This window comes from Perognathus longimembris, chromosome 20, assembly GCF_023159225.1.
Source record: "Perognathus longimembris pacificus isolate PPM17 chromosome 20, ASM2315922v1, whole genome shotgun sequence".
Lineage (NCBI taxonomy): Eukaryota > Metazoa > Chordata > Mammalia > Rodentia > Heteromyidae > Perognathus > Perognathus longimembris.
In genome coordinates, this window is record NC_063180.1 from 7,896,899 (window position 1) to 7,968,987 (window position 72,089).

Here is a 72,089-nt window from a genome sequence, read left to right on the forward strand (position 1 = left end):
CCAACAATCCATTAATCTGCTGAAAAGGTTATGATCCTCACTATATAGTCACCTTCCAAAAGCCTTGATCCACCCCCGAACATGGTTGCCTTGGGGACTAGGTCTACAACATAAGAGCTGGGGGTGGGGGCGCAGGATGCTTTCAAATCTAAATTGTACTAAGGACTTGTTGTGAAGACGCAGAAAACAATGATTTAACACAAAATCATAACCACAACTAGCGAAACCACCACTTTCTGGCATCTAATGGGCTGGGCACCTAATCCAGCAACAGCTGGATTCCAGGCAGAACTCCATTGTCCACATTCTGGGGTATGTCTCTGTTTGCCTTGAGGCTGGTGTGTAGGTCACCTTTCTCCCATTCCCAGGGTTGGTTGGTGCCAAGACCCTCAACATATCTGTTTCCCTGAGTAGAAACACACCTTTGTCAGGGTGCCAGGATGAGATTTAATTCTGTGGAGAAATTCTATTTTCTATCATTTTGAAGAATGACTCAGACACCTAAAATAGCACTTACTCTTTGACCAGATCTTTTTCTTTTAGAAATTTCTCATCAAGGGGCTGGGAATATGGACTAGTGGCAAGAGTGCTTGCTTCGCATACACGAAGTCCTGGGTTCTACTCCTCAGCACCACATATATAGAAAAGAACAGAAGTGGTGCTGTGCCTCAAGTGGTAGAGTGCTAGCCTTGAGCAAAAAAGAAGCCAGGGACACTGCTCAGGCCCTGAGTACAAGGCCCAGGACTGGCAAAAAAAAAAAAGAAAGAAAAAAAGATGAAATTTCTCATCAAGGAAGTAATTGGGTAAGCATGAATGACATCTGTATAAGGATCTTCCCCGAAGCCCTGTTGACAAGAGCCAAAACCCAGAATGAATAATAGTGGTGTGGTAAGGGAGCTGATGGGATTCACTGGTAGATCTGAGCTATGGGTCCATGTCCTGCCAACTGAAGGCGGTGTCAGAAGACCATCCAATGTTGTAGAAAGATAATATGATCAGGTAAGGAGAAAATCAAGCTATGGAACAAACTATGCCATGGTAAACAAAAACAACAAACACCAATTATTTGGGAATAATTGGATTAAGCTTTGTTTTATGTTCTATCTCTCTTTTCCCAATTTATTTATTTTTTCTTTTTTCTCTCTCTGTTTTCCCTTCTTTCTTTCCTTTTCCCCCCTTCCTTTTCCTTTTCTTTGTTCTTTTGTCTTTCTTTCCTTTTTCAGATAGTGTCTCTCTATGTAGCCCAGACTGGCCTGAAACTCAGCATCTCCTGGCTTTACCTTTCTGAGTAATAAGATTATAGGCATGCATCACCAGGCGGGGCTGTTTTGCTTTCTATATTATAATTTGAAAAATAATCAATACAGAATACTTATGTAAAAAATTTAAAGCAGTAAAATATTATTTTGTAAAGTCTTTATTTTTTATATATTTATTTTTAAAAGATTTCTTACAGTTATTGTAAAGATTATGTACAGAGGAGTTATGGGTATTTAAGTCAGATAATGAGTACATTTTTTTTGAAAGAGTTTCACCTCCTCTTGTTTCCTCCTAGTCCTCCCCCCACAAGTAGTTCATTTTCAACAGCGTATCTTGTGAGTGTCACTTTTGCATTTGTTCACTCTTTGTTCCACCATTTCTGTGCTCTTCCTTACCCTCACCAGAACTGATAAACTTTTACATACAAGGCAAAGGGTACAGAAATAGAAAACAGCAACAAAGGAGAAACAAACAAAAACACAAAGAGAAAATAACAAAAAACTTCTTGTTTCCATTTCTTGGAGTTCATTTCAATGAACATCATTTTAGATGATCATACGCACATAGCTACTGAGCCTTTGTGATCCTCTCCTGAGAATAACCTCCTTTGGTTTCATTGTGTGAATATTTAGAGTCCTGTATAATTTATCAAGTATAATTTTTTTGTCTTTTACCATCCATTGTGTTTACTTGTAGATTTATAGGCACATCCTAGTTACAACAAATGAGGGAAACCATGCAACCTATGTTTCTCTGGGTCTGGCTTACTTCACTTGATATAATTTTTTTTCAAATCTTTCCATTTCCTTATGAATGGTGCAATATCATTCTTTCTGATGGAAGCATAGAATTCCATTGTAAATATCTACCATATTTTCTTGATCCTTTCATCCACTAAGGGACATCTGGGTTGGTTCCATATCTTGGCTCTGGGATGTAAATTCTTTTAAACTGAACTTTTAGAACACAGAAGCTCCCATGGTAGCCAGCCTCATTAGCGCTGTGTGGGGCTTCAGAGTTCTAAGGCCCTCCCTCCCTCCCTCCCTCTCTCTCTCCCTTCCTCCCTCCCTTTCCCCCTCCCTCCCTCTATTCATGAGGAGAGAGACCTTCCAGGAGGGGCAGGAGGAAAATGGAACAGTAGAGTGAGTGGACTGTAGGAATGCCAGATGTCCCAGATTGGCCATACCATACCATATATGCCAGATACAAAAGATTCCATGTTCATAAGAAAAGGGAAGACATGGGCACAGGCAAGTTTGGCCCTTTCCCAAAGGGCCATTGTCCCCACCCACCCACTGTAGACAGGAGGTGGAAAGAAGAGGGATAAATAACCCAGGGAGACAAAGGTAATTGGCTTCTTCCTAAGGAGTGTTTCCTTTTTTAAGGCAGAGTGCTATAATTGGAAGGCCACAAACGCTGGCCTGGGAAAGATAAAGTCACCAAAGAGAGGGTGTTTTGGGTCTCCAGGTGTTGGGCTGTGGTTTGGCCAGGCCTCCTAAAACTTTGCTGAACACAAGATAGGGCACTAGTCTGCTCAGAACCAATGAGGATCTGGACTTCTACGGGGGAAGGGGGTGGTAAGGAGTCTTCCCTCTTACTCCTGCCCTGCCAGCTGGCCCCAGCTAGCCTTCTACTTGCTTCCCCATCTTCTCCATCTCTCCCTCTCTGCCCCTCTCCCAGCTACTTGGACTTTAATCTCATTTTCTGACATGATTTCTACTTCCTTTTCTTTTTTTTTCCTGTTTGCAGTGCCATGGTTTGAACTCAGAGCCTCTGGTTTGCTCAGCTTGCTCAATTAGTTGGTACCTTTCTCCTGGGGCCAGATCTTCTCCACCCTGGCTTTTTTTTGCTGGTTATTTTTGAAGATGGAATTTCATGGACTTTTCTGCATAAATTGGCTTTGAACTGTGGACTTCTGGATCTCAGCTTCCTGAGTGGCTAGGATCATAGGAAGGAGCCATGGGTGTCAGGTTCTTTGATGTGATTTCTGTTCTTGCTAGGGCTTAGACACATGCTGTTCCCTTTGTTTGGAAACCCTCTGCATTGTTCACATGCCCAGTTCTATCCATTTTTCAAGAACCAGCTGGAATATTCTATCAGGAAAGCCTGCTTGACTTTCTTCATTCCATGGAAATCATCCTTGTGTGTTCCTTAAACAACTATGTAATTAACCAGAAGAAGGAAAAGCTGAAAATAAGTATGCTGAGACAATTTTCTTGTGAGTTTCCAGACTGTATAAACCCCAAATAGAAACCTTATCTCTTCTACTTGTGACTTAACATGTTTTTTTCATGAATAATATTTCTATTTTATTTTTAATAGCTAATACATTTCCATAGTTCAAAAATATAATGTAAACTGGGTGCTGAGACTCAGAAGGGGATGATCTGGAGGATCCTGGATCATAGCCCACCTAGGCCACAAAGGCTATGAGAGTCCATCTCCAATTAACCATCAAAATGCTGGATTGTGTGGCTCAAGTGGTAGAACTCCAGTTGAACAGGGTAAGCCAAACATGACTGAGTTCCTACTCCAGTATCACAAAAAAATGCACAAACAATGTAAAAACAATCTAGTCAACAAAAGAGTTTTGTGGAAACTGTACCTTTTATTTTGTTCCCAAAGGGATCCCTTCTCTTTCTCTCTCCTGTGGACACTCACTGTCACCAGTTTCTTCTGAGCACAAGACAATGGATGCCATACCGCACAAAGATTTCTCCTATTCTTAGACAAAATGGAGCCATACTATATGTCCTAGATTGCATTTATTTTTCTTTCTTTCTTTTAAAAAAATAATTCAGCAAAATGTGTTACAGATTGCTCTATACTGGTACATAAAGAAGTTATTTATTTTCATTTTCAAAAATTACTTCTACGATTTCTTTGAGTCAATGTGTTGTGCTTTCTTTAACTTGGCTTCTCTGGTGGGCATTTCGGTGGCTTCCAGTCTTTTGCTCTTCCAAACTGTGCTGCAATAAATAACTGCCTCCAAGAATACTATGTGCGTGAGGATGTTTGTAGGATAAATTCCTAGTTATAGAATCACTGGGTGAAAAAATCACATGCATTTTACATTGTGATTAATATTGTCATGTTACCCATCACAAAATCAGTGATGACTTATAATCCCCACACCAACATCTGTGCCCACACTGTGTGAACCACACTGCATGAGTCTGTTAGGCTAGAGTTTGTCCCAAAGGTACCAATCAGTAAGGTTGATTTCAGTTCCTGCTCTAACTTGTAGTAGAAAATGATTTTGGCCTCAGCAGTCTACCGTAGGGAACCATCTCAGACTTCTCATGGGGTGGAACCCTTTCTTCCCACCAAAGAAGGGCACATGGCAAGTGTTGATGACCAGGGTTAGGTTTAGGCGTGAGAGCCAACCACCATTAATTGGCCAAGATCTTTCCTGGAGCCCTTACTGGATTAATAACCTTGTTTTACAATAGCAAAATGCAGGGAGGGTGTGGGATTACAGTTTCCAAAGGCCAGTTCCACTCCAGAAAGCTTTTCTGAAAGAGGCCACAAGCCAAAGGCAGCAGACTTATGATACACAGAACTTCTAGTTCCAACCCTACTTGAAGCCAATTCCAGTGTATTTCCAGATTATGTGACCTAATTAGTGTTCTTACCACCTCCCCATTCACCTTTTTATATTGAGAAACACTCCTTTGATTATACTGAAACACAAATGGCATCTCATGAAAAGGATTGCCTTTGGGGAAGAAATCACATCTACACAAATATACATTCCTTCCTTGTTTATCTCTGTTTATCAGTGTGGAGTCTTGGAGAATCTGTTCACACTTCCTCTACATATAATCCTTTTATCACATTCTGCTAGTGATCAGGAAATCAGGGCTGCAAGTTATTGTGGTTTTTATTTTTTGCCATTTGTGGGGGAAAAGGGGCTTTGAACCCACAGTAAACATTGGAATTCTTCATATCTAATGTGTTGAGAAAAATGGAAAGAAACAGGTCCAGAGTCATTTCTGTTAGGCCCCACTGTATGCATCTGTAGCATTCTGCTGTTATTGGCCTACAGGATGATTTACATAAGCTAGGTAAGGGCTCTCTGGACTGGAAAATGAACTAAGTTACAGAACATCTGTTTGGGACTTTCACATTAATATTTTGTTTGAAGAAGGTTCTGAGGCTTAAAAGTAGATGAGAACCACTGGAATAGGATACCTTCACAGTCCTTTTTAAGTTTAAATTATTGCCCTCCCCTCCCCAACCAACAGGATCACACTCCCTGGTGGCTCATTTACCATTCAGGATCCTTAGGACCCAGCAAACTCTCCGGAAATGGTCCTGGGTCCTGTCCACCTGCACAGTTCCCAGAACTCAACATTTAGCTCCCTGACTTCAACCTTGACTCTCATCCCACACTCCTCAAGTTAGCTGCTCATATACATTTGCTTGGACATCTGGACCAAGGCTTCCCTTTGTATAAACTGTGATTAAGGCCAGTTATTATTAAGCCAAATTAGGTAGAATGAAACTATAGGGGGCTGAGAATATGGCCTAGTGGCAAGAGTGCTTGACTCAGATACATGAAGCCCTGGGTTCGATTCCTCAACACCACATATACAGAGAATGGCCAGAAGTGGCGCTGTGGCTCAAGTGGCAGAGTGCTAGCCTTGAGCAAAGAGAAGCCAGGGGCAGTGCTCAGGCCCTGAGTCTAAGGCCCAGGACTGGCCAAAAAAAAAAAAAAAAAAAAAAAAGAATGAAACTATAGTACAGATTCTGCTCAAATACACCTTTGTGGAAACACAGCACTTGGAGCGTATTTATTACCCACCCTTATTGTCCTGGAAGAGAGGACATATTCAGACAGATTGGGTATTCATGGAATCTCAGGTTAATCCTATGATCCTCTATGAGCAGTAAGAGGACTTGAAGTCATCATTGTTCACAATTTTATCAACATCCTTGTAAACTACCTTTTCAAAGGAGGAAGATTTGGGGCTGTCTATATCCTAAGGGAGGCAATAGAGAAAACTTAAGTATGAGGAAGATATAAACAGGGACTAGGAGAAGGGGTCCCTTCTCAGCAACACAACCATCAACCAAGCAACTCATTGTTTGATAAAGAAATCGCTAAAGTAACTAAAGAAGTCACTCCAGAGAAGGAGCACTGCCATATTGGAATCTACTTAGAGAAGGAAGAAATGTTGGGTACGCGGGGGAAGCACAGACAGGAGATCGACCTGATGTTAGAGTTACAGATGCCAAGGCAGGGATGTCAAGAGGGTTATGAAGGAAGAGATCTGGTTTCAAAGAGAATGACTATTGCCAGGAAGAGAGGCGAGTGGGATATTGGCAAGGCCGGGGTAAAGAAAATGGGGAAGGGGGAGGCTGCTGTGCCTTTTGTGGGGCACCTGCAGAGGTAGGTGGCTCCTTCAATGTTCTGCCTGCCTCATCCTGGCAGATCCTGACTCCCCTCAGAAAGCTCCATGAGAGAAGCTGCACTATGATTAAGATCTTTTAATTAAGGAAGCGTTTGCACAGGATGCAACAAGAGGCTGATGGAGAGTTTGCTCAAATTGGTTTTTTTATTTTGTTAACTAGAAAAATAATAAGGGGGACTCTGCTTTGTGTAGGAGGGATATATCTTTCTGTGGGGTGCCTCATGAACTACCTGTGAATGAATTTATCTACTCCTTCATTCATTCACACCCAGTTGATACCTAGTACCACACCACTACAACTCCTGAACAATAAATGTTTATCAACGCATAGTGTGTGCCAGGCATTGTGCTGATTGCTTTCCATGAGCTGTCTCCTTTACTCCACAACCTGTGGATGCCCACACTGCTACCTTTCCTGTTCTTCAGGTAAGAAAACAGGGAGCTCATTTGTATGGAAGACATTGCTTCCCTCCCATGGAAAAGCTAATCGGGAGAGGGGAGATGGGAACAGGGATTAATTTTAAGCCTCCAATTCCTTCTGTTTTATTATTTCTCTCTCTCTCTCCTTTGTGTAGCAAGAACTGGATATGCCCTTCCTTACTGCACATACTTGTCTAAAGTTCCTTATTCCTCTGCCTCAGTTTCCTCCAGGGACAATTTGCAGGATGTATTTAGGCTCCTTGATGGCCAATTTCTGGGTCCCACACCCAAATAAATAAAAGGGTACCCACACAACTAGCCTGTTTCTGTGTAGTCCTACACCTGCAGAAACAAGAGACAATCCTTGGTCATGGGGGTGACCTTCAGTCAAAGCTCTCACCTATCCTGGAAGTGTTCTCTGTATGGGTTTCATCTGTGGAAATGAAGTTTGTTTGATACATTCTAGCTTGGTTCTCAGTAGTCTAATGTCTTTGCTCCTAATCCAAGTCACCTAATAGTATCCAGAGTCTCTGAGCTGCTTGTTCCTCTTCTGGATCTAACTTGCCTGCCCCTACCCCCAGGCCATTTTGCTAGCCTCTATCCTTCTCTAGTCTAGGCTTAGAGGTATAATAATTAAAATATTTTGTCAAAGTCATTGCTTTCTTTTGGTCAACCTGTGAGAGTTGTTTTTCTGACAAGTTCCTGCTTTGGCCAGGTGGCTTGTTCTAGGTTGATTATATTTTGGTGACATCTTTTTCCTATTACATTTTAATTAAGATATTCTATTGTAGGTTCATGGAATTTTAGTTATATCCTATTTGAGTTATATTTTAATTAAGCCACATTTCATTACATTTTGACCTTCTTCAAACTGTCCAGTCACAGAAGAATCTGAACCTAAGTTCTGACTACTCAGAATAAGGGTCAGTATGACCTAAGGGATAAAACCTGAGCAGACTTCCTGTCTAGCATGCTTGCATACTTGGATTCTTGTTAGCTGCATATCTTTCTGCAGAAGTAAATTTTGCCTTGCTGAGTTCTTATTGAGTTGGTGTCCTCATTTCTACACAGCATTCCAATAATCCTGAGATGTTTCCAACAGAGGCCAGGATGACTCAAAGTGGTGTCCAGTATCCCTTTCTCTGAAGAAACTCTTCCTCCATATTCCATAGTGTCCCTGCTTAGTTAATATATTGGGGCTAAATAGAATTTTGCCTCCACTTTACCCTGCAACCCTCCCCTCTCCCCCCAGATGCCCAGCCTGTCAAGGACTCTACCTTCTTGATCCCAGTGGGGATTTGAGAAAGCATGACATTCAAGTCATACCAATCAGAGAGTCCTGCCAGGAATGATATTGCTCTGTCCAGGACCATGAGAGCTTGCAAAAGCATAGAGGAGCTTTCTGAGGGTAAATCCAGGCCAGCCAATCAGCCCCGAGAGGATACAGCATTTCTGTTTTGTAAGCACCACAGTTTATTTTGTTTTATTCTGTGTTAATGAGCTTTTTGACATGTTAACAACATTTGTAAGGTGGAAAATGTATTTTCTATGATCAGTTGGTTCATTGCTTTGGGGCTCATAGTGAGGCGGCACAACCGGTGCTAGAGGAAGATGCCCACCTCATGGTCTCTGGGAAGCAGGCGAGGAGAGGGATAGAAAGAGAAAGAGAGAGTATGAGTCTCAATACCCCTTCAGTGGCACATCCTCATGCTCTCAAGGTTCTATCCTCACCCCTAATGGTACTACAAGATGGCAGCAAAGCCTTTGACACATGGGCCTTTGGGGGTCATGTATGCAAAACTGTAGATTCCAAATTTCATGCTTTGATGAGTCCGGATTTCATTGTTGCCATTGACAAGTCAAACAGAGCCCTCCCTAGGACTGTGCTTTCCTGTGTGACATCTAGCCCCACGTTTGGCAGAAGACAACAGTAGGCACAGGCATGTGTAGGAAATTCCCCTTGGTAACTACTCCCAGTATGTGTGTGATTTTTCTTTTTCTGCACCAGTACTGGGATTGAACTTAGGGACTCATGCTCTTGCTTAGCTTTTTTTGCTGTACCACATGAGCCAGCCTTTGGCATTGGCATTTTGCTGGTTAACTGGAGGTAAGATGATTTGTTCAGCCTGGCTTTGAACCTTGATCTTCTCCCAAGTGCTTAGAATTATAGGTGTGAGCTACTGCTGCCCTCATATTGGTTACTTTGAAGGTAGGGTCTGCTTTATGCCCTAGCCGACCTGGGCTTGGATCCTCCTACTTGTGCTTCCCGGGTTACTGGGGGTGATAGGTGTACACTACCATGTTCAATCATTGTGTTTCTCCTGGAGCTGGGCTAACAAACAAGCGCATGTCATCACACCCAGCCATTGGTTGAGGAGTCTCACCAACTTTTATGGCAGAGCTAGCCTTGAACTTTGATTCCCTGATCTCTCCTTCCCAAGTAACTAATCTGATTTGTCTTCTTCAGCTGGCTGTGTACTGTGATCCTCAGATCTTAGTCTCCTGTGTAGGAGTGACTCACAAGTACCTGGCTAATGCTTGCTTTTTGAGACAGTACATGAAGTGCAAGGTGGTGAAGTGAGGTGCCATGGTATGAGGTTGGCACAGTCAAGGGATGCTATCTGACTGTAATATTGGGCAAGCATCTTACCTCTGATCCTCACTGCTTCATTTGTATTAGAGAAATAACTCTGCTTACCTTAAATGGTTACATTGAGCCTTATATGAGTACAAATCAGGTTCAAGAAATAAATAAGCCAGGCACAAGACGTTCATACCTATAATTCTAGCTACTCAGAAGGATGAGATGCAGAGGAACAAGGTTTGAAGCCAGCTCTGGCAGAAAAGTTCAAAAATAACCAGCAAAACATGCTGAGCTGGATGTATGACTTCAGTAAGAGAGTACCAGCTATGATCAAGTAAACACATTATGTATGAATCTCTGAGTTCAAACCCCTGACACCCCCCTGCCAAAAAAAAAATCACAGTTATTGGCAGCCTTTCTACTAAATCATAAGAAAAAGCAAAGGGTCTGGGTCACTCTCTTCTCTGTAGAAGGCCTGGAATTGGTGAGAAGAAATCAGGGTCTTGCTGAAAGAACACTCTGTGCTGAAATCAGCCTTCCAGCCTCTTCCGATGGTCCTCTAGCCTCGTCCATCAGGAGAACATGATATTGGAGCCCGTGTCTGTCTCCGGCTGCCTGTGGATGCCTCTGGCTCTCAAATAAACCTCTGTAAATTGAACTAAAGGGAAAGGATGGAGTAAGTCAGGCCAGGCCACGATTCAGAAGACAGCAGGAAATGAATGCATTTGTTGTAACACATGGTCAGGGGGACTTGAGATGTCTGCAAAATGAGTCCCAAGGTCCAGATGGCTGTGGTGCCTACTGGGAGAGCTGGTTATAAATTGGTGGTCCATGTTCCAGCCAATGAGATTATTTGTAGAGTAGTTTCCCTTTCACATGTTCATGACATATGATTGGGAGCTGAATGGCTATAAACACATCATGTATGATTTTACTCATCCATTCACCAGATCGATTAACAACCAGTTATATGCAAGGTAGACAGCAGGGAATACAAAGACAGTATCTGAGAGTCATGCACAATTCTGAAGTTCAGAAAATAAATCTCATTATCCTCAGAAGGACTCCACGAAGGAGGCCAAAACTTTATTTTATTGATCAATTTGTTGACTGATTAATTCACTAAATCATGCAAAATGCATACTAAATACCTACTTTCTATCAGGCACCTGGGAAGTTGATGATAAACAAGATACTGATTTGCCAACATTAAAATTATATTTTATGAGAGAGACAGATATAAATATATAAGAAAATACATATGTAGAGCCTTGAAGAACATACCTGGAGAACAAGGAAGAGGATTGAGCATAGGGGAACTAGAGATGCCTCAAAGTGGAGATTTGGAGCAGAGAAACATGAATGCAGAGAGAGAGAGAGCCAGCTAGACTCCGAAGTGAAGGGTGATCTGTATTTCTAGGCTGTTCTCTCAGACAAATTTACTGTCCCAAGATCATACGGAAAGGGGACTGAAGCTGGGACCCGGATCCAGCCTCAAGATGGGAACCTGTATCTTCTGATTTTACAGTATTGCCCCAGGAAGCCTGAAGCTCAGTCACTAAACAGAGCCCCATGGAGAATCGGGCCACAAAGGAAGCATGGGGCTGTCTTGGATGTGTGGATAGATTCTCGCCTTGGCTCCGGAGGCTGCTGCCCTGAGTGCAGGGCCCATGGCTGGAAAGGTAATGAAATTATAAATTAAGACCCTGTTTGTTTACAGTTCTTTTCTTCTGAGCAGTCATTTATCTTGTTTCTTTCATCCTGGAAATTAGCATATGAAAGTGTTTGCTGAGTTTCTACCTGGAGGTACTGGGCTTCACAAGAGGAAATGTTCTGTCTGCAAATTCTTTTATGAAAAGTCAGGAGCAGTTTTCAGTCACGCCTTTCTTCAGAAATAGAACTATAAACTTTTATCTCTGGAGGATTTGCTCTTTGTTTTGCCTTGCTAGATACTAAGCTGCAAAAGTGTGTCATCCCCAACCTCCAAGGAAATGGGTGTGAAGAAGGAGAGGCTCCCTCCCCATTCCCAGTGCAGGAGTAAGGGACTTCTAGCTGCTTTGACTTCCAGAGAGTTGAGGCAGCAAAACTCATAGGACATGGAAAAGAATGAAAGAAATGGCATTGATCAAGTCATTGCATTCATATGACACTTTGTCAAATGGCAAGTCCTTTGTACAACTATTTAAAGATAAAATTTTTTTTTTCCTTTTCTTGAAATCAGGGCCTAGGAGCTGTCCGTGAGCTTTTGTTTGCTCAAGGCCAACCTTTCTACCACTTTGAGCCACAGTTCCAGTGCAAATTTCTGAATTTAAATAAATAAATAAACTGTATTTAAATAAATAAATAAACTAAAAAAATAGTTTGGAGGCTGAGGAAACAGTTCAGTGGTAAAATGGTAGATTAGCATGGGGAAGTCCTGGGTTCTATCCCTAAAACCAAAATGCTTTTTCTTTTTCTTTGCTATGCCAAGCTCTGATGTCTCATGGATGAGTTATTTCCAACTTAGGATCCCCGAGAAAAAAATGTAAACAAACAGTTCCTCTCCTCCTCTCCTCTCCTCTCCTCTCCTCTCCTCTCCTCTCCTCTCCTCTCCTCTCTCTCTCTCTCTTCCTTCCCTTCTCTTCTTTCTCTCCTTTTCTTTCCTTCTTTTCTCCCACTCCCCTCCTATCTCTTCTCTTCTCTTCTCTTCTTTTTCCTTTCCCATCCTCTTCTTTCTATCTCTCTTTCTCCTTCCTTCCTCCCTCCCTTCATTCCTTTCTCCTTCCTTCCTTCCTCCTTTTCCTCCCTCCCTTCTCCCTCCCTCCTTCCTTCCTTCCTCCTCCCCCTCTTTCTTTCTTTTCTTTTTTCATTCTCTCTTTTCTAAGCCAAATTTGAGCCATAATTTTTCAGGCTTCACCTTTTTAAATTGTCTAGGATTGATATGAGCATGTGGTACCAGCTAATTTAGGATTTTTTTTTCTTTTCTTATTTATTATCAAAGTGATATACAGAGAGGTTACAGTTCCATACGTTAGGCCTTGGGTACATTTCTTGTACTGTTTGTTACCTCCTCCCTCATTTCCCCCTCTCCCCTCCCCCTTCCCCTTTTCCTCTCCCTCCATGAGATGTTCAGTTGGCTACACCAAATGGTTTCACAAGTATTGCTTTTGTAGTCGTTTGTCTTTTTATCCTTTGTCTCTCAATTTTGATACTCCCTTTCACTTTCCTAGTTCTAATACCAGTATATACAGTTTCCAATGTACTCAGATAAGATACAGTGATAGTGCGGGTACAACCACAGGAAGAGGATACAAGAGGATCATCAACAGTAGAAGCTATGGTTTCACATGGCATGTTGAAAGTAATTACAACAGTGATATAGGATGTTTTTAACTTAGATGAGTTTATAAAGATAATGTAAATTGACTAGTCAGTATACTTTGTGTTTATCATGGAAACATGGCCAAATACAGAGTTACTTGGGGTGCTTAAGGACACTACAAGCACAATGAAAAGGCAGCATACAGAACAAAAGAAGATGTTTGCAAATTATTTATCTAATAAGGGATGGATATCCAGAATATATTAAAGAACATCTGCACTTCAACAATGAGAACACAAAACAAACAACCAGGTTTTTAAAAAATGGACAAAAGATTTGTACAGGACTGTCTCCAAAGAAGATATGTAACTAATAGACAAATAGTATATGAAAAAATATTCAACATCACTGAATCAGGGAAATGAAAAATCAGAGAGGAACCATTTCCTACCCATTAAGATGACTATTATCAAACACATACACACCACCACCACCACCACCACCACCACCACCAAAAAACTCACAGGTCAGACATGGAAAAATTGGAAGCCTATTAGCTGCTGGTGGGAATGTAAAATGGAGCAGCTGTTTTGGAAAACAGTATGGTGGTTCATGAAAAATAATAGCATTACCATATGACTCAGCAGTTCTACTTCTGGGATTATGTCCAAAAGAATCAAAGGCACCATCTTGAATAGATATTAGTACATGCATGTTCTTAGCAGTTTATTTGTAACAGCCTAAATTGTTATAAACAGCTGAATGGATAAAGAAAATGTGGCATATATATTATATATATATACACATATATATATACACATATGCATCATGGAATACAATGCAACCATATAAACAATGATTAATTAGTCTGATATATGCTACAACATAGAAGAAGTTTTAGGACTTGATGCTAAGTGAATTAATCTTTAAGAAAAATACGAACATTATATGTCTCCGCTTTCATAAGGTTCCTCTAGTAGTCAAATTTAGAGATGGCAGAGATTTCCTAGGGATGGGAATAGCAAAGAATGGGAACTGGATGTTTAATGGATTGTTTCAATTTGGCAAGATGAGAAAGTTCTGATGATGCAGGATGATGATGTTTGCATCACAATACGAATACACTTTATAATTAATGGTTAACATGGTAAATTTTATGCTATTTCTTTTACTACAAGTAAATATTTAAAGCCAATAAAAATCATGGGTCTTTTCACTTCCCAGGGATAGCCGCTATTAACATTGCAATAATCTCCCCCTCATCTTGCACAGGTATCTATTTTGATGCATATCAACTTGCATAGCAAGTTGTAAGTTTCTATTTATAAACTTTCCCCCTTGCCTTTCAAACAGATTTCTTAGTTTAGTTTCCTCAGTGTAAAATTACTGGGTCAGAAGATGCCAATGTTTTAAAAGCATTTAAGCCAAATTAACAAGATGAGTTCTCCCCACCCCTACTCCACTTCTCCCAGCTCTTAGCCCTGCCTGGAGGTTAGATAACATCTCCTAAAACATGGGTCTGTGGTTGCCTGATTGGAAGACCATAGCTCTGTCTCTGTAGCATCCACCAATCCCAGAATAATCCCCCCTACACCCATTAGAAAGGGAGGGCTGCAAGAAGGCTGGAGTTCTCCATCAGGCTTCATTCTTCCAGTGATGGAGTCAGAGGAGAGAGGGGCAGGTGTGTGACTCCTGAGAGTGCATGAGGGCTAGAGGCAGAAGGTGGAGAGCTAAAGCGACTGCCCAGCCCCCAGCTGAGCCCTCATGCAATGGAACCCCAGCTTTGGAGAACAGGAGAGGAAACTCTAGTCTCTGAATTTTCCAGGAAGGGAAGAGGACTCAGCAGTGCTGAGGTAGGAGGCTGAGCAAGCTGATGAGAGGGACCTAGCCAGGGGAGGGGAGTTGGCACCTCCCTTTGTTTATGGAGCAAGAGGCCCAGAGATACACAATCCGAGCTGGGAAACCTTGGAGTGTGGAGGGGTTTGTTTAACATCTTGATCTACTTTCCTGAACTTTTTTGGAAAGGAGAAAACCCCAAGCCCCAGTGCCAAGCGGTTCCCCCTTCTACTTGTTAAATCCATCTGTAGTTCAAGGGAAATCAGATGCATGTGTTTTCAATTCATTTACACTTAACGTATTAAAATATTGCTTTGTAAGAGCTATTTGATGTCCAGGAAGCCATTTGCGTCTCTTAAATAAATCTTTAAAGTCCCTTTTTCTTAGAAACAGGAAATTGCATTTTGCCAAATGCAAATTAACTTGCACTTCATAAAGTTCAAGTTGAGCTCAAAACATACACTGTGTGAGGGTCGGTGGGTTTCCAACTTGGCAAGCTATCTCAAGGTTTAATCTAAACCAAAAGACATCAGTTGGAGCTCCAAGGACATTCCAAAGGATGGTATTATTGCAATCTGCCAGTGGGAAGTCAAATTCATAGTGAGCCACACTCTGTTACTCAGAGGTTGATGGTGGATACTTTGCCCTTCCTCTCAATTTTCTGCCAGGCCGGGTCAATAAAACAAAGTCAAGATTCAAGCATCTCCTCATCACTGTCCTCAAGATAACTTGAAGCCAAAGGGATTTGCCTTTTGCTCTAGATTTTGCCTGTCTTCCTTTGTTTCCTATAAATACCAGAACTAAAAAGCATTCTACTATCCCCCTACTGCCTACTGTTGAACCGTCTTGTTCTGTTTCTCTGCTCACAATGTACTTTTATTTCTTTTTGGTTCTGGGGCTTGAACTGTAGGCCTGGGCACGGTCCCTGAGCTCTTCAGCTCAAGGATAGTGCTTTACCACTTTGAGCCACAGTGCCATTTCTGGTTTTCTGATGGTTAATTGGAGAGAAGAGTCTCACAGACTTTCCTGCCCAGGTTGGCTTTGAACCATGATCCTCAGATCTCAGCCTCCTGAGTAGGTAGGATTACAAGCGTGAGCCACCAGTTCCCGGCTCACAATGTACTTTTGCATAGGCCATTTCCCAGAAGCTGCTGACCCAAGAATCTGTTAGGATCGGTTGGGATCCTTTAGCACCAGAGAAATAGGAAGTGAGGTGATGCGGTCCAGGTCACTGGTGGAAGAAGGCTGTCTTTCTTAGAGGCTCAGGAAAGACCTGCTTTACTGAATTTTTTACCTGTGGCAGGTGTACAGAACGGCCTTCCAGAATGGCCAGCTCAGGCTGATTGAATGCTAAGAACTGAAACCACAGCACCAGCAGTCAGTGTGGTGTTCTATTGAGTTTCATAGATGTGTGTCCAGCTCTCACTCTTGCTTGGCCTGGTATGAGGCCTAGGAATTGCAAGTGTGACTATCACATGGTCCCCGTTCTCCACCCATGCAGTCCACTGCAGAGGCAGGTTCATGTAGCCACAGCTAGAATAGACTGGTGAATAGTAGCCCTGTGCCATGCACAGCTGCCCGAGAGGGTCTAGGAGAGGCTGGGACTTCAGGAAGACTTGCCAGGAGATGCTATCTATACTGAGCCCCTCTCTCCTTTCCTCTTTTCCTGTCTCCCTCCCTCCCTCCTTTACCTCTTTTTGCATCTGCCTTCCTTTGTCTTCTTCATCCCTCCCTCTTACTCCCTTTATCCTTCATATCCTTCCATATGTATGTATGTATGTACATATGTATGTATGTATGTATGTATGTATGTATGTATATATGTATGTGCAAAGCCTTTCTGTTTAGCTTAGCTTGAACCAGTGATCCTTTTGCATCAGGATTACAGGTGTGAGTTACTATTCCTGGCTTTGTGCTGAGTTTCTAGGAATGAAGAGGTATAGAGAGGTATAGAGAGAAGAGAGGAAGGCCAGTCTGTAGCAGGGACTTTAAAGCTTCTTTTGCTGAAAAAGCACTGGCTTCTCTCTTGGGTCTGAAGATGCCCAATAGGTAACCAGGATAAAGTTTTAGAAATCTTCTTTTTTTATTGTACCTGCACATTTGCTACAGTGCACTTTGGGTCAGATTCCTGCATACCACTTCGACATGTTCATTATAAAGTACCTAGAGCTGTTGAGGTATTTTCAAACATCATAATCAGTAAATTATCAGCTTTTATAAGTGTCTTGCTCTAGACAACTAGCATGGTGCCTAGCCGTTTCCAATGGTTTCCTTAAACTTCAAGGCCTAATCAAGCTCTTTCTCCCTTGACTGTTCTCTCCTATAGTCACCTTGAATTTTTCTCTCCTATAGTCACCTTGAATACCAAGGGTAGCTTGTGACAAGAGTTGAAACTACATCTGGTCAGCACAATTTTCTGTCTTTTTTTTCAGAACTGGAATTTGACCTTTGGTCAAATTGAGTAGTTGGGTAGGTACTTTACTACTAAGGCACACTTCCAGCTCTTTCTAACATTGGTTACTTTTTGAGTCTTCTCTGGGCACACGTCTTCCTGTTGTAGCTGGAATGACAAGCAAAAAGTACCATCACGTTTAACTTTCTTTCTGTGGAGATGGAGTCACACATTTTTTCCTGCCTGGACTGGCTGTGACTGTCTCCCATGTAGCTAAGAAAATAGGCACTTGACATTGTACCAGCTGTGGGTCTCAAGAGGAAGCTAATAAACATTTAAGCCTGGGTTGGCTTTGAGCTAAAATCTTTCTGATCTCAGTCTCTAAGTTGCTAGGATTACCAGCATGAGCCTCTGGGGCCTGGCTCAGCACAGACTTCTGGTCAGACTAGGTCCACATGACCATCCTGAGAAAATGAACATTGGCCTATGACCTAAATGACACTGTTTGGCCTCATGCTTCTTGCCTTGCTTTTGCCCCTTCCCAGTGTACTCCCCCACCCAGAAGATAAGACATGGCTGAAGGTCTCTTCTACCTGCTTCCAGCCATGTAGGAATTGGTCACTGTCACAGTGAGGTGAATGGCATTGTAACACAATTTGTCTAACCACTGGATCCCATTCGAGTTGGACAACTGTCTCACAGTCAAGGGTCTCAGCCTGGAGCCACAGTTTCCTGTCTTGCTAGTTCCTTCAGCCTGGAACAATTTTTCCATCTCTCCTAGACTCCATGGCCTTGATACTTTGAAGTGTCAAGTCCAGTTGTTTTGTACAATGGTCTATGGTATAGATTTGCTGAACTGTTCTTCAGTCCTAGCATTTTTGTAGAACTAGCACAAAGATGTGCTGTGAAAAATTTCAGAACACTCTATTAGAAAGGCACAAGTTGGTGGTATCTTGACTGAGGAGAGTCTGCCAGACTTCCCCACTCAAGGAATTTCCCCCTTTGTGGTAATGTAAGTAGCAGAGCGATTCTTTGAGAGTACATAGACATTCCATTTTTTTAGTCAAACTTTTAATGGATTTATTCATTTACAGAGTATGGACTCATAGCTTTTCCTGGGGCTCAAATTATCCTAAATTATGTTATTGGAATCATCTAGCAGCTTCTGTTTCCTCTAGGTATGATCCCGATTTTTTTTTTTTTTTTTTTTTTGGCCAGTCCTGGGGCTTGGACTCAGGGCCTGAGCACTGTCCCTGGCTTCTTTTTGCTCAAGGCTAGCACTCTGCCACTTGAGCCACAGCACCACTTCTGGCCATTTTCTGTATATGTGGTGCTGGGGAATCAAACCCAGGGCCTCATGTATATGAGGCAGGCACTCTTGCCACTAGGCCATATCCCCAGCCCTCCTCTAGGTATGATCCCGTTTTAATCCCCAACAGCTGCTATCACAAAATGTCCTAGACTGGGTTATTACAATCAATAAAAATTTATTGTCCTGGGACCGGGAATGTGGCTTAGTGGTAGAGTGCTTGCCCAGCATGCATGAAGCCCTGGGTTTGATTCTTCAGCACCACATAAACAGAAAAATCCTGAAGTGGTGCAGTAGGTCAAGTGGTAGCCTTGAGCAAAAGGAAGCCAGGGACAGTGCTCAAGCCCTGAGTGCAAGTCCAGGAATGGCAAAAAAAAATTTATTGTCCTTAGTTATGATGGCTGAGAAATCTAAGATCAAGGTATCTAAGATCCTGAGCTGGCTTGGCCACTGCTGGGACAATTAGTGGCCTTATTTTTGCTGAATGATCTTTCTGCTTTGGTACCAGGCTGTTTCCCCTTCTCATTCCCTTCTATGCTTTGTACTTATTGTTTATAACCTGATCCACATGTTTGCAGGAAAGTGGGCTGTTTTCCCTCGTCAAGCCATTTGAGCAGGCCCTATCTCTGGGGTAGGAGTCTGCACTTCTTAGGCCAGGTTCTCATGTTCCAACATGGCTGCTAATCAGGGGACACAGTGGTGTAATGTGTGAGCATGGTTCTCTTGCTGGAGACAAAATAAAAGTGTGTGAGTATCTGGCAGAAGGCAAGACAAGCAGTGGCTTTCAGATATGAAGACTTGTGTGAAACAGGAAGAAGATAGCTCTGTGTGTGTGTGTGTGTGTGTGTGTGTGTGTGTGTGTGTGTGTGTGTGTTTGAAACCCCAGAGAAATGATGAGCTTTAGAGTTCATCTTGCATGACTTCTAATGGAAAGACAGAGGAAACAGTGCCTAACTAAAGTCTTATCCCTTCTGACTCAGGGACCAGAGATGAGCATAGTCCTTTTCTCACAGTGTGATTATTATTGGGGCTGCACTTCTCACTGTCTAACACCCAGGCCACTTATTCACTGTAAGTCCCCTTCGTGAAACAAACCCCACAAACCTGCATGTACCTCTGAGGGCTGTGTTGGGGGCTGCCCAAGGATGAAGGGAAGGAATCAGGATGATCCATCACCCTATCTATCTTCAGGTTTGGGTCTAGATGAGAGAAGAAATGAAGAGCTCAGGGAAGTAGAAGGGATGGTAAGATGGGAAAGGGAAGAAGTGTGTGTGTGTGTGTGTGTGTGTGTGTGTGTGTGTGTGTGCACTTCTTTGCATCAGGAAGAAGGTTAGGGGACGGGAGAGAATTAAAGTTGCCACTGAGATCTGCAATTGCTCTTCAGTCTCTGCCTGGGGGAGATGATTATACATGACTGATGCATTTTCCCTGAGCATCTCCCAGCACTGGTGCTTGGTGAGGGCTCTTCCATTCAGTGTGCTGGAGGCTACAGCTTGGAGAGGAAGGACAACGGGGCCCTTCATTCTGGATCTTCCCATTCAACTGGCCTCCTCTCCCTATGTCTGTGAATCTGTGGAAGATGTTAAACACACTCCCCTCCCCCCGCCCCCGACAGAAAATGAGACACTTGGCTGTAGCCCATTTACTGTTCATCTTATTTCCTATCAGGTAACCCTCCCATCATCCCAGATCCCAAGGCTATATTTTTTCCCGTCTCCTCTCTCTTCTCCCCACTCTGATTTCCTCTTTCTCCTTCTCTCCCTCCTTCCCTTCCATCCATCATCTCTCTTTCTCCCTCATTTTGTCTCTATCATCTTTCTCTTTCCCCTTCTCTGTATATTCACTCTCACCTTTTCTCTCTCCATCTCTTTCCCTCCTTTTCTTCTCTCTTCTCTCTCTCTCTTTTCACTCTCATTTCCTCACTCTTCCCTCTTCCTTTCCCCCTCCTCATCTCTCCTTCAGTTTCATCCCTCATTTCTCTCATTTTTCTTTCTCTTTTTATCTATTTTCTTTCTCCCAGTCTCTCTCTTTCTCTCCTTTCCCTCTTCCCCTCCCTTCATCTCTCCCCAATTGTCCCATATACAATACACATACTTCTCAAATCCCCTGTATTCAATTACTGTTGAAATGTTTCGAACTCTCAGCACTAGGATCATGTGACAGGACGCATGGGGGTTTGCTTTTAAATCTTGCCCGAGAGAGAAATGAAAATGACTTGCAGGATTTTGACACAATGATCAGACACACTAAAATTTTTATCCCCCACCCCTTGAATAAATAGGAACTTGTCAAATGCCATTATCATATCAGATAGATCAGAATTCGTCTCAGTTTTTTTTTGATGGTCCTAAAAGTAATAAAGACTTATAACCACATTCCAAGTTATGTTTGGATTATTGACGATTCCATGACCAAAGATTTGTCTATCCTGAGGACAGATGGGATTGAGACAATTTATCCCCTGGAGTTCGACTCATGATGGCTGCCTCACAGAGTCATATAATGCTGCAGTGAGTTCGGGCCTTCTCCACTTTCTCCCAGCCATTGGGCCTGGATTTTCTGATGTGACCATCTGGGAGGCCAAACCCTCACAAATCAGAGGGGCCAGGGGTTGGGAAGATGACTCATTTTTTCATCACTGCTTTCCATTTGCTTGGGGAAAAGAAAAAAAGTCTGTTTTAATAGAGACCTCCGAGGGAGCTGAGCAATGTGCAGGAATTATTTCCTGCCATTGTTCCTCTATTAAATTAATGAATTGGTGCTTGTCTTTGATTTTCCCAACAGGGGACTTTGACATCTCTTGGACTAGATGGATAACTTCAGGGCTGAAAGTCTTATTTGGGCTCTTTGGCATTGGATGAATTGGTCAAGGTGATAATGTTAAGTAAACAGCACAGTTTCTTAGTCTGCGGGTAAAGGAGGGACTTGGGTCACCCAGCACCCCTTTCCCCATTTGCTATTTTATTGGCTCATTTCTAATGAAGACAGATGCCAGGCAACTCTGGTTTATCCAGCTACTCAAAGGTGTAACTGACTTCCCAATTTATTAACAATGGTGATTCATTACCATGGCAATTGGGGGGGAAAAAAAAAACTGATTACCTTTGAATTTCTGATGAGGTAATCCTGCCACTGCAGCTTGCAAATGAATCACCCTTTTCCCTCCCTCCTCTGACCTAATTTTCCAAATCATGTCCCTGTATAAAATATTGTGCAGAGCAAGAACATCTATTTATCTTGCTGGAGTCCTCTCCTTCTGAATTCAGGGGAGAAGACAACCCTTTCAATGGGGAGGGAAGATTCATGAATGTTCAGGGTCTGGAACTCACCAAAGCCCAATCTCCCAGACAATCAATTTGTAGGTGTCAAGGCCAGAGGCAGCTTATCACCTCTGCAGGCTTGGGCTCTGGAATTTGCCTCTGATAGAATTGGGAAATCGATATGAATAGTAGGATTCTATTTTCTGTCATGGAAAGAGCATATCTAAACCTTAGTCAGGAAAGGTTTGATCACACAGTGAGACCAAAAGAGGATACTCTTAGGAGAAAAACAGAATCAATGCCTATGTGCTTCTATATATTTATATAAAATTATATACGTATGGGTATGTATATGAACTCCAAGATATGGAAATAAAAGATTTTTCTCTCTTTTAAACTCTGTTTTTATGATTCTGTTTTCTTTTCTTTATATATGGTATATTCTTATGTATATCTTGGGGGGGGCAGAACTTGAGGGAAAAAGGATGAAAAAGTAAAAAAGGATGGGGTTTCTTGTGATGATTCCATGATAATCCTACCTTTATAGTATCCTAGCCCTGAGAATTCAAGGACTTCATGATTTTTACCTTCAATAAATGGTACCACAAGTTACCCAGAGCCTTCAGAATCAATGGGTGGACCTCATTTTAACCATGCAAGAGCCCAGGCACTTGTCAAAGGGACTGATATGGGTGCTTGTGACAGAACAGTGTGTCCTGTCATTAACTTTGTCACTGCTTTCTTTCTATCTTTCTTCTACTCTGAGAAGTATCTCTAACTCAGTGTCTGTTTTTTAGATCCCTGTTTAAAAACACTCTAACACTCCTGCTTAACTATAACAACTATCTCTCAGCTTCAGTGTGGCTACTCAAACCAAAGGGTACATCTCTTAAACACTCATGGGGTAATATGATGCCTTCAATGAACATTTGCTGAATGTCTACTTTTCTGGGGGCTTAGGGACAGCTAAAGGGAATGGGACATATAGTTGATGTTTCAAGAAACCCTCTTTCAATAAGGGGACCAGTGTGGGTGTGGGTCCAAATCAGAACATTCTTACTGCATTTTTTAGGTCCTAAGTCTCCACAGCTCATAGTGTGAATCTTAAGTGTCTTCCAGATTCTGCATATGTGTTAAAGAGTTACTTGCCATGGAGGTGCTATTAGGAGGTGGACTCTGTAAGGGGAGAGACTTGGTGGGAGGGTTTTAGGTAATTGAGGGTATGCTCTTGCAAGCAACAGCGAGATCCCAGCCCTGCCTTGCTCTCTTTGGCTCCTGGCTATGAAGTGAGTGGTTTTATTTCAACATATGCTCTCACCATGATGTATTGCTTTGCCCAAAGCAATGGGACCAGCCAGTCATGGAATGAAATCTCCAAAACTGAACTAGAATGTACCTTTCCTCTTTATATTCTTGATTATCCTAGGTATTTGTTACAGTAACTAAAGGCTTTTTTAGTTTGCATTTTCTCCCAAACAGATGACCTAAACTCAATGCTTTGGTTGTAGGAGTTGTTTAGAAAGTTTAAATGAGGAGTGGTATACTTGATGGAGAGAGTAAAATACTCCAACTCATCATGAACAAGTGGGTGCAACCTTTGTACCACTATATGGAGAGACACAGCTTAAGACTGAGGGGGGCTGGGGTGCACATCACTGAATCCCACCCCTTCCTGGTGGAGTGAGGGTGGACCCAAGGCTTCCAAGGAAACTCCCTGGTGCCAGAAAACAAGTGTGAGACAGAGGAAAACAAGCACTGGAAAGATGGGCCAGAGAGCTTGTAGTATCTAGAGCCTGAGGGGTCATGGGGTAGGGCCAACAGTGGTTCTAGCATAGCTCCTATGAAATGGGAAGAGTCTCACCTGAGTGTGTGATTTCTTTAAAATCCAAAGAAGCAACACCATAGATTGTCCCCAAAGGGTCTAGAGTCTATCTAAGTCAGTGGGTAATTGTCGGGATGGGGTATTCCTGCTTCCCTCTCCTGTTCTCTTAACAAGAACTCTTCTAGTCTTTTGGCACAGTCATTCCCTAAACTGGCAGAAGGATTTCTATTATGTGATGCTAAGTGAAAACTGTGGTTAGTCAAATAGAGCTTTGTTTTTGGGGATCTGTATGGCTAGATGCTGTGAGCCTGGATTGATGGTAGTAGGAAAGGAGAGAGAGAGAGAGAGAGAGAGAGAGAGAGCACCCCACTGTGCAGCATCAGTCTTCTCTCCTGATTTGCTCTCACCTCAAGAAGGTGGAGAGATGAGGTATTGTTCCCTGGGTTCTCCTACAAGGTCACATGACTAGGTTCATGTCTGTGGCTGTGTTGTGGTCTGGGCACCTGCTGCAGCCTGGTACTTGGATGGCCATACTGATCCATGCAGTTGGGCTATGGGAAGAGCATGCTTCCAGAGGCTGTGGATATCACTGGTCTGTGTGTTACCATCTCTCACTGTGGCTTCCATCTTCTATCTTCCCAGTGGGCTGGACAACTGCTGTGATCCAGGGATGCTCGGGTTGGGTCCTCGAATAGAGACATTTCTGAGTAGCTCTTTGTGGTATTGCTTGATTTAGGATGCTTTTCTAATGAAGCAGATGGAAGTAAGGAAGGGAGGAAGAGAGGCAAGGCTGGAGGGAGGAAGGCTGCAGAGAAGTTTGAGGGCATCTAATCACCCAAAATGAAAGGTGTGGGATTCAGGCTCTTCTGTCCCCAACAATCATTCTGATGGAATGTGGTGGCTAAGAAGGATTTGGGCTCAGTCAGAAGTTATGACTCTATACACAGAGGTACAAGCAGGGAGTTAGGAAAGGCAGGGTTGTCTACTTCATCACCAATCCCCAAACTCTTTGCTTAGTATCAAATAGGACTTTGTCATAAGTGTCATTCCACTTTTGGGTGGGTGCAACCTTATTGCTTGTGAACATAGCATGGGTTAAGGTAGATGTTCTCACCCAGGCTAATTTTGGTGCCAGAGAACATTTGCAATGTCAGGAGACATTTTTTTGGAAATCCCATCCTGGGTCAAGGTCCTATTGCATCCAGTGGATAAAAGCCAAGGAGCTAGTTAAATATCCTACAATGCACCGTACAGCTCCTCTACCCCCTGAGCACAGTAGCAGATTACCTGGCAGTTAGGGTCTCTAGTTCTGAGGTAGAGAAACCAGGCCCAGGTACAAGGGGATGGAGCAGGGTTTCCAGAACTTGAGGTAAGTGCGATGGAACTGGAACCACGCATTTCATGGAGGGGCAGGGGAATGCTCCTGAGGATCTTCATGTACAGCCTGCAGGGTGGGACCTTCATTCAAGCAGACATGAACAGGTGCAGGAAAGCACAGAAGTCAGGAGATGGGAGATGGAAATCTTCTGGCATGGCTGGATTTAAGCCAGCCAGGCTTGCGGCAGGGACAACATGGGGAATTGGGTATTTAATGAGGTTTGCATCTAAGAAACAAGTCAACTGACTTGGGATAATAAGGAAACACATCCTTTCAATTTTCTGAAAATTATTTTCTAGGCCTTCCTTGCTGGACTTTTAGAAATAGAAAAGAAAGTCACTGGGTAGGTCAAGTCATGCACTATGCCAGGCTCTTCCTGACCCTCATGTCATCCTGCTTGCTAGCAGCTATTGGGAGTGGCCAGTCACTCCACAAGAGCCTTTAGTGCTGGCCGGAGAATGTTTTTTTTCGATGGAATAAGTCCAGGTGGTGAAGTCCAGGGCTGGGGTGGTAGTCTCCTGAATGGTTATGTCAGGCATCCAGGCTCCTTTGTTCTGCCTGAGAACACATCATCGCAGTTCCTGCTCAAGTACTAAAGTTAGTTTCATAGACGCCAACATTTTTCCAAGCTCCATTTGCATGCCTCTCTATGTGCCCAATAAGTTTCTGTTCCAATGTCAAACCACAGTGCAAATTTAGGAGGATGGTATCAACAGCCATTAAATTCCACATGTGGATACCGGTGCACTCAGAGAACTATGGAGGTGACAGCGATGGGACCATCTTGGGGGTTGCACATGCATGCCAGAAGAAACAATTAGACCAAATACTGCCTGGGTGGCTCAATCTAGGCCTGCATGGCCAAAGGAGTCCTCCTTTAGATAGGTGTGTGCAAGTGTGTCTTAGAATCAATAAAATGTGTTTTCTGGTTAGTGCATGGTAAAGGCTGGTATAGGACAAGCAGAGTTCCTTTAGGATCTACTCTAGAGAAGATATCTACTTAGGAATATTAGGTAAGGGGTGGGTCCTTCCTTCCTTCCTTCCTTCCTTCCTTCCTTCCTCCCTCCCTTCCTTCTCTCATTTCCTCCTCTCTTCTTCCCTCCCTTTTGCTACCCTCTCCTACCTGTCCCTCCTTTTCCCTCCCTAGCCTTCCCTTCCCCTCCCCTTCCCCTCCCTCTGTTTCCCTTCTCTTCCCTCCTTTTCCCTCTTTTCCTTCTCCTTCCTTTTTCCTCCCCTTCCCTTCCTTCCCTCCCTTTCTCCTTTTCTTTCTGATATTTCTCTCCCCATACACTAAAGTTTGCATATATCATTGAAAACAAACATTCACAATGTTCTTATCCTACCAAAGCATAAAACCCATGTCAGGTTTGCAAACAACCATGTTACTAATCTGCACATCAGATAAAATGAGCATTTTTTGAAAATTTACATCTGTTACTGAACCCAAATTGGGGCCCAGACGTTGCAGTGGATATCTACTGGTTCACTCTTCATTGTTGCCCAGGAAGTTGATGGCCTGGGTTATGCCTGGCATTCCTGGGCAGTGCTTTCTTTCTATCTAGTAGGAAACATGATTGCCCCCTGCCCCAAAGTGGAGGAGTCAAGTGTTGACAGGGAAGGCCACATCTCTGTTAGAGCCTGGAATGACAGAATGTGCTTTGTGGGTGAGTGAGGGGACCAAAGCTTCCCTGAAGGAGTAATGAGTCCTGAGGTCTTGAGAATCACCCTGCTGAGTGAGCACAGACCCAAGGAGAGCCCAGTGAGCTAGGTGATTGTGCCAAGTGAGGGGAGAGGCAAGAATATGAGGCAGGTGCAAAAGCCTAGGGATAAGTCCCCAGATCTAGATGGGGAATGATCATGGATGGGAAAGCAGGGATGGTGAAGTCCACAGTCAGGACTGCGGATTGGGACCATGGCAGGGAATATGCAGTAGTTCCTGGAGGATCTGCCAATGATTTTTGGTCTTTGTCATCTCTGTGTTTTGAATGGTTCTCTTTAGCTTGGTGTTGGGAAGGGAGGGTGCAGGGAGGCCAGTTCGGGGCACTTCAGGGGTCCACAGCGTCACAAGCAGCTTAGACATCATGATAACATAGGCTGAGTTAGAGGGATATGCATTGGTAATAGAATGGAGGTAGCCCTGCCAACTCCAGGTTCCTAGCCTGGGAATCCTGGGTGCAGTGGGTGGTTGGCTTGTTTGAGGGCTGGCTGCAGTGGCCTGCCAGGTCTGAGGCAAGGCCCCACCCTCCACAGAGCCTTTCTCTTGGTGGTTATCTCTCTCTACCTTCCTTGCTGGTATCCCCTTACCACTGGGAGAGGCAATTGCATGGGCTCCTCCTGGATGTGTGTTCTGAGCCAGGGGGTTTAGTTTTAGTTGAGGTAGCTGTACTTCACCCCTCCACATACATAATCTCCTCCACCCCTTGCAGAGTCAAGTGAAAGCAGATGTCTAACAAGCTCCTGGCACCAAAACGCTCATTTAAAAGTGGATCAAGGGCCAGAGTGATTGGGGGAGGAAACAAGAGGGAGGTTGAAGTATTGGTCACATGAGAAGATGTTTAGAAGATGTTAGAAAGTCTGTGAAAGGGCACTGAGTTGCCAAAGATCCAGGCCCCTTCATCCTTATTTTTGTTATGACTGCAGTGGCAGCCTGGAGGGGCAGGAACCTTTGGGCTGATTCACACAGACATCTTATTCTGCTTCTGGACAAGGAGGGGAGTGCTGAGCCGCTCACTGCTAGAAGGTGGGAAGAATGTGATATGGGCAACAGGGACCAGGCCAGGCTCATTAACCTATGGGAGTGTAGCCTCAGGGGGTGTTAGTTAGCCTCTTATTTCTGTGACAAGTGCTGAGAGGAACAACATGAAAGAAAGAAGAGTTTAGTTTGGCTTGTGGCTTCAGAGGTTTCAGTCCATGTTTGCTGGGCCTGAGGTGAGAAGGAGCATTGTGGCAGGAAGCAAGGAACAGAGCAGAGCTACTTGCCTTCTGGCAGCCAGAAGCAGAGAGCAGGCAAGCAGGCAGGCAGACAGACAGACAGACAGACAGAGAGACAGAGAGACAGAGAGAGAGATGAGAGAAGGAAGGAAGGAGAGAGACAGAGAGATAAGAGGTAGACAAAGAGGGAGGGAGAGAAGCACAGAGACAGGGGCAGAGACACAAAGACAGAGAGACAGAAAGAGGGACAGAGAGAGAAGAGAAGGAGGCAGAGACAGACATTGAGAGATGGATACCAACGGAGACAGTGGAGAGAGAGAGAGAAAGAATGGGGCAAGACAAGACACACCCTTTCAGGACCCACCCTCAGTGGTCTACTTCCTCAAATCAGTTTTACCACCACCCAATATGCCATTAAATTATGAATCCATCAGTGGATTAGTTTATTGGCTAGGTCAGAGCTCTCATCATCCAGTGACTTTTCATTGATTAGATGAACCAGCTGAGCAACACCTGAGCCTTTGGCAGACCCTTCCTATTCTAACCACAGTAGTTGGTATTTTAACCACTTCTCCCACCCCCTACATTCTATGCTGTGACATAATGGAGGTGTTGTCATTTGCAGGGTGAGCCACATTCTAGAGGTAATGTGCAACCTAGGGCTGCTTTAGAAGCACACTTACTTATACTCCCAGGGCCATATCCCAGACAACAAGTGATAGTCCCTCTATCCCAGTGCCTGCCGAGATATATCTAGCCAACTCTAAACCTTAAGACCTGCCTCATCTGTCCCTGCAGGAAATACCAGAAGGGCCCTGGCCTCCTGTTCTTCCTTCTGGAGCAGGGTGACCACTGTGTTTCATGCTTAGCCTGGTGTAGTATAGCAAGTGTGGCATCTCCAGAGCTATAACAAATCATCTTTTTGGGGATCTTTTATTTTATGTGTGTGTGCTGGTACTGGGACTTGAACTCAGGGCCTCCACACTATCCCTGAGCTTTTGTGCTAGGCTTCTACCATTTGAGCAACAGCTCCATTTCCAGCTTTTTGGTATTTAACAGGAGATTAAGAATCTCATGGATTTTCCTGCCTAGACTGGCTTTGAACTGTGGTCTGTAGATCTCAGCTTCCTCAGTAGCCATGATTATAGTCAAAACTAGCATATGTTCATTTTACAAGTTGGGAGTTACTGTGACATTTCCACAGATAAAAACAATGTATCCCATCAACCTCCCCCCTCTGTCATTCTCTCCCTTCCCTCCCCTTTTAACACAGTTTCAACAGATTATATTATTCTTGTTTCTTTTTATTGTACTAGAGCTTGAACTTAGAATCTCTTGGGCTTGCTCAACTTTTTCACTTAACACTTGGGCCTTTCCCTAGTTAATTGTAAGTAAGACTCTCATATATTTGTCTGTTAGGGCTGGCTGTCAACTGTGAATCTCAGATCTCAGCCTCCTGAGTAGAAGGGTTATAACTTTGGGCTCCATACGCCCAGCTCATGGTTGTGTTTTCATACTGCAAAGAAATAACATCAACCATATTCCTCCTCATTCTCCTTCTTCATTAGTCTTCTTTCTTCCCATTTGGACCCACATTTCTCATCCAAGCCTAATATAATCTTTTTGGTGGTGGTACTGGTTTTGGAGATGGGCTTTGCACTTGCCAAACTAGCTCTGTACCACTTGAGCTGTTTTTGTAGCCCAGTAAACCGTCTTTTCAGTGGCAGTTATTTCCTCATCTGGTGATCTGACTTTATCTCAAGCTGTCTTTAAGGGAATCATATTTTTGAAAGGTGAGAAACAGGATTTTTGTAACAATCTCTAACAACTTACTCTGCCTGAGCCCACGGGTACCCAGAGGTGTGTGGGTTGGGGTGGATGGTAGATTTATTGGCTCAGTCAGATGAACACTATCTTAGCCATGGTCATTTTTCTCCCAGGTCTTGGACCCTCATCCCATAGAGAAGTTTTGTCTCATCCCCTCATATGAAGTTTTGGCTGTCTTGTTCAGATCTGGCCAGTGGAGCTTCCTGAAGAGATGTGAATGACCTGTTTACAACCTCCACCTGATCTGTGGGATGTTTGCTTCAGTAAGTCAGATGTCCTGTGGGAAGTCTTGTTGAGAACGCCATTACCAAAAAATCATGGGTCCAATCTCTGGGCAAATTAAAATGTTTCTTGTGTTAGGACCTGTTTTGGGGGGTCATTTGTTACTTAGCAATAGAAGACAACATTTATTTCACACTTACTGTGTACCAGGCATTGCACTCAGCACTTTATATACATTATTTCCTTCCTTTAATCTTGATGTGAAGTTGAAGTTCCATTCCTCATTCTACACAGTAGGAACTGTTGTTTGTTTTGTTGTCAGAGACCAGAACTCAAATTCAGTGTTTGATGCTTTTGCTCATTTGCTAGGGCTCTAGCAACTGATCCACGCCTCCAATCCCAGGAAGCTGAAGTTCTGAGAGCTCAAGAAATTGAATCTAGCTCACATAACTTCTAGATAGCAGTACTAGAAAGGATGTATATGTAAATAATGCAGGTATACATATATACACATTTATATATGTATATACACACATATATATCCTTTCCATATATACATGTAATATACATATATCTCTCTATAATGATAGCTATCTGTATACACACACAGATGGATAGATAGGTATGTATGCAGGTAGGTAGATAGATAGATAGATTGATTGATTGATCTTTGGGGACTCCTGGAGCCAAGCAGGTACCCTGATTTAGATGGGCCTGGGTGGAGGGGAAGGGGAAAACATGGGCAAATGCTGACTCTACCAGAGCCTGGGCCCTGTCTTCTCTGAAAGCTGGTCTATGAGGCTTGTGATTTGGAATTGCCAGCTGGGGTAGGGTATGACTGTGGTGCCTTGGTGTCCTATTAGCTGAAATAGTCAATCAAGCCAGGGATCCATTGGTGGAGAAAAAAAGCTGATCTGCTAGGAGAAGAAATATTGGCCTCAGGTCAGGAGATCTGGATTTTCATTCTAATTTTGTTGCTGCCACATGCTCAGCCTCTTGGGATTGCACCTCTTCAGTGGTGTAAGCCAACTCCTGAGGAGGAGGGGTTGCATGAGGAAAGAGTGAACCCTCCATATCCCTATGACTCTCTTTTGCAAACAGGTTACAGGGTGAATAATGCTTGATTTTCCTAGGCTTCCTCGAGTGAGCCTGTTGCCTCCCACCCTTCTACTCTTGTTGCACTGGGGACACCCTCTGCGCTGTGGTGGATAGCAGCCTGATATGGTGCTACCCCTTTGTCAAGAAGGACTGAATGCAGTCCCGTTCTTGGCAATCACTCGGTGGCCTGGGACTCCCTGGCTGCCTGGTCCTCTATCACAAACCTCCATGCTCTCCTTTCTTTGTTCCTCTGACTCCTGCTCAAAGGCTCCAAGTTATCCCACTCAAGCATGTGGGCACTCAGGCCTCTTTCCCCGTTGGGACCTTCTGCTGTGTTGGGAAAGAGCTGTTGGCTTTTCAAACAAAGCAGCACAAGGTCTCCTCCACCCCACCTCTCCTGCCACCCTGTGGAACCCCTGCATCTTGTACTTGTGTATGTGGGAATTCCCCAGGTGGCTCTTTCTTTTTCTGCCATCAGGGCTTGGTCCTTGGCTGGTGCAGGACTGAAGCATCCTGTTCTTGTGGAGCGCTCTCTACTTCCTCTGACTTCTCCTTTATGGGACAGTCATGTCAGTAGACTTTCCCATGCTATTATTTTTAGATGTCTGTGCTGTAAATTGTCGGTTTCAGAATCTCTGAAGTCAAGAGACTAATCTCTGGGTATGAGCTTTGTGGTGTGTGTGTGTGTGTGTGTGTGTGTGTGTGTGTGTGTGTGTGTAGAGAAGAGGGATATAGAAAACACATAGATCATATGTAGATGATAGATAATAGAAAAGAGAGAAATACTAGCTGATAAATAACATGATAAATAGGCAGACGATAGATAATAGATGACAGAAAGAACCTGCGCAGCATCTTAGTTCTATGTTAGAGAAAGACAGAGGCCCTTCCCCTGGCCCACCCACAAAGCACTGGCCCCTCTCTCTGCTTGCTGAGATTGGCACTGGGTATGCACACATCCCACATCCCTGGAACCCCCCTGCACACACAGAGCCTTCACTTATTCCACAAGGAGCCACTGAGTACTGACCATGGCTTGGTTCCTTCATGTTATTGCCATTGTAACAATATTAAGAGGGGGCACCTATGAAAGGGGCCAGATTCTTAGGCTCTATCTTCATTAATGGATTAATGTCTTCCTCCCAGAAATGGAGTAGTTATATATTCCTCCTCTTCTTCCTCTTATCTTCATTTTCCCCCTCTTCCTCCTCCTCTTCCTTCTTCTTTTTCTTTTTTTTTTTTTTTTGGCCAGTCCTGGGCCTTGGACTCAGGGCCTGAGCACTGTCCCTGGCTTCTTCCCGCTCTACTCTGCCACTTGAGCCACAGCGCCGCTTCTGGCCGTTTTCTGTATATGTGGTGCTGGGGAATCGAACCTAGGGCCTCGTGTATCCGAGGCAGGCACTCTTGCCACTAGGCTATATCCCCAGCCCCCCTTCTTCTTTTTCTTTCTCTTCTTCCATGTGGTAGCTCCCATAATATTATACAGCACAGAGACCCTCAGCAGATGTAGCCCCTCAGTCTTGGACTTCTCAGATTCCATAACCTTGAGACAAAGAAATTTCTCTTCTTTCTAAATTTCCCAGCCCATGGTATTGTATGATAGTAACAGAATACAAACTAAGGCAGGTACATACCAGGATGCAGGGACTAAGGAAGTATGCTGTGATGAGTGTTCAGGCCTCTGTTGAGCAGGACCTGTAGTGCTGTGGCCTCGGCCGCACCACACGCAGACTTGTGCACCCTGCCCTTGTTGATGGTTTTCCTCCCCTGCACCCATGAGTCTCACTTCAATCTCTCACATGCCTGCCTCCTAGCCACACCACCAAGCCACTAACAAGGAGGACGTCTCTGTCCCCAGCACAAGTGCTCAGTGACTATGTGATGAGTTGGTTTCATGACAAGGAAATCAGATTTTATTTTAACCTCTGGACTATTCTTTCAATTCCACACAAGAAATCATTCCAGGTGGCTTCGTTGGTTTCCTTAGTCTGACCAATAACTCAAAGCATAGAGATTTATTTTTAATTTTTACTTTTATTTTATTTTTTGTGGTACTTACTGGGGCTTAAATTCAGGGCTTTAAATTTACTAAGCAAGTGCTCCATCACACAAAATATCCTGGTTCTTTTGCTTTTAGTGTTTACTTTTTTTTTTTGGTGCCAGTCCTGGGGCTTGAATTCAGGGTGTGAGCACTGTTCCTGAGCTTCTTTTGCTCAAGGCTAGCACTCTACCTCTTGAGCCACAGTGCTACTTCTGGCTTTTTCTGTGTATGTGGTGCTGAGGAATTGAACCCAGGGCTTCGTGCATGCTAGGCAAGCTTTCTATCACTAAGTCATATTCCCAGCCTGCTTTTAGTGTTTTCTTAAGATAAGAACCCAAGGTTTTGCCTGGGCTGGTGTAGAATTGCAATCCTTCTATCTTTGCTTCCTGAGTAGCTGGGATTATAGGAGTGCATCACAATGCCTTTCTGTTAATAAACCAAGGTCTTGTTAATTTTTTGGTCTGAGTGGGCCTCCAACTATAATTCTCCTATCTATACTTTCTGAGTAGCTGGGATTGCAGGCATGAGACACCTTGCCTGGCTTCAAAGCACGGAGATTTAAACACTTAAACCAAATACTGAGAGTGAAATACATATTCCCTTATATATTTTCTCTTCCCAAATCCTAAGTAAAGAAATTAAGAATTAAAGATCCTATAAGCAACGTATAAGAGAGGAAATGACAGTAGTTGAGAGATGTCAGTGAATTGTTTAAAGTGGGAAATTCAAACAGTTACTGCTTAGTTGAGGAGAGAAAGCTGTAACTTGCTTGTTGAGTGGGGACAGAGAGGGAGCCATCAGGACACAAGCTTATCCCCACAGAAGGATCCAGATGTCCTTAGCACCTGCAGGCGTTGGGACCTCTGATGATAAACTTAGGAGCTACAATGTGAAGGTACTGCAGAAGTCTGAACTGGTAGTTTCCTTTCCTTTCCTGAACAGCCACCTGCCATAGTCAAGCAGTCAGCCTTGCAAGGGGAGTGACTGTTAGACTTTGAGTTCAATCCACAGTACTGCCAAAAGCAGGGGCTGCGCCTTCTGCATTCCACACTACTTTCATTCAAACAGCCAGTAAACCCTTGGGGACTTCATTTCTGGAGACCAGAAGCTACATCCTTGAAGTTTATCACATCTCCCGCCTTTGGGGCTGTTCTGTCTCAGTGCCAACCTTGATCCTTTCCCCTTCTTTCTGAAGTCAAGCAAGGGCAACACACTTGGATGCCTGTTACTGAACCTCAGTTTCTTTGGCACTGCTAAGTTCAAACTTAAAGCACCTATTGCCAAGGTTTCTAAGGTTCTCTTGAGGTCTGGCCTCTGTTGGTCCCGAGGAAATGGGATACGGTCTGACTCCACGGAGTAGACAGACTTTAACACTCAACTAAGAGCCCCAAAGGGGGTTCTGGGGACCCATGCCTTCTTAGGATGGGGGCATCTGGCTGGGCAGGGGTGGGAGACAAAGTGGGCCAGCAAGAGCAGAGGCTCTTTAAGAGTTCTCCAAAGCAGGGCTTTGCCAGCCTCTGGTAGGAAGTTTCTCTCTGGATTCACATTCATGGTCTGCTGGCACTGCCAAGGCTTAGTGGGAGGAGAGCGGAGCAGCTCTTGGGGGCTCAGCAGTGAGTAGTCTGCATCCAAGAGGTTTACTCTGTCCAGACAGTAAAACCACCCAGCTGCCTCTTGCTGTCTGTCTGGGTGCATGCTGCTCCCTCTCTCTGGGGGCCTTTCCTGCTGACCATCTAATTATCTTGCATAGGCATTATCATCTGTTGAAGGGTGCTTTGACCCTTCTTTGCACAGATATTCTGTAAGCAGGCTTTGAATGAAGGAGCTGAGGAAATGAATCAATCTGTGACACTTTGACCTCTGGAACCCTGGTGATTTGGTCATTGTACCACCTGCTATACACATGCTAAACATCATTTATATGCCATTGGTGGAGCCTGGAAATTATCCCTGCCTCTGGTCCTTATATCAGACAGACCTTCTTGCACTTGGCCCCACCCCTGTACAACCTACCCACCTCCTTACACCCACCCCCACCCCTCCTACTAGGCCCCTCCCACCACATCCTACCTCTCCTTAACCAAGCCCCTACCACCTGACACTCAGCCCTGCCCCTGCCTCTTGCACCGGGCCCCAGCCCCACCCATGTCAGGCTCTAGAAAGGGAAAGATGGCGTCCATGGCATCTTACAGCAGTGCCTTCTGTAAGTTGACTGTTAGATCAGCAAGTAAGGGACAGAAACATCTGTTGGTACAGTGTGTTGCTAACCATTCTCATGGTTTCCATGCTGCTGCAGACACCTGAAGTTGGGCCCAGAGGCCTGGGATCTGAGGCTGGTGATTGGTAAAATGCCACTTGAGCCTCAGTCAGAGCACTCTGTGTAGATGGGCACTGCCTAGCACTGCGTGGCCCCAGGGCAGGTGAGTGGGCCATGGGACACCTGTCATAGGCTACCCTGCCCCATGAAGTGACAGGGCCCATTGTCTGGGAGTTCTGAGTGGTGCAGTAGGCTGTCTCCTGCTGCCTGCCACACCTGGGTGTTGACAGCTTCTATGCTGACAGGTTGGGTAAAGTCATAAGGTCTGGAAGGCAGTCAGACCTGATTTGTGGGCAGTCAGAGAAAAAGGGTTGAGACATAGAGTTAAGAGAATCTATGAATCAAAAACAACCTTCTGTGAACTAAACCTGTCAAGAGAGCAAAACCTTCACAGGTAAAAAGTGTTTATAAATCAGCAAAACAATGCCATAATAGAAAAATGAACTCAAGAGGAAATTCTTCATGGAAGAACTATACAGGATCAGTAAATATAGGAACTTGTTCAGCTTTGCTAATAATAAACATACACATAGAAATATAGAAAATTATTTTTCACCTTTCACAATGGTTAAAAGCTTTAAAATGAATACTCAGTTTGAGTGAGAGTGGAATTAGGATAGAACATAATTTTGGGGGAGTGCAAATGGGAGCTTCTGGGAAAGTAATTGTTGCAGTGTATACATAAAAGACTAACAATGATTCTAGTGCCTGTTCCATAATTTCTTCCTTAGGAATGTCTACCAGAGAAACAGAAATTGGGAAAAAGACTTCTTTGCAAAGATGTTGATTACAGTTATTTGGATATAGCTCAAATGTTCCATCATGGTGACATTGTTATGTAATGATAACTTCCCAGTGAAATATTATGTGATTACTAAAACAGTGTCTTTGATGAACTTTAGATGACATGGGAAGAAACTCAATTGTTTTAACAGAAAGAAACCAGGTTGAAAACTATATGTACATTGTAAACTTGATCATTTAAATATTGCAGTTTTTAAAAAATTCAATATTTTGGGAAAAATATTGAAAGAGTACTATAAAATACCTGTAAGTTATGTAAGTTCACTTTTACATATTTCTCTGAATCTCTCAGATTTCTAACAATGCACCTATTTGTAATTTATCTATTTTTTCATTCATTCATTCATTCATTCATTCATGAGTTCCTGGCATGAGTTCCTCAGGGATCAAATAAGGCTCCATAGTAGAACCTTTCTTTCCCTGTTAGTGGGGAGGTCAACCATAAGATATGAAAGACTCTGACTTAGTCAACACCTGCTAAGGTTTTGGTAATATCAGTCAGCTTGAAACTCACAGTGAGATTTGATATCCAAAGCAACAGTATTGAGAGGTGGGGCCTCTAAGAAGCAATTACTTAGTGCCTTTCTTCTGGGTGAAGGATTGCTTCCCTCCCCGCCCCCCCGGCCCCCGTACTATGGTTTGAACTCAGGGCTTTGTGTCATGTCTGTATTCTGACTTTTTGCTAGTTAATTGGAGATGGACCATCTTGGACTTAACTGCTCAAAATGGCTTTTAACTGCCATCCTCCAGATCTCAGCCTGCAGAGTAGCTAGGATTACAAGTATGCACTATCAGCATTGGGCTTTTCTGAATAGATAGCTATGTGGATATTACCTGGTCTGTTTTACCTGGCTGCTTCACTGTGATTCTAGAAGCCCTCATTCTTGTTCAGTCTCTGTAAGAGTGGAGGCCATGACTCCTCATTGGAGGTCTAGTCTCCTACAGGAGATAGAGACTGGTCATTGACCTCCAGTTACTCCGTGGGCTCCCAGGAAGTTCTGGGTAAACTAGCCATGGGCAGAGAGGTTGTGCTGTGTTCCTAATGCTAACTCAGGCCTTCCAGAACAGCTGGCGGCCCCTCCCCAGCTGGGCTAACCTCCCAGCAGGCAGCCTATGGCTGATTCTTCAGCAAATCATCTTGACAGCAGGAACCATGAAATCCAGCCAGACCCCCAAAAGGTGACCCTGCAGCCCCTGTGCCCTCTGGAGCTCTCTGGCATGGCTGGCTTCCATTTTGGGCCCAGCGTGGCCACTGAGGAATGCCAAATATCTCTGCACCTGGCAGCCACAAGGCCACCAGGTGTGGTGGGGCCTCGGGAAGGTTCAAGGGTCCAGTCCCTGCCCCAGAAGCCCTGCTAGGCTTCCCCTCTCTTCCCATCTCGCTTCCTCCCCAGGTCCCACTGCAGAGAGCAGACAAAGCCACATAGCTCTCTAGTGGATGGGGAGACCAATGGAGGTCCATTGCTTTGGGGTATCATTTCTTAGGGAAATGGCCAGGCTAATTGGAGACAGGTGTCTCCAGGTGTTAACATGCAGACTCCCACTGGAAAAGTGGGTGCAAAGTGAAACCACATGGGCTACTTACAAATAGTGAGGTGCCTCTTTCTCCTGCCCCCTTGCAGGCCCTCCTTCATTCTGAAGGGAAGAAGCCCCCCAACCCCACACACTGTGTGGGATAGTTACAGTTTCACCATGGTGTCTGGCTAGGTGGGGAGGAGGGAAGGGTGACAGGCTGCTCTAAGCCTGATCCCAGCAGAGGGCTGGAAGTTGGGGCAATGGGAGCATGTGCTTTCTGTGCAGCTGGGATAGGAGCTGCAGTTCCCAGAGGAGCCAAGATGGTCTATGGAAGCTGGTCCTTGGAGACTGGGGTTGTTTGCTTGGGGAAGCCTTGAGAGACTTCATACACCTACAAATGGAATCTGTTTGACCAGCAGGATTGCCACTCTGGGTGAAAAGGCCGACTAAACTTTAAACTAGACTAAGCTATAATATCCACCAATTTCAGTCTCCACTTTCCACCCCAGCAAATCCAGTTGCTAGCATCACGAGAGCAGAGCCAGGGTGAGAGCCACAGCCTGTGGACACTTGCTTTGGCTGTGGGTTTCATCTCTGTGGACTCAAACTCAGATTCAGATCATGGCAGAGATGAGAGGAACCCTATTATGTTATTCCCCTCTCTCTCGTCTTTGCTGATATTCACTTACTCTAACCTGGTGAGAAGGTGAGGAACGTGGCATTGGCCAGGGAGACTTCACAGTTTCCTTAAAGCACATTGATGGACTCTGAAAGCGTTTAGCTCATTCCATCTCAACAGTATTAATGATTTCCCTACAGGGCAGTCCAGGGGACCTGAGATGTTTGTGTTCTAAAAATGGGAGCAGTATATAAATACATTCCAGTATTGGAGACTGAGACATTGGGACTCACTGGAGAAATACTGGCCTTGGAGATGAGAAGTCTAGTTCTGATTCTATCATGAACTGTGGTCTGAACTTAGCTGAATCCCTTAACTTGTTCTGTATATTGTTTCTTTATCAGTAAAGAGCTTAAAGCTTTCTGCAAGATGCTGCGGGCTACTCAGGCTTTCTTTCTTTGCTTGCTCTTTGCACAGAGGCTGAAAAAGTTAGATTCATCCTGTGTCTGCTTTCTTTGCAATGAAAGATTATTTCTGTGTAGATTTTGCCTAGTTATAAAGTGGAAGTCTGAAGTACCTTGATAAAAATCATTTTCTTCTTAGGAAAAGGAAAACAAGCTATTTTTCTACCTTGGTAACTAAGTAGGGAGATGTGATTCTCGGAGGTGGTAGCATCCATTTTATGACTGTGAAGTAATGGTTGACAGGAAAAGAGACAAGTCTTCTAGGTTGTACAGCAAGAGGGATGGGTGAGCAGCATTCCTAATGACATTGTTGAGCTACAGATCCAACCCTGGTTTCACATCAATGCTTCCCCCACCAATAATTAATTATTAGTTAATAACTGAATCTTTAAAATAATCTAACATGATTATTAAATGCCTTAAAGACCCTCATTGCTTGTAAAATATGTACAGATCAATTATTGTTCTAAAAGTCTGAATATGTGTGACCTACTTTTAGATGTTTCAAGTCATTGGAGATGGAGATCCATCTCTCTGTCCATCCATCCACCACCCACCCATCATCCATCCATTCATCCATCCACCCATCCACCCATCCCTCAGTCTGTCTAGCATTTCTCTGAAATCTCCTTCAGTGTTGTAGAACTATTAACTCCTACCAGTCCCTTATACTTATTTAAGCCTACAGCCGCAATGCTGAACTTACAGTCACCTCCAAGAGTCAAACTTCCTACCTCTGTGATGGTACTAGGGGCCAGCGAGAATGAGCAGAGAGGCATCTTGGCAGTTCTGTGCTTAACCTTCTCCATGGCCCCCATTGTTTACAGAAGAAAGTCCTAACACCTGCCCAGGACTAGCAAAGCTCTCACAACAGGCCTTGCCCACATTCAGAAACTTTTTCTTGCCCTCCCTTCCTGCAGCCAACAAGAGCTAACTTCCTGATCCCTGACATTCCCCACCATTTCCATTTTCAGATATGCAAATTATATTTCTTCTGCTGCCTTCTGGTTCCCACCCCTGGCTACTTCTACCTTTTCCCACCCTGGAGTTCTTTCATGCCAGCAGGTGTCCTTAGTCTGGCCTTCTGTTGTTACCTCTGGGGCTGGGAATATGGCCTAGTGGTAAAGTGCTCGCCTCCTATACATGAAGCCCTGGGTACGATTTCTTAGCACCACATATATAGAAAAGGCCAGAAGGGGCGCTGTGGCTCAAGTGGTAGAGTGCTAGCCTAGAGCAAAAAGAAGCCAGGGACTGTGCTCAGGCCCTGAGTTCAAGCCCCAGGACTGGCAAAAAAAAAAAAAAAAAGACTGTTATTACCTCTGTACCTGCTCTACACACACACACACACACACACACACACACACACACACACACACACACACACACACACCAGTGTCTTGAAATGCTAATTAGAGATGCATTACCCTTGCAAATGTCAAAAACTCATTTCAATGCTACTTAGAGCAAGGGATTTCCTGAACCGTGAATAGTGTAGTGCATGACCAGACAGAACTTCAGAGACCCCAGGAATTCAACTGCCTCCACTGTCCACTCAGCTTCAGCCTTTTCCTCTTCCCTTTTTTCAGTGTATACATCATTATCTTTACTTGTTCCTTGTTCATGGCATGTCACTGCCATGAACAAGATCACTTCTGTGCTTAACACTCCAGTGGGCATTACAGGTCAAGGAAAAAATAGCACTGCATCAGGATGGCCACCCTGGGGACACCTATTTCTGGGGCACCCGAGGCTCAGCATGGCCTGGTAGAAGTAAACATGCATTTTTCTGTGTAAGAGGGGCTGTGATCTCCAACCACTTTCTCCAACTCTACTCCTACTACCTGATACCTCTTTGAGCTTTGGCGAGGCCCCAATGATGGGGATAGGGAAGGCTGAATTTGTTGATAATGCCTGCTGGGTGAATTAGAATTAAATATGGTAGGAAGTCTTTGTGTTTGTTCTCATTTGTTATAGTGATGGCTGGATGACAGAATTGGTAAGTGCTGGATTGTAAACTGAGGCCACACAGGCTAACTATGACCCTTAAACTATTTTGCTAGACCTAGACATGTTAATTTCCAGTATTTTGAAAACTTTAAGACAGATGCCAACCATTTTCATATAAAAGTGTGATACTAGCTTTATGATCAGTCAACTTACCTGGCAAACCTGATCATAACCCTTCTTTCCCAGAGAGGGCTAATGGTAGTCTGTGGCTGCTTCTTTACATGAGATCTGTGCTTCTCAACTGGCCTGTGTCCCCTCCTGTCCTGCACTCTAGCCCATTACCCTCCTTTACAGTTGCACTCTGGCCTTCTTAGGCTTTTAACCTGATTTCTATAGGTCAATTCAGTTCCCCTTATCAATATAGTTTAATCAAAGTTTCTAGAACTAGGTGATAATTTTTATTTCAAAATAAGATACCTTTTATAAAAGTTTTGTTTAACATAAATTCTCTTACAAACAGCATGCAGCCTCATTAGGAAGAAATTTGTAGAAGTGGTATTCAACAAGAGTCCCAAATAAAAAGGTAGGGAACAAAAAAATACTTCAAAGGAGCAAGCAATTAGTAGTACACCATCTTTAATTTTCTGTAACAGAGCACCCTTTCTAAGACTTCTCACCTGTTATTGTTTTGATGAGCCCATGTGATACACAAAGGATGAAAGGAAGATACTGTGGCCAAATAGGGACTGGTTCAGGTCTCCTATCCAGGACAGAGCCATTGCCAGGTCTCGGCATTCTAAGCTAGTGATCATCAACCCTACAGTTAGAGAGCATCCCAAAGAGCAAGCTGGGTGACTAGGGATAGAGTCTATCACCGGCAAAGAAGGCTCATGTGGCCTAGCAAATTATGATTTCAATATGGAAGAATCACCCTGCCAAGAATCATTCATCAAAGAATGAAGCGGTTTAGGAATGGACACACCCAAACAGTGTCAACACCTACAGAGTGAGTTCTCATTTTTCAATGCAGGGTACACCTTGGTTGAGAAGTTCGAGAGCAACCATTTGGCCTGACCCATTTCTTGTTATGGGACATGGCAGGGGTGTGCCATGATTGAGCAGGAGTTGGGGTTGGAGACATCCTGGCCTTCTAAACCTCAATATGGGTAGTGAAGTACATAGAGTTTATTTACATTGAGCACCTACAAAAGGGAAGAAGGATTTGGATAGCCATTTTCTTTCTTTGAGCCTCAGTTTTCTGACCCTACTTCTGAGCAGCTTGCTCAGCTGGGATTCTCTTGAGTCCAGTCTGGGAAATCATCACCCAGTGCCCACTTCGTGTGTGTGTGTGTGTGTGTGTGTGTATGTGAAGGGTTGACAAACTCAGGAACACACATTCTTTGAAGATTTCTCCTAGCTTAAGGCAGATGCTTCAGTGGCTCAGGAAACATGCCAGGACATGAATGGGGAGGCACAGATGATTCACCAAGCAAAATCTAACCACAGGTGACTATACAAGATCTCAATTCAATTCCAGATTAACTCATTGGGGATGGTATCTATAACCTCATTTTACAATCAGAAAACACAGTTTCTGAAACATCTTTTTGTCCAAAGAAAGACAGTAGGATATGTACACCAGGCTGATTTCAAAAGCCCAACCCATGTCCCACCTCCACTCTCTAATCCATGCAATGTCACCTGACTGCTAATAGTCACTTCCCCATTCCACTCAAGTGACACTTGATTGGAAAGGCACAACCATTAAATATGCATGGAATACTGCATATGACAATAATTAGATTGCAACAATTATTTTTAAAATTACATGTGTAGTCCTTATGTTCGTGTTTGAAAATAGCCTGTAGGATTGAAGATGAGTGGGAGAAGAAACTATTATGAGTACATGCTATCTGAGTAAAATCTGCAACAAATTCCCTGTAAAACTACAACTATCCAAACAGGATGACATTTGCTTTATCAGTTCATGACTCTCTTTTTTAGACGTTAGCTAAGAAGAGAGTAAGGTAATTACAGTCTTTTACTGATTGATTAAACATGACATATATGCTAATATGGAAATAACTCTTGTCCTTTGTCACTCCATTGTCTGGCTTCCAGTAATTTTCAAGAATCATTTCAGAGCTGCCAGCCTAGACTTTTCTCTGCTAAGAATAGAATCTTCTTCTCTTTTGCTTCAACAAAGAATTCATACTCCTTTTCTGTGACTTGGTTTTTGGATAGGTATAAACCTCACATTGCAGCTCTCACAACTGATTTTTCCTCCGTGTCCATCAGAAAATATGTTACCACTGCTGTGGCTGCTCCCACAAAACCTTCCCCTGCTAAGATTTACTTTACAGTAATTATGTAGTTAGCAGTCTGTCAGGAGTATTTTTCACCTTCTGAATAAAATGATAAGTTAGACATGACTTAGAAAAAAACACAAAAATTCAGAACATCAATAAATATGCCACTTGTCAGATTGCAAGGAGAGATTGTTCAATTTAAAGTAGCAATTACTTGGAAAATAGGTCAAACTACATCCATCAAAATTAGCCTATATTTTGAGAAGACTACAATCATGAAGGCAGCAATTATTCAAAAAATCCATATACAGGAGAGAATTAGAAACAATATATACTAGTAACAATTCATGTATGTACACCATGTAGCGATCATTTTTCAAAATACTTTACATGAATAAAATAGATTAATTCTTGCAACAACTCTGAGGCAGATGCTATTATTAGACCCCTTTCTACTTATATGGGAAGAGAGGCACAGAGAGGTTAAGACACTTCCCAAAGGTTAAGTATCTGAGAAGCTCTAGTTAACCAATTACCTGAAAATCATGTCTTGGACATTGAACATCTAGAAGGATCTAAAAGGATCCTTGGTTGAAGAATACATTCTCACCAGGAAAGTGATTCTGTGAACCTCATCCTGAGACTGCCTTCTCTTAGAATAGGCTGGGCAAGGGGCTTCAAATTTTGCTATGGTTTCAGTTATCCCCACGGCCTTAGAGACCCCTGTATCTGCAAACAAAGCAAAACAACAGGGCCAGGGCTGAGGCTCTGTAGTAGGTTAATGTCCCAACTTGGTTCCTGGAAGAGGTTTACTAAGCTGAACCTCTACCCCAACCGCATCTTGGTTCTGTGCTACACATGTCTTGCTAGGCTTACAGAATTTGGACATGCACTGTTGTATTATCAGGGGAGGGAGAGTGGCTCAGTGTATCAGATATCCTGAGGGGCCACACTAGGGTCTAAGCCTTGGCTCTGCCACTGTGTCCAGGTAACTTTGAAAGTGTTATTTTGGGGTTTTGTACCTCTGTTTGTGCCACTCTGCCATAAAGTGGATATTTTTAAGGTATGTGACAAAAAGCATATGCTTTAATTAGTACTAAGCAATAGGTGGGTGCATATGCTAGAGAGCTAGGTCCCTGTCATGTCTCTCCTTCTTTCCCTCCCTCCCCAAGTATGTCTTTCCCATTCTTTCCTCTTTTATAAAATGAGGCCTCATAGTCAGTGTCAGTCAGCTTTCTGTTACTGTAACAAGCACCTGAGAAAAATCAACATGAAGAAAAGAGGGTTATTTGGGCTAATATTTATGAGGTTTTAGTGCCATTTAGTGAGCCATTGGTCTCATTGCCTTTGGGCCTGTGGTGAAGAAGCACATCATGGCAGTGCGTGGCACAGCAAAATTATTTCCTTCATGGCCTGGACACACCACATCACACCATACCACACTACACCCCTCCCCCCCCACACACACGAAAAAGGAAGAGACCAGGTTTCCACAATTCCTTTCAAAGGCCTTATCTCCCAGAAGATTCCTCCTATATCTCAGGTCTTAAGAGTTTCACCAATTTCTCAATCTCGCCACTGAGGACCAAGCCTTTGGAGAATATTCTAGATCTACACGATGGCACTGCCTCACTGAAGAAGGGAGGAACCTGATTGTTGCCTTCCCTTCATTTTTAGAACCTATGGCTCAAAGGTGTGTTTTCTAGAGGTCATGAGAGGTAGTCAGAATGATCCTTCTTTGCTAGGTGGTTGAACAACGAGTCAAAGGAACATATCTGCACTGGGTGTGTCTAAAGATGGCAGCAGGTTCAAGCTCAACTATTTTTTGCCTGTTAGAAGAGACATTGTCCTAAGCTAGTAGTACTAAAGATAGCACTTCATAGGTATCTCTCATCCCCTTCAAGGTAGGGCATCCATGTCCACATCTCTCATACACTTGGAGGTTGATGCTCAGCAGAGACCCTTCCTCCTTTTTTGATACAGCAATGTCTTCCCCTCTATTACTCTCTCTCCTTTGTGCAACTGGCAGATGCAGGCTCAGTGAGGAGAGAGAGCTCTGAGGTCAGAGGGATTTTCTCAAAGACCTGAAACAATACCTGAGTACAAAATTAATTAGCAGGAAAGTAGTTAAGTCCCCAAAGTTGATAGTGTGAAGTGATCACAATGTGTGGAGATAGCAGAGCACCAGCACCTAGATCACAGAGTACAGCAGGCACCTTGCTGGAAGAGGAAGGCAGTGTTCCATGCCCTGCCCCTCAGCAGGGCAGACAGATTGACTTCCTGATGTAAAATGCACATAGATCAGTGGCCCTCTAAGAGAGGAAGCATCTTTTTGATTCTATTTCTGTGCCTCTGTCTTCCTCTTCAGAAAATACTGTTACCTTAGTCCTACAGGCTTCCATGCCTTAGTTATCCACTCTTATACTACACAGTCACAAATAACCCTTTTCTTTTTATAAGTTGATTACCTAGGCATTTTGTTACAGTAATAGAAAGCAGGCTGATACACAATTTCTCATGCTCAAACCCAGTGCAGACAAACAAATGGGAATTTCACACATAGACCCATCAGAATTCCTAAGGACACAGTGAGGACAGCTCTGTTCTGTTCCCTCTGTTCCACAGTGACTGGGATTGGAGCTTCAGGGCTGGAGGATGGGTCCCTGGACACTGCTGATGAGAATTTTGACATATGGCTGGTGGGGGCTGGGGAGGGGGGCAAGGCATTTCTGGTCTTCAGATCTCTCACACAGGTACTTTTACAAAGTACCTCACATCTTTAAAGAGAAGCTGTTCAATGAAAAAAGGACAGTTCCTTTCTTTGTGTGGAAGGCTATAACTGGCCTCTTCCCCCCTTGAAAATGACATCATGTCACTTCTGCCACATGAATTGGCCAGCCACTCACAGGCCCCAGGAAAATGGGAATAGACTTGTTTCTCGTGAAAGGATGTCAAAGAATTTGTGGCCATAATTTAAAATGCCATACCTAATGTAGTCTCTTAATGCAGGTACAGATCTTAGAAATTTCCTATCCAAGGTTTTAATGGTATTTTTCAGATGAGTGATTTTTCAAACTATCGTTTCCTCTAATGAAACAGATGAAAGTGAGGTGATGGAGGAAAGAGGGAGAGGGACCCCTGCCCATCAGTATCTTAGCTCATTCTCCTCCTAAAGTTAGCTTGTGGTCCTTGTTTGGAATGCTGTAGGACCCAAGAAGTAAGTTTCAGTTCACTCTCATCAAGTGTTTTGCTTCCCTTTAATAAAGACACTCATGGGGAAAAGTCTCCATGGATGTAAATTCAGGTGTCCCAGGCAGCCTTCAGGGGTCTTCCCAGGGACCCTCAATCCATGCCTCTCTGAAATGGAACATTCTGTCCACAGATGGGACCAGCTCTATCAAGAAAACTTAAGCCAATGTGTACCTCTGCTTTTAAATTTCTGGCTTCATTTTCTTTTCTTTTCTTTTCTTCCAATGCAACCAGTCCTCTATCCTCAATCCCATCACCCGCTCATGAAGCCTTCAACCAATACAGCCACATGCTGGCTTAGAAATGAAGTACAGACTGGATGGAGGAGGAGATATCAAGGCTGGAATTGGGGAGGAGCCTTGAGAAGAGTGTGTGGCCTTCTATGCCACAGCCTGAGGCCAGAGTGGGCAGACATGTTCACTGGGAAAAAATGTCTTTGGGATTATCACCCAAAGCTTTTTCCTCAGACCTACCTTTCCCCTTTCATTTTGTATGTGTGTGTGTGTGTGTATGTGTGTGTGTGTGTGTGTGTGTGTGTGTGTGTGTGTGTGTGTTTAGAGATTGGTGAAGGTGGGGATGCACACAGTGGTTCTGTTTGCAGATACTTGGTGGGGAAAGGTGTAGATCCCTGGTCCTGCAGGTTATGATATAAATAGAGATGATAGCCCTTTTTGTTCCAGATTTCTCCTGTCTCCCAACCTGCCCTGCAAGGATGCAATGTTAGCATTCTGGCAAGGAGCAAATGTCACCCTGAGTCAGGATAATTTGGGGAAAGTTAATGAAATGATTCATTTAAAGATGTGGGCATGCTGCAGGAAAGCCACAAGGGATGAACATCAACACTAAGAGGCAGAAACAAACTGGACCATAAGGAAAGGGTGGCCCAGCCTGTGCTAAGGCTGCTGTGTAGGGAATGGTCAATATGCAGAACCACAGAGGGAGAAAACAACTGACACTTCACTGTCAGTTGCTTCCTATCTCCTGTCACTAGAGGGTCTTGGGCTTGGCCAACATAACTGGGTGGTCATCAGGGGCTCACTCAGCCTTCTAGAGCCTAAAGGCAGGATGGTTGGATAAGGAGGTTCTGCCATCCTCACACTGTGTCATCCCAGAATGGCCTGGGAGGTGTTGCTTAGACCACCAAGCTCCACAGGCCCCTTGGCCTTGGAGCCAGCAAGTGTGTCCCAAGTCCATGCTCAGTGAAGGTAAATGTCATTGTGGTACTCCCCACCGAGTCTTCTGGCCTGGGGCCCCAAGGATGCCCCACAGTTGCCCCAGAGCTGCCTCCCTGAAACAGTTCCGACACTTATCAGTCATAATAAGCTCCCTGCACCAACTTGCTCTCCCCAACACACAATTTCTTATTGCCAAGTGTAATTAACATGATACATTGACTTAGGGCAGAGTTAACAAGCACATATTAATTTTGAAAAGTCAGGCTCTTTTTGCTGGAAATGAGCTGCTGATGAACACCTACCACAGAAGTTTAAAAGTGCAGGAAAGGGAGTGGGTAATTATGGGCTGGCACAGCCCTCAGGTCTGTGTTTCTGCCCCCTGGAAATGCCCTGACAGTGAGTGATGGTTCTCCGCCTCTTGGAGGGGGGCACTCACGGTCACCCCAGTGCTGCCTCCCCAGTGCCCAGTCTTCCCCTCTTCCCCTGGGGAAAGGCTTAGTCCAGCCTGTCTCTCAGTATATTATCTCCCATCAGACTCGGAACCATGAGCTGTTCTTTGCCTAATTGCTTCCCCTACCTGGGGTATGCACCCCTCCCTGCCCCCTTCAAACCCTCCTAGGGACATAGGTCACTGGCAGCTCTGGGACACCGAATGATGAGAAACGAATCAAAGATGTTTAGATCCTTGTCTTCCCTTCGTTCAGGGGCTCCCTGACAGTTGAAATTTCCTTTGGAACTCTAGTTTCATGAGCCAGGTGTTGCCGCAAATTCCCTTCTCTATCTCCTCTCCAAGGGGGAGAGGAAAGTTCCTTATACACTGGAGTCTCAGATAGATTAGATGTGAGGGAGAAATTGTATTGACCTGGAGGGTGGTTGTTTTGTTCTGGGGCTCCATACTGTGTATGAAACCTCATTTTTGAATGAGAAAACCCACAGGCAAATCAGGATGGAATGAAAAACTGGCTCAGCCACCCTCTGGACCTTCTATCTTATATAAGAGTGTGGGGTTCTGCCCAAGGAGCTGGATTTAAATCTTGTTCTGGTTCTTTTCAGTCAGTTGAAGGTGGACCTGTAATTCTATTTTGTGGCTCTTTGATGACCTCACTGACAACATGGAGCACCATGTAATGGATGCATCATCCTTGCCCAGAGCTTCATGTGGTGCCAGCCCTTGCTGGGACCTGGGCACATGCTGGTTTCCTTCCTAACTTTGCTTTTCTATGTTCTTTCAAAAGCTCCAGAATCATCTGGGGCCACCCCAACGTTTGTGTTTCTTGGGAGATATGAGGAAACCACCACATACTTCTGTTTAAAAACCCATTTTGTGGCTTCCTCGGTTATTTATGAAACCTTAACAACTCTCTTCCTACCTCTCTCCTCTTCACTTGGCTCCCAATCTTCTCCCCCATTTTTCCTATCTCTCCTTACAGATGCTTCTCACCAAAGAAGTTCCAGCACCTGTGGTTTTTAAATGATCTCCTTTATGTTGTCAGGGGGTGTCTCATGGCTGACTTCCTGTTGAGCATTTTCTTACTGGATCAGCCCCCTCCCATTATGGGCCTCCAGGTGGAATGAAGGAGCTCTCTTAGAGCCACCTCTTCCCCACTGTCCCTTTCCAAGCACCTTTCTTAACTGCTTTGTGTCTTGTGCCTGAGGATCAGTCCTTGCCCTTTCCCAGTGAGCTTCAATTCTGGGTTTCGGGAGGGAAGTTTCATCTTCTTACCCAAGTGAACTCCATTCTCACATTTTCCAGCTTTTTCTTGCTAACCTGGAACCTCCTGTTTGGGTCAGCTGTCCTATTAATCCTTCATTTAGTACTCTCAAATAGAATTCCATAGCTTCTTAACTTTATTTTCCAAGGACTTCATGAACATGCCCTCTATCCTGGCCTCTGCTAATGTGTGTCTGTTCTTGGGTGATATCTCTATTAAAGCTACTTTAAAATACAATTCTCAAGCCTCTCATGCAACTGACAGAAGGTGGAGCACATTCTCTCTAGACTTAATGTCCTGACTTGTTGACAACATGGTCCCAGCTAAAATAAGAGTAGGAGCCTTTCTTAGAGCTTCCCAGGGCATGGGCAGGGTTTTGAGACTTCTGTAGCCAAAGAGATATTGGCTTCAAGTCTAGATGAGGACTTATTCCACTTTGCCTCCTCATGCTCATTCCAAGGGTGTGTGAGATTAGAACACAACCAATAATTCTTTTAACTCTTTTCTTTAATAGCTATCAGATGGAGACTTTGGCTCCTTTATCAAATGAGGCTGGATGTCACCCAGAGAACTACTGTGCTGCATGGTGGAAATTTCTATCCCACAGTTATCTTCCATGGGTTGACTCCTTGTCACTGTCTCTGACCTAGTTTTAATGGGGGCATTCCTGTGAAAGGCAGCCCTCCAGGCTTGCTCCAAAATCCACCAGCTACTAATTGGATCCAGAAAGTATCCAGTCTGAAGTTGAATTTGGAGAAAAAGGTTCTGATCAAGCCTTTGAAAGGCTTCATTTTAGGTGAACTGAATTTCACCTAATTACTTCACAAAAATAGGTGGTCAAAAATAAGCAATCATAAGGATGAACTCAGCACTCAGAGTATGTAATAAGTTTCTTTGTAGCCTGTGTACTTTGAACACATACAGGAGTCTGCCTGTCTTATCTTCTCTCCAAGGAACCCCGGTCTTACCTCTTGACCTTAGTGACAGAGCATCCTAGCTACTCAAAGTTCTGCCACCAGTCCCTTTGTTGGTGCCTGAGGACCATGAATGGGCTTGATGGTCCACAAGTGAATATGTTTCTTCATGACATCATCAGCTTCATAAAAGGGGTAAAGGAGTGGCAGCCAAATCTTATAAGCATGCCTTCGGGATGCCATGATGCTGGACGCTCTGTACCTGCAATCTCAGTTTCCCTCCATGCACACAACTACTGCTCTGACTTTGCAAATTATCAGACTAAGCTTTTTGAGTTTGGCATGATGGGTTCCCCAAACACAGATTCTGGCTTTTGGAGGTACAATTGCTTATGGAAGAAAAGGAACAGAATCAAGAACAGGCAGGGAGACCTGCTAAATGTCCATGTATATGTAATCAAGCCTTAGCCAAATGGGGAGGATTTGCTTATTAGGATCATCTTATGATTGCTGCAGATTTCCAGGTTTTATCACCATCCTGAATCCCAGATGCAGTGGCCTCAGGAAGGTCATGGCTGCAGGAAGCCTTCCCAGAAGGTAGAATTTGGATGTGAACTTTTTATACAACAGAGGCTCAGCCAAACTTCCATGCTGGGCCAGTAATTTATGCAGAGGTCTGATCAGCTGCTGAAGCCATTCTCTTTCCACACCCACACCAGGCTGAGCATTCCCTGAAGATGGCAACGGATGCTTCCCACTGGGTTGAAAGTTGTGTGGCAATATATGGATTGTGGCTTTTCCTTTCTTTTTTTTTCCCCTCCAGATGAAGAGGTGCTCAGTTCATTCCGTGATCTCCCAATACAATGGTCAGTGAGGGCCTAGTGAGTCACTATATAATTCCGGGTGATGAAGGCTTTGCTATTGAGAGTCCTCATCCATTTCCATTTTATATTTCTGGAGTTACTCTCTATTTGCAGGCCACTGCAGCCTATGGCTCCTACCTACCTGTGGCATGCCAAACAATGCCCTTTGAACACCCTCGCTCTCTTCATTTACCAGAGACCCACTCTATGTTTCTCTGTTTTAGCCTTCTGAACTCTCTTCAGCACAGACATCCTTTTCATTTTTAAAACTGAGACATTGCTTTAGTGGACTGTGGAGCATGCACAAACCATCAGAGTGCTTTCTCAGTGTGCTTGCTGATAGACTGATTGATTGTCCAGAATTTGAGGGGGGAGCTGAAGAAGATCTGAAGGGAGACTAAGGGATGCTGCTTTCCGGATGCACTTGCTCTATTCCATCCATGGGACATCTTAGGGGTGGTTTTCTTCCCTCTGGTGGGAAAATAGGGAGTAGAGATCCTCTCATGGGTTTCATTTGCTTACATGGAAGTACTGGGCACCATGACTGGAGCTCCAGCTGGGCCCCCGGTTCAGCTGTGTGTCACTCAGCTCCACAGGAAAGGATGGGTCCTGTCCATCATTGACTTGCTTTTGACTTCAACACTGCTCACAGTTTCTCCAATGTCCTTCTACAGTAAAATAGGGCAAGCAGTATATTAATTTCCTAGAGCTGTTGTAAGAAAGTACCCAACACTGGACAGTTTCAAACAATAGAAATGTACTACCTCTGATTCTGGAGGCAAAAATGTCTGGAATCTGGTAAGTGTCAGAAAGTTGGTTCTCCCTGAGGATGGTGATGGTGAATGTGTGCCAGGCTTCTCTCCTGTTACAGGTAGATGGGCAACCTTTCCTGTTTTATTTTGTTTTGTTTTTTGTCTTATAAATATATCACTTAGCCTCCATTGTTCTCATTGTCACATGGAATTCTCCCAGTATATGTCTGTGTGTCCACATCTCTTCTTTTTATAAATATACTAGTTATATGGATTATGGCCCACCTCAATGACCTCATTTTAATCTTTTCCTGCTGTGTATGGTGGTACATGCCTGTAACTCCAGCTACTCAAAAAGCTGAGACAGGAATTTAAGGCTAGCCTATATAACTTTTTCTTTAATTAAGAAAATGAACTGAGGAATAGGACAAAGCCATGCATTTTTTTCAACGAAAAAAAAAGACACATTCTCCAAGTAAGGATGTACTTGGAGATACTGAGAGTTAGGGGTTTAATGTGCTTTGGGCAGGAACACTAACTCCTATTAAGAAGCTAAGTCATGTGGCACATTTAAGAACCCCTCTCTGCTCTCAACCACTGTGTCTTTGTCTCTGGTTGAAATTCCCAAGAGGGATGTTGGGGAGAAAACACAGTGGTCCTTTAGCTGTAATCCTGGGTGTCAGCATTTGTTCTAGCCATTTTACTCTGTCATCCCAGAAACCACAAAATTCTTCCTGGAGCAGGCATGCCTTCATTGATAACCCTTTGGGAGCCATATGTGTGCCTTGATTTTCCATTTTCATGAACCACTTACTGAAAGCCTAAATAGTGAGCTGTGTAATATCTTGAGTACTGCAAAAGTTTTGAGCAGGAGAACATTCCTCTCATGCATAATCTCCTGCAGAGCCTGCATTAGTCCATTTTCTGTCACTGAGATAAACAACTTAGAAGGAGGGTAAAGTTTGACTCTTGGTCCCATAGATTCCAGTTCATGGTTAGTTGACTTCTTGTTCTGAGTCTCTGGCAAAGCAGCCAGGGAGCATGTGGTAGGACATGATCACCTCATGGCAACCAAGAAAGTCCAAGTCCCAAACCCTCCTCAGGGCCTACCCCAATGACCTAACTTACTCCCACAAGTCCCAACCTCCTAAAGGTTCCTCACTTCCCAATAGTTCCATGGGCTGAGCTCTAAACCTTTAGCATCTAGGCCTTTGGAGAATATTTAAAATCCAAATCATAATAGAATCCTAACCTGTGGAGGCAAGCTCTCAAGCTTCTCTTAGGAAGGTCAAGGAGTACTGTGGAGACAGAGAAATAAGGTAGGTTATGCTAAGTGCACTCCTAGGCCTTCAATTTGTGACCATGAAGAAGGTAAACACTACTTGATGGTTGATTTATACTTTACTACCACAATAGACACAAATAAGTATATAAAAGCTTTTCTTAGCTGGCATAGTGTCTAAAGCTTTTAATCCCAGCTACTTGGAAGGTAGTGACAAGAGGATTGAGTTTGCATTCATATCACACCCTAGATCTATCCCCATTACCATAAAAAAGCAAATAGAACTACCAACTTGACACTTAACATTCTTTTATTTATTCTTTTATTAAGCCAGCATTTATTTGGTATTTACTGAATGACTAATGAACAGAGAGAAGATTAGCTTTCATTCTTTTTTTTTTGCATGCCAGTCCTGGGGATTGAACTCAGAACCTGGGCACTGCACCACCCCTGAGCTGCTTTTGCTCAAGGCTAGTACTATATCATTTGAGCCATGAGTCCATTTATGTTTTATAATTTTATTGAAGATAAGAGCCTCTCAGACTTTTCTGCCTGAGTTGGCTTTGATCTACAATCCTCAGATCTCAGCCTGCTGAGTAGCTAGGATTACAGGTGAGAGCCACTGGCAACTGGAAACTTTTGTTCTTTTTAAAACTTTGTCTCTGGGAAATTGGATACCCCTACTCTCATCTAGCTCTCTCTCTCTCTGTCTCTCTCTGTCTCTCTCTCTCTCTCTCTCTCTGTGTGTGTGTGTGTGTGTGTGTGTGTGTTGGAAGCTATTGATGCTATCTTGAGAGTGCTCAATTCTTACCTACAGGTACAAAAACACGAAGAGCAAAGGGGAGGGAGGTGCATCCTTGACCTTAGGGAAAGAAGGGACTTGAATAAATTTTTCCTTTCTTCCTTGATCAGAGATAGTTCTGCAGAGCAGTTTATACTCATCTAGGGTTGCATATCTATGGACAGGGCAATGTTTCTTTTGGCCCTTGCATCTTGGTGACAGAGCCTCATGTAGAATGCCTCCTTTCCCTGATTTAATCTCTCTTCTTCCTGTACTCCTGGTCCTGTGAATTTCATTCCTAGTAAAAGAATAGGCCTCATGGAAACCATAGGGTAACTTAGCTGACCCTGCCTGTCCTAAAGATGGCTGATGAATGTGAGTCCTTCACCTTCAGCTGCTGCTCTAGCCAGATAGGTTTGCATTTGGGGGCGGGGGGCTGGAGGATAACAAGAAAGAGAACGGATTGATTGAGTCACTTGTCCAGTGGTTCCTGTTGACTTTCTGTTGTGGAGTAGCATGGAGACATTTGTCCCAATTGTTAGGATTGTGTGGGATGAGATGTGGATCCTATAGAAGTAGGGAAACCGTGTGTGTGTGTGTGTGTGTGTGTGTGTGTGTGTGTGTATGTGTATGCACCTGTGTGTCGGCGGGGGGGGGGGGGGGCGTTGGTTTTGAGATTTGCCTCTTCCACTAAGGAGCTATGTGACTTAGCTAAGTCATACTGCCTCCTTAAGGATCAGTTTCTTATCAGAACAGAGATAGGCCTAAACTAGATTATTTCTAGAACAATCTATCTCTAGAACCTAGATGGACCCATGTGCCTAACATTGTAGCTGCACCTGCAGCATACACCATGCAACATTATAGCCTCTGTGAGACTTTTCCATATAGGAATCAAAGCAAACAACAACAACAACAACAACCTGATGTTTTATTGTTATTTTATTTTGTAAAACCCGAAATACAAAGGATTTGATAGAAGGTATTCCCATCTTGCTGTCATAGGGAAAAATATTCAAGACACTGCTTTCAGATTAGTTTTCAACTCCCAATATAGATCTTTATCTTTTGCAATTTAAACATCACTGCTGTGGGCTTGAATAGAATGGAGTATAGACACAGCCTGGTGGAGGAGAACAGATACTCCCTCCCTGAGGCATAAGCATACAAGTACACACACACACACGTGTGTGTGTGTGTGTGTGTGTGTGTACATGTACATACCAACACACCCATCAGCTTTTTTTTTTAATGTTTATGTTTGCCAGTACTGAGGCTTAAACTCTGGCTCTTGTGCTCTCACTTGGCTTTTCCACTCCAGGATGGTGCTCTGCCACTTGAGCCCACAGCAGCACATTTGGCTTTTTGGTAGTTAATTGGAGATAAGAGTCTCACAGATGTTTCTGTCCTGGCTGGCTTTGAACTGGGATTTTCAGATCTTAGCCTCCTGAGTAGTTATGATTACTGGTGTGAACTACCAATGCCTAGCAGCCAGTACCTCCTTCTACATACTACACTTGGCTCCCCCCATACTCCATACCTCCACCCTACATACTCCCCTTTGTGCAGGAAGAGAACATTCTTAAAGGCCAAGGCCACAACTATAGTCAGCACACATACCATGGAAGGAGAGGGAGAACTTCCCATCCTCTTTGGGAACTTTAAGAGGTCAATGTAAATTGCTTTTGGTCATTGCCCAAACTGGAAAGAACATTTGTTCCCCAGATCATTGCAAAGAATTTTATACAAAATCACATACTGTCTTCTCTCTCGCATCCAGACATACAATCCCAAAGAGAAAAACTCATCTCTGTGTATTGGGTCATAAATTATGGGAGGTACATCTCATTATAAAGTACATTTCTTTAGTCCTTTATGAATGCTCTCCATGTACCCCAGGGGGGTTGTAATGTACATTGACATCTTACTTTCTTCCCAAAAAGCACTCGCTCAGATTGTGTAGTATGTGGGGCCTGGCTGGGCAAACAAATCTGATGCTGGAAAGTGAGCACGATTGCTGGGATGTAAATGAGAATCGTCACGCATTTAGGCCTGGGCTCTGGGGAGGCATACAGAATCTTTAGAAAAACTGGGCAAGTAAACATTGGTGAGAGAAATGTCTGACAGGGCATGCCAGACAAATATATAATTTCTATGGGCCAGAAAAAAATTGAGAACCAAAAAATTCTATAATCAGAGTGATGAGAACAAATATTTTGTAAGACAAGCCTCATCATCATGTTTTCTTTTTTTTTCTTTTTAATATTTACCAGATCAGCCCATTCTCCCCAGCCTACCCTTGATTCCAATTTTTTCTAAGCTGCTGTGTGTGTATGTGTGTGTGTGTGTGTGTGTGTGTGTGTGTGTGTGTGTGTGTGTGTGTGTGTGTCTCAGTACTGGAACCTAATCTGGGGGCCTGGGCGCTGTCCCTTGGATTTTTTTTTTTTAACTGATGGGTGGTGTTCTACCACTTGAGCTATAGCTCTACTTCTAGCTTTCTGTTGGTCAATCAGAGATTAAAGTCTTACAGACTTTTGAAGGGTGATCCTCAGATCTCAGGACTCCTGAATAGCTAGTGTTTTAAGCATTACCAACTTTGTTTTGCTTAAAGAAGCAAGGAAAGGTTAAAAAGTGGAGCAAATTAGAGACTTCAAGGTATTGAGGCTTCTGCCTTTGCTTCAATTAACAAAGCTCCGAGCAGCCAATATCAGCTGGATCTTCCAACACTTGCCTTTTTTTAATGCTTCAGTTTTACCTTGCAGAAGACCAGAAACCAGAGCTCATAAAATTGAACTCAGATGAAAAACACTCCTGTCTTTGGAGTGCTACTAAACAATCTGCAAATTATTTAAATTAAACCAACCCAGCCCTCCACATCTGCACACAAAATGCTTAAATTCCAAGTGCAACTTTACTGGCATAAGAAAATAATAAGGGGAGTTCAATTTGTGTCAGCGTGGCTCAGGAAAATAAGATATCATGTCTTGCTGTCTGCTTAATGTCAACTTCTCAGATGCGAGCCCTAATGTCTCATCCCACACTGTCCACACCAAAGCCTGCCAAACACAGAGGTTCAGCCAAAGTTCACCAAGCTACTACCAAATAGCTCTTTCCCCCCTCCTTTCCCTATCATTAGAAACCTTCTGTTTTATATTGTGCACATGTGACATATTTACCTCTTAAAACATATATAACTCTATCATCCTCTCCTATTCTTTGAGAATACTGTGCATTCCTTCAAGTGATGAGTTTCTTCTATGACTTGCAACTATCTGACCCTTTTAACTTTCACTGGAATGCTTTGTCAGGAGACACGATAAAAATCCGCAATATTCAAGATGATTTGGGGGAAAAAGGATCCTCATTTGAAAACAAATAAAGTGGAAAAGAATAGAGAATAGATATTGATCAATTACTGCTGGAGATGACTTCAGAAAGACTCAACCTCTCTCTTCTTCTTGGCTAAACTCAAGGCTTTCTCTTCATCTGCTGAAGATCTGCCATTACACGCAGGCTAGGGACCCCAACTCACACCTTGGGCCTAGTCTGCCCTTTATCTGGGATGTTGGGACCACCAGCAGGGAAACTAATGGAGCCACTTTTCTCATTTTCATTGCATAGTCTCACTTTACTTTAAATGATTTCAACTCATTCTTACCAGTGAAATTCGGTACCCACCATACTTTGAATCATGCAAAATCAACATTTAATGCTGTAGGGTGATGTATCAATTTGCTAAAGAGCTAGAATTTCACTCATCAGCAGAAATGCAGGTTTAGGAGGTGTGTGAAGATGGAAATAAGTGTAGGGAAGGCTTTGATCTACTATATAAGTCTTAACAGATACCTCAAATATAGTGTAGCATGTCACATTTAATCTGTATTCTACTTTTAGTATCTTTCTTCCAACCATAAATTGTCCCCCACTTTTTTTTAAAATAAAAAAGCAAAAATCTTATTATATTGCCCATTCTGGCCCTGAATTCCTAGACTCGAGCTTATCTCTTGTGTCAGTCTTCTAAGTAACTAGGGCATAGATGTGTGCCATTGTACTTGCATACTTGGTTCCTTTCAAAGACAACCATGAATAAAGACACAAAAAGAGCAACCTTGTGAAAGGAAATACTTGCTTCCATTTAATGGTGGTAGTTGGGATGTGGTGGGTATGGGAAATCCCACTCAACAAGTGTCGACAACCTTCTAACTCATTACTAAGCCATGGACTTCCTACTGTCAGCTCTCTTAAAAGCAATGAAAATATTGCTGAGATTACATGTGAGGTAATTATGGCCATGTAATGTTATTATAAAGGCTTTCAGTCCATTTAATGTCCACTCAGAAAATTGTTTTCTTTTTCTTGAAACAAAAATCTTTCTATGTTACAAAGCTGCTCTTGAACTTGTGATCCTCCTGCCTCAATCACCTGAGTGTGAAAAATACAAGCATGGCCAACTACGGCTAGCCCCCAAAGCTTTGAAATTGTCTCAGAGTTCAGCCTCCAATGAGAGAATATGGTTTTATTAAGTAATCAGATAAACTGCCACAAATAAACCCACTTTGAACACAAACAGTAAGAGAAAAGAAACCCTAAAATATTGCAATATCTTGTCACATACTGATCGTTATCATTTTGATTTCCTTTCATCTCCCATATCAAAAAATAATTCAGCTTAAGCACTGCATTTAAAGGAACTCGTCTGCTGATTTGTATTTCATTTAATCTGGTATCAATTACTGGCTCAGATTTGGAAAATCCAATGTCTATATAGATGAAATGCTTTAATACCTTAGATAGTAGCTGGTTTTTGGATTCAGCTTGAAATGGCACGGTCAGAAAAGTTTAAAATATTTTTGCCAGATTCAAAGACTAGCAAGATTAAAAATTCCCAAATGTGTATTCTGGAATCCCTCCAAAAAACATTCCATCTTTATTCATTATTGGATATTGTCTTGATTAAAATTCCTGTTGGTTTGTTCTATGGTTAAGTAGTAATCTTGTATCTTAGCATTTGGAATGTATTGGTATCATGTGACTTGCGTAGAGCCCAGATGAATATAGAGAGATGTCTTTCACAAGTCAATAAGGATGACTTGCAGAGTTCAGATTTCAGTAGAGCTGTTGGGGGAGGAGGGGGGAGGTGGAGAGGGTTATCTGTTCAGCACATTCTAGCCAACATGTGAGTCAGAAAAAGCTGCTCAAAGCAAAATGGATTTTCCTATAACCACCAAAGTCCTGAATCAAGGCAGAATTCTCTAGAGAAAATAAGATATGCTGCACTCCCCACTTTATCTCTTTGTGTTCTATTTCTAGCATTTGCTGCCCTTTATTGCTAGTCTCGCCCAGTAACATGTGAAAAATGCACTCGACAATGTGAAGCAGATGATTGGGCCACTGTCTTCTGAGTCACCCTCTGGTCTCTGCATTCTTGCAGAACCCTTGCAAAATGGTTCTGGTGGTGGTGGGGCTGCAGAGAAAGGAAATCCAAATGCAAACATGGGCCTGCATATTGCAACCACAGAGATGATTTTCTGGCTGGTCCCGGGCTGGCACACTGCTTGGTGTGGCTCCTCCCAGAGAGCCCAGGCCTGGCTCTCTCTATAGAAGGCCCAGGGGAATGAGAGCCCACACCATATTGGCAGGCTTGGCTGCCCTCTTGTTTTGTTTGTGGTGGTAACGGACTCTGGGAGATAAGCCCTGTGGCAGGGAGGGGAGGTTGGCGAAGTTCTGAGTCCCCAGAGGTGATGGGAGCTGTCACCACCTCTCTTTCATGTGCTAGAAAACTGTCAGGTAGGAAAAGGCAGGAGGATTAAGCAAAGCTTTTGGGGATAAACCCAACTTTTAGGTAAGCTGTCAGGAAAGTCAGGTCATCTCCAAGCCACTTTCAACTTCTCTTAATATGGTGGATGAGGACAGTAAATAGGATTGGCTGAGGATGGGACAGGGTGATTGAGTCTTCTGAGCAAAGCACCAGGCTGCTTTTGTGGTAGCAAAAGCATCTACCCAATGCCTCTTGGCATGCAGCAAGGAGCCTGCCTCCTGGGGTCTGGAAGCAAATGTATCCGGCAGCAACAGGTGAGGCTAAGTTACAAGTGGGTCTTCTGGGATTTACCAATGAACTTGACTGTAAGCATCTCACCTTTCATGTGTAGAAATACTGACCAAAGCCAAGTTGTTCAGTTTGCTGAACGTGAGCTCTAAGATGGTCCAGGTTTTATACATCTTGTTCATCACTCTGTGACCAGGGTCCAGAACAATGACTATATGTACATCATTGTAAATGAATGAGTAGCATCAAAATCCATTAATGCAATGATCAAATGGTGGTTTTGCAACACAAAAAGCCTAGAAACACTCATTGTTTTGACAACCATGTTGTATATAAATAGTATTTAAATTACTCTTTTCTTTAAAACAACATTTTTGAGCATTGTCTCACTATGTAACCACAGACTGGCCTAGAACTCATAGTCATGATCTTCCTACCTCAGCCTCCTGAATGCTAAGACTACAGGCATGCACCACCATGCCTCACTGAACTCATATTAACAAATGGAATCTTAGGAAGACTAAAATAAGGAGAGGATCAGCCACAATTTTTGATCACTTACTTTTCAATGGAAAGGTCGTATGATTAGTGTGTGCAGATTTCATCCCATTTTCTAGGTTAGGAAATTAAAGCGGGGAGAGGTTTAGTCATTCGCCTAAGCTCAAGAGCTAAGGAACACTGGAACTGTGGTTCACATGTCGGACTCCTCTGTTGGAGTGGTTTTAAAGCTCTAATTACTGTAGCACTTCATTATTGCAGACTTATTTCATAGCATTTGGGGATTTAGGACTGCTTGCATATGATGCTGGGAAAAATGTGTAAACTAATTCCTTTTTATGGGATGTTTTAAGAATTCCTAGATTCAAACCAGATTAAGTAGGTGAAAGTGCTTTTTTTCAGGCCTCTTGACTGGACACTAAAAAAATTTGTTCTAAATCCAAATAACATATAAATGTACCAGCTCTTTCTAGCCAAGAGTTTACAGAAGCAAGAAATAAATCAGCGTGGCTCCATCCCCAGAGATATGGGAGGACGAGTTTGGTGTTTGATCAGCTTGCAGAGGGCTCAACCTTCCTTCCACCTTCATGGCACCTTGCCGTGTGATACCAGACTCACTGATGGTCACAAAATTGCTTCATAAACCCTGCTTTGCTTACTGGTAAGATGTGAGAATCCAAAGAAGTAAGGGAGTTAAAACACTTTCCCAAATTGAAAACCTTCAATTGAGAGCTCCTTTGTATTTGTGATGAAATTGTCCTACATTCTTTAATTATGGGAGTTGAGTTTTCCTGTCTACTTACCTAATTGTATTAATTAATTTGATTTACATCTCCAGGGACAACATCTATTTCTCTCCTTTAGAATTGACTCAACTTTTTAAAAAAGTTGAATGTATCTTTGTCCTTTGTTTGGCATCTGTGAATATTCTCCTGATTTTTTTTCTATTTAATTTTAGCCCGATTAAGATTTACTACATTCTCTAAGGCAACAGTATTAGTACCTGAATTCACCTCAGAGGGCACAGAGAGTTGAGACATTTCCCTCTGTACATATGATTTTAGGGTTGACCCAGATGCGAAATATAATTATAGTGCTTTCTTACCTGATATTAGACAAGTCTGAGGAGGCCTCACGTACATTCCTTGGGCTCATGAGTAATTACAGTGCTGGTGATTAGCAGTGCTTTATAAGGTCTCTAGCTGCTGGGATTCTGGTTTTTCTGTAATGCATACATGCCCCATGAATTTAATTACCATCGTTCTGGTGCCTGACAAATACGCTTCCCTTGTAAACCTTGTATTTATATTCAGGTAGAACTGAAGGGGGTGTGTGTGTGTGTGTGTGTGTGTGTGTGTGTGTGTGTGTGTGTGTTAATTACTATTCCCATAGACACCGATAAAAATAGTCCTCCAAATTCAGATTGTGTTTTGGGTTTAATGAACCATGAATGTGATATTCTTTTCTTTTCTTTGATGGGAAACTATTTTTCAAGTTCTGTTTTCTCTACCCCTTTTCTTCTTCCTTCCTTCCTCTCCCCAAATTTTATAATGCTGTGTTTCCTATTGAAAGGTTAGGTAAGAAGGAACACGTGTGTAAAAGTTGTGGCCAAGTTCCATGTGCTGGGGGCTGGTGAGATGAAGGCCAAAGGCCAATGACTTCAGCACCTGAGAAGTGTGTGGATCTCATTATAGACATAGGGGTGGGGGTGGGGGTAAAATGTGCTCAAAATAGCAGTGGGCTTATAAGATGGCCAGTCAACATTTGGTGAAAAACCAAGTTTATGAGATACTATTAAGCACCCTCCCACAAATAACTTTCGTTTTCAGCAGAAGGCTTCCCATTCATCCTATACATTTAGTGATTCATGGAGTTTGAAGAAATATTTGAGATTATCTTGTCCATTTTTTTTTTTATAAATGAATTGCAGGAGCTCAGGAATGGAGAAAGTTTCCCTGGGTCTCATAAGCAGTTGGATTGCTGACTCCATTCAGGGCTTGGTAATTCATACCTGTTCTTGTGTCTTGACTCACCTTGCCTGTGTCCATGAGTCTTTTGAGGACATGATCAGTGGGTGGGTTGTCCCCAAGTCTGTTCTTTCATTTACATTCTTAGCCTTCAACTAATTTGTTAGTAAATCAAAGTGAGTTCTCCCCTGGTCAAACAGCCTTCTTTTGGTAAAGGGCTACTCACAGACCCATGGTGATGTGAGTGAAGTAGTTGCCTAGTTCTTTAGGGCATCAAATTGTACCAGAGGTTGAGGAAGGCTGGCTATTTAGAAGGCATTTAAAGGAAGATGTAGGAGCAGGGTTTGAAAATTTGAACGTCTAAAGTTTTAGGGGAGAGTAGGGCTTGAGGAGAGCTCAAAGCCTGAAGTAGCAGAACCTGAGTGAGGGCTCAGAGTAAGGAGATCTCATCTTCACCTCCATGTCTTTAGGATGTGGAGATGAAGCTGGTCGTGTAAGATCTAACTAGGAGCACAGTGTAAATAGACTTCAATGGCAGCCTGAGGTGTCTGCTTCCTCATACCGGAAATGGAGATCTACTGAGGATTTTAAATAGGGCAACGAAGGTAAAGTCAGATTCAGAGTATTAGTTGGGGTGTTTAATAAAAGAGTCTCAGCACAAGAGGATGGTAGGGTGGCAATGTAGCACATCCTGGGGAACCACCCAGCTGTGCAAGGATAGTGGGAGTGAGGTGCCCGGTTGCCAACTCTGGCACTGACTTAAATCTTTGCCTTCCAGGACCTTCAGAGATTTGCCTGGATCTTTTTGATTATGAGATGTTTCCAGGAAGGCTAGCAAGGGACTGGACTCTGACCATTCAGAGGTAAAGTTATAGGTGGGAAATAAGAAGCAGTTGCCTCAAACCCAGGACATCTCAGGTTAATGACAGAGGGTCTATGCGCTGAGTAGAAGGATGGGCAGTCTTATTTGTCTTCTTACTTGACCTCTCAGTAATTTCTGAGGCTCATTCACATGTTCCAGATCACAGGGTTCTAATCTGCACTTTTCAGGCACTTTTCCCACCGTCACTACCCTGCTGTATACAATGGGAGTGCAGGTGGTTGAGCTCCCAATTAGCTATCACAGATGGAGACCATTTGACCTTCCATGTAGATGGAAACCAAGAGGAAGGGCAGATATTCTTCCAAGGAAACTAGTCTTTCAGCCTTGCCCCTTGAAGCCTCCTTTGACATTGTCTTCACTTTTGGCTTTGTTTCCCATTTAGGAAGGCATAGAAATGGAACTAGCTGGAGGATTCTGTTCAAGCTGATTACCATGAACCACCTAAACCAGAAGTGATGGAACGATGGGGGCAGAGCCTGCCTTCACAATTTGGGTGGCCCCATTCAAAGCTGAAAAATCAACAAAAAGGCAGGGGTGATGGGAGGGGGTGAAATGTTCATCCATTGAATAAAGGGGTGATGGTTTTCAAACTCTATTTTTGATATGTATTTTAAATTTTTATGACAACTCTGATTTAAACTGTGGCAGTTTCTAAGGTTCTTAGAGCAGGGTTTCCTTTGGAGATTGGCTTGATTTTGGATTCAGGTCCTGATTCCTTTCAAAGCATAAAAATCAGTTCATTTAGAATCTAACTCCATAAAATCCTGTCTAAAAAGGAAGGGCTTTGTGCTGGAAGCTGTGGAGGAGACAGACAGACAGACATGCAACAGACAGACAGACAGACAGACAGACAGACACACACACACACACACACACACACACACACACACAAATCATGAGAAACAGAATGAGAATGAGGGAGAGAATGTATAAGAGATGGAGAGACAGAGACAGAGAATGAGGTCCCCAATGGGAGAAAAAACACACTCAGTGCTTATTTACTAGATGATAAGAAACATGGAAATGTTTATATAAAGGACATTTATTGAGTGCCTGCTGTGTGCCAGAACTTAGGTTTGACTGTGTGGGGATTTTTTTGGAAGGTGGTAGGAATTCAGTGAACACAGTCTTAGAGGATTTACGTAAGCTTGCATATAGACGATGGATTTGGAGCCAAGAATGTAGACAGAAGGTAAGTATTTTCCCCCCTTTGGGGGAAGGGGGTCAACAAGTCCTACCTGATTTAGGTAGGAGCAAATGAAGAGTTTGTCTTTCAGAAGGTGGCCCCCATAGTTTCTGTTCCCTCTATCCCCAGCAACCAGCACTTATTCTCTGCTCAAGTTTACTGTCTGGGACTTGCTTGACTCATTATAGATCTTTGGAGATATCACAAATTCAGCCTTAAGGATGTTTATCACAGTGTGATTTTTCCTTGCAAAGTTATGGAAAATACCTATATGTCCAAAGGCTCTTACGTTGGAATGTTTGAAATTACTAAAAACACATTTTCTATTTTTTTCAGTGCATTCTCAGCCCATGCTGCTTTATTGCTAATTATACACACACACACACACACGCACACACACACACACACAGGTGCAGAAAAAACACATTTTCAATGAATATTTCATGACATAATAAATTCTCTTAATAAATGTGTGAATTATATATATATATATATATCATGTGTAATATGGTATAAATGATGTGCTCCTAGTTAAAAATGTGTGTAAAGAAAATACATCAACAAGTTAGCCATAGTTCTTTTGAGTTCTAAGCTGCAAGTTTTCTTTATTTTCATGCTTCTTTAGTCTTATGTTTTTCCAGTTATGTACTATGAAGGATGGCAGAAGTTTTCAAATCAGAATAAAAATTATTATGGAAGAGAACACAGACATCTCAAAAGGAGACCCCTTGAGGGTGTGGAGGATTTTACTGCCTTAAGACTTAGGCAGGCCACTTAGTCTCTATGACTTACAGTTCATCTGTAAACTAGGCATAACAAGGTCTACTTGATAATCATGGAGCTCTAGTAAATGTCAAGTGAAGTAAAGGATATGAAGTGCTTTGTTGCTAGCATAGGAGATTCTGGATATTGCTTTATTTCTTCCTGTAAGTGGCTGCTGAGTTCTCTTAGGTAAGTGGGTAGCTAGAAGTCTAATCTAGAGGAGAAAAGGAGTGTGTTAATCAGCTTTATGTTTGTATGATAAAATACCTAAGAAAGCCAATTTTGAGGAAAAGGAAATATTCATTTGGATCATAGTTTCAGTCCATGATTTTTTTGTTATTTTGGGGCCTGTGTCAGGGAACAGATAGTGAAGTGAAGCTGCTCCCCTTACTGGGAAACAGAGGAGAGAAAGAAGCAGCCAAGGTCTCAATATCCCTTTCAAAACCACATTGCCACAGACCTAACTTCTTCCTATAAGATCCCACATCTTAAATATTCCACATTTCCTAATAGTAGCACATGGCACTTTAGCACATGATAAAGAGTAATGGCACCACATGGTCAATATTCAATAGTAGCATGTGGTACTTTAGCATATGGGCTTTGGGGGATATCAAAATCCAAACCCAAACAAGGTGCTTATCCTAGATTGTAGCCACTTTATCTGAATGTGGACTACCAAGTCCACATAAAAAAAATTTCACTGTGGTAAATGGAGAAAGAACGGAGACACTTGGAGAATATGAGTGAACAAGGAAAATATTGGGTACAGGGGCTATAGTCACAGCAAACCTGTGAGAATTCTATTTCTTATTCCCAGTATGTCTACAAAGCTCTTTCCCCCAGGATTCTTCCACAATCACTGTGCTTCCTTCCCTGACTAACCTTGACCAAACCTGACTTTCTCTGTATTTCTAGTTCCTGCAGACTAAAGCTTAAGAGGAATGTTCAAACTCCAGTCTCCATGTCTGTAATTTTTAAAAATAAATTAGTGTGGCTATAAAGAGTGAGTGTGAACTACCCAAGTAAAATGGGACCAAAAATCAGAACAGAATACATACAAAGAGAGGCAGAGAAGACTATATAAGCCAAGAGTTGTATATGCAACTGATAAGCCTATATCCATATATCAAGTCTGCACTGAAGTGAAGGGCCTTATGCATCATGTGGAGGCTTTAAAGCCATTGGTTCCTGTCCTTACCACTTTGGACATGACAAATGAGTACTCATATTCGGAACATGGACCTAGGAGATGTGAGGGCAGGTTAGGACAGGACAATCAGGAAGAACAGACATGAAGATATATTTAAGGAACAAGATGTAGACAACTTTCCCAGTTTGGAAGCTTCCAGTTGAATTGTCTTGGACAAATCATTGAATTCATATCAATTTCACTATCTTCAGTTGCAAAAATGGGACCAATAATATTATATAGGCTGTTGGGATGTTTAAATAAAGAAAGAGACAAAGTTCCAGGCATATAGTAAGTGCTGAAGAAATATTAATTTTCTTTTCTTTTTTCTTACAAGGAAGATAATATCTAGCTCTGGGCCTATGGGTGCAAATTAGTGGCTTATGGTCCAGACCTAGTCTGTAGACATGTTTTGTTTGGATCACATAATTCTGGCTTACACAATGTTTTAAAAACATTTGAATTAGTTGGAGACCTTTGAAAATTAGGAGATTTCATATAAATATCCATATTGTTTGGCTTCTCTTAAAAACTCAGATGTAGCCTTGGGGGGCATGTTATTGCTTGGCACTGGCAGGCCGGCATGAGTAGGGGCTGCTTCTGTGGGTAAAACTCATGCTTCCCACTTCTCCACAGTCCTCACAACTCCCTGCTGTACCCCAACATGGAGGCGAGTGTCAGCTACAATTTATCTATGTGTTTATAGTACAATTTTTATTCTTAAATCGAGTTAAGAGCTGAGTAAAATTTCTTTTTAGAGCAAAAACAGAAAGATGGAAGGTTGGCCAAGAATATCATCAGTTTCAAAAACAAAAAAGAAAGGAAAAGGAAGAGGTATATTTCTTTGAGTGGAGTGAAGAAGATTTTTGTATTTAATATACAGATAAAGCATGACTGCATTGAGAGAATGCTCTTGGCTTGTTGCACTTGCTTCTGTTACCTGCCTGGTCTTTAAAGCCATTTGAGGGGGCCGGGGATATGGCCTAGTGGCAAGAGTGCTTGCCTCATATACATGAAGCCTTGGGTTCAATTCCCCAGCACCACATATACAGAAAATGGCCAGAAGTGGCACTGTGGGTCAAGTGGCAGAGAGCTAGCCTTGAGCAAAAAGAAGCCAGGGGGGCTGGGGATATGGCCTAGTGGCAAGAGAGCTTGCCTCGTATACATGAGGCCCTGAGTTCGATTCCCCAGCACCACATATACAGAAAATGGCCAGGAGTGGCGCTTTGGCTCAAGTGGCAGAGTGCTAGCCTTGAGCACAAAGGAAGCCAGGGACAGTGCTCAGGCCCTGAGTCCAAGGCCCAGGACATTTGAGTTGACTGCCCTTGCCTTGGGCTACTTATATATAGCAGTATGGGTTTATAGAAAACATCAATCCCTACCTTATAATTTCCTCTCAGCCATGAGAGGGGAAATCCAGCCAGAACAGAAAGAAGCTACAGGCACCCGTGGATGTTGACATGGTGTCCACTGAATGGGCTCTTGGACAAAGCTTCTTAAAAAGCCTCTTACCTTTGTAAATGTTTGTCAGTTCCCCATTAAAGCAGGTGCTTCCAGACTTTGTGCTATTGGTTATTCAAGAGCTTCTTGATAGCTACTTCCAAGACCAGAGATTTCTAAGTAGATGGAATGATGACTGGGATGTATGGGATTATGATGGGTTTGTAAGGACAAACTTTCCTTCTGAAATATAAGATGGGGCAAATACATAACCCAGAATTTTCTAGTAGCCACATTATATATAAAGAAACAAGTAAATTTAATCTTGATAAATTTAATTTTACCTGATATAGATGTTCCTTTACTTACAATGAGGTTACATCCTGACAAGTTGAAAATAAGTAAGTGGGCAATGTATTAGAGACACCTAGTTTACTGCACATCCTGTCTCAGGAGTATAGCACACTGTGTAGTATCAGAGATACCCTTCATGATCGTGGGGCTGACTTGGAGCTATGGTGATGGCGGCCAAAAGGAAATATTGCATTGCATATTGAGATCCTAGAAAAAGATAAAGATTTAAGATGGGTGTATGATTTCTATTGAGTGTATTAATTTTGCACCATCCCAACATCATACTCCAGAACTTCCTGTCTACATACACAAAACATAGTGCTGTTATTTCAACATTTTAATGTATAAATGAATACTTAAAAAATGAGATTTCATAGATTCTGCTTCTTCTGAATGAAGTAAGTTTTTGAAACTAGGTATGCATTTGAAACTCACAGCATATCCCTCTAGGCTAGCCACACTTATAGTGCTGAATAGCCTCCTGTGGCCACTAACCACCATGTGGCTTTGCTGTTTACAAGTAAATGGATGCCAACAACTAGTGAAGCTTCACTGGCTTCTTGGCATTGCTGGTAACTGGTCGCAATCAATTGGTCAGATCTTGGTCCATATTTCTCTTAGGTATTTCTCCACAGATATCTATGAATATTCTTCATATAAAGGAAGTGTTACAGCATCCTCTGTATTATGAACTTAAAGCTATCTTACCAACTCAGTTCATAAGGAAGCAGTTTGATGGTAGCCCCTAATAATTTTTTCCTTCTGAATTCTCCTACATGCATGATGGTGTGAAACCTTGTGATAGTAAATCAGTATATTTTTATTTTTTCTTTTTTTTGGCCAGTCCTGGGCCTTGGACTCAGGGCCTGAGCACTGTCCCTGGCTTCTTCCCGCTCAAGGCTAGCACTCTGCCACTTGAGCCACAGCGCCGCTTCTGGCCGTTTTCTGTATATGTGGTGCTGGGGAATCGAACCTAGGGCCTCGTGTATCTGAGGCAGGCACTCTTGCCACTAGGCTATATCCCCAGCCCCAGTATATTTTTCTTTTTTTTTTTTTTTTTTTTGGCCAGTCCTGGGCCTTGGACTCAGGGCCTGAGCACTGTCCCTGGCTTCTTCCCTCTCAAGGCTAGCACTCTGCCACTTGAGCCACAGTGCCGCTTCTGGCCATTTTCTGTATATGTGGTGCTGGGGAATCGAACCTAGGGCCTCGTGTATCCGAGGCAGGCACTCTTGCCACTAGGCTATATCCCCAGCCCTATATTTTTCTTGATTGAATATAGTTTTTTCATTTTTAATAGAACTTTTGTTTTTTCATGATGGAAAATTCACAAAACTAAAGGTTTATTTCTGCTACAAAGTATTGACTTCAGTTGTTCCTGTTGAACCTCTAAGGTCAAAGATCCAATTGAATCTGACATTCAGTGTTAACAAACATCCATTGACTCAAAGACTCATTAGCAAACATGTCAGACACAGAAATTCCAAAGATCATAGGAAAACACTTTTATTATTCAATTACTCCTCAACAATGATTACTCATTATGAAAAACAAATGTTACTTAGTCTGGCAGATGGGACAATAGACATAGAATGAGTCTTGGAAAAGGGAAGAGTGTGGAAGGAAGAGTGCCCCATCAGTTTGGAAAGATGAGTTGTGGCTTCAGAGGAAGTGGTACCTGGGCAGGGGTCCAAGGAATGAGGAGACACCAGTCTACAGCAGGAAGGATATAAACCTACTCTTGTGGACAGACATGCAGTGTCCTTAGACAGAGGGCTTCAAACTAGGGCTGATGGGCAAAGCATTTCACCCAGATGTATTTTTCCATTGTGGGTTCATAGGTGACTGCTGACCCTTCATATACATTAACTAGTTTGATATTCTCTTAGTTCAGTCTTCTTATTGTCACTGTATCTTCTTATTGTCACTGTAGATGCTACAAGTTGTGAGATCCTACTTGTATGACCAACTTATAAAGATTTCTATATCCAAGACTACCTCACAGAAATTTAGACAACTTCATTGTTTTTGTATAAGGAGCTCATGAACCCCATCTTAAAGGCATTTCTATAGAAGTACCTTGAACTGATTTTTAATAACCCTCAAAATTAAGTACCTTTAAACCGTAACCAAAATGTACATATGGATTTGAGATGTGTCAACATGTGTTTTGCATCTTTCGCTCATGTAATTTATGTATCTTTCATGGCCTTTGGACAGGCCCCATGTGTTACACATATGGTTGGTACATTGCTTATTAGGAATGGTATAGAGGGCCAGGAGAATTGGACTACTGTATTGATAAACAGAAGGCTTGAAACCCACTGATAAAAAATGGCTTCTGAGACACCTACTTACATTAATGGAAAAAACATTTATCTGGAGAACACAGAATTTATGGAAGGACATAGAATGTTTTAATTTGGAAAGAATCTGGTAAAACTAGGCAAGGCACACACCAAAAGTGAGACGTGGAAGGGTTAAGTGTCTTCTTACACAAGTTCCTCAAATATCAGTGGCCAGACAAGGATAATGCCGGGCTAAATTTCCACGTCTCCTTTGTGGAGATGCCAAGCCTTTTATCCCCTTATGTGTTCCCCTTTCGCTCTCAATGCATATCCTCTGGCCAGTAGGAAGTAATGCAGGAGTGAGGGCCACAGATAACCTCCGTTTCGTGTGGATGCGAGAATGCCCTCCCCGCCCCTCCCATACTCTCCAGGAGGACGGGTACGCATGGACACCTCGGAGTCAGCTTCAGGAGCTTCCCAAAGTTTTATTCAGGGGAGGGGTTTATATAACAGTAATGGCGGCAGGAAGAGGAGGGAGTAACTGGGTATTAACGATTGGCTAATGAACTGTCCATCACAGTGATGTCACAGAACTTCCCTCAGAAGGGGGAGATTACAGCCCCCCCAGGTCCGGCCTCTTGGCTCAGCTGGCGCCATTGTGGCACACATGCTCACAGACGAGAGGCGGGGCTGGTTTGGTTTCCTCTTCCAGTTTTGGACCCAGAAGGAGGTAGGAGTGAATAATAGCCACACAGTCCCAGGTCTTAAAGGTACCGCCATCCCCTACATCTCTTCCTTTTTTTTTTTTTTTTTAAATTAGCAGGAGATGCTGTAAACATATGGCATATGTAGGCATGAGGCAAATGCTGGCATAAGATATATGTGGGGCCTCTTCCACAAAAAGAAGTGGTAAGTGAAGGGGCCACCCATTTGGCTCAGTCCGGAGAAATTGGAGTCCTTAGCCAGTTTCTGTGCCACTAAAGATAATGCAGGCATTGTTCCCCTCTTCTGGCAGTGAGGCAAAAGCAGGTTTAAACTATGGCGACTCTGGTAGTCCACAGCAGCTGATAACTTAACACACGTGGTTAGTGAAACATTTTTTTATATGCATTGAGGTGAGATACGATATCCTAATGCCTATTTTTTTAAACATATTTCTCATAAACATTGAAGGCAAGGCACTAAACCCTTGAGCCTACTTTTTAAACATTTTATCAAAAACATTGAAGCAAGGCACTAAACCCTTGCGCCTACTCTTTTAAACATTTTATCAAAAACATTGAAGCAAGGTGTTAGAACCCTCAACTCCTATTTCCCTCCAATGGGAACCCCTAAACTCAGCAGCAGGGTGAAGGCAAAAGGGAAACATTGCAATTCCCCATTTCAGTCCCTGTGCAAAGCCACAGGCATTATTGCCACAGCAAAACATCGCGCCACAAAAGACGCTCAAGGAAGAGTCTAGAAAGCAAGCAGGGAAGGGAAGCTGGCTGCCTCTGGTGTCGTCTACCGCTGTTGTACAACAGGCAGGCTTCCCATATTCCCATGGAAGAGCAGAAGAAATCTAGCATGGTCCTTGTTTTCCTAGAGAGAACAAGAAGACATTTCTCCAGAGTGAGTGCTCTGGGCTTAGTTTCCCAATCGGAAAAGGCACATACAATGCTCCTTCCCACACTGT